Consider the following 72,089-nt stretch of genomic DNA (forward strand, 5'->3'; position numbering starts at 1 on the left):
ATTATATTTTCACCAGAACATGTTGGGACTGCAAACGACTTTACTCTAAAACAAGTAGAGCTTGTTGAGGTGATGTTTTGTGGGATTCTGCTTTACAGTGACACTAGATTAATCATTGATGTCACGTTCGACAGATTCTATAGATTTCAAAATAAATTCATTAAGATACCAGCATTTTATTAAACGTTTTGTCACAATAACAACCATTTTGAAAGAATTTTCCTCTGAAATCTTTAAAAAAAAACCTGCCAAATGTTGTGAAAATCAGCCCAAACTTAAACAACCCACCGAAAGTGTATTCAAAAGCAAAGATAAAAAAAACGAACAAGACACAAACCAGTAAATATCATATGGATACATGTACTTTATTCATAATTCATATATGCTTGTTTACATTTATACAAAAATACAGAATACAGTAGACATGTTAATGTTTTTTTTTGTGGCATTTTTGTGCTTTGTTTTTTTTTTTTGTTGTTGTTGTTTTGTTTTATGCCCTGAATATCAGTCGGGCTATAATTACATTTGCTCTTTTTTTGGCACCCAGACTTATTTCCTGCCTAGAGCCGCTCGGTTGGCCCACTGCGGTGGGTTGAATTGGATCGCTCGTGCCCAAAAGCACTGTTCAGGATGCAGGTCTACTCTCTTATTGCCAAACAGAAACAACACACGGGAGCAGTGTTTAAGGGCAGTCATGCTCTCGACTAATGCACGTCAACTGCTTCGCTTTGCATCAGACACACCAACAGTCTCTGGGGTTAGGACAGGAAAATGGGAGACCGTGTTATTCTTTTTTTTTTTTTTACTCGTTCACAGCTTAGACCTGTTACAGCTCTTAAGTTCATGTAGACTACATATTCAAAAAAAAAAAAAGCAACTGGATGCCTTGTTAGTTTGTGGCCAGACTAACCTGTATCTGTGGAAATAGTCAAAGAAACTGCATGGGATGACAGACGACTTAATGTTTATTTACTGATGTAGAAAACTACTAGCTAGCGATGACAGAGGAGAAAGTCACTGGTCTAAACTGTCATAGATATATTACTCCAATATTGTTTACAAATGCATTGTTAAATATATAAAAATCTCAGTCCTTCACCGCTAATTTCTGATATTCCTTCGTGAAATACTTGCACAATTGCAGTATATTTTGAGACAAAGACATAGCCATAAAGATTATGGCACAGTTAACGTGTTACCACACTTATTTTATTTTATTTATTTTTTTTATTAAAAATGCATTTTTATTTATTTATTCATGTTGTTGTAATGTTGTTATCTTGCAGTTTAACACTATAAACAATACTTTTTACCACACCGAGGAAGTTCCAGCTAATAACGAGCTGAGGATGAACTGCTCATCAGAAACATACGAACACCAATGTGGTATACCTTTTCTTCTGTAAGACACACAATCCAACTCGCACAATATACTCTTGTCTTCTATAAGAAAAATTCCCAGTATATAGCTCCAATTACTCAGGAAACAAGCAGTTGCCGGCTGAAATGGCTTCTAAAGTTTGCAAAGGTTAAGCGAGTTGACGCGGAAAGAAATGTCACAACCACCGTAGAGTCCTTCTGCTGATGTAAAAGAACTACTTTGCCAGAAAAAAAACAAAACAAAAACAAACACAAGTACCAATTTATTTCTGGTTCCAGGTCGAGCTCACTGACCTCTCTCGCAACAGAGGTGACTGACCTCGGATGATGTTTCCACTGCCACAGGAATGCACAGATAGGCTGCAGACTTTTTTACAAACGCACGAGTTCAATACGCTAATCAAACAAGGCACTGAAACAAGAGTGGAAATAGAACAATATAAGACCACAAATATGATGATGATGTGAAATATCCACTAGAGCCAGCAACAGATTCTAGCGTCCCGTCAGCTGGTTGTCTGACTGCGAAGGTCACAACCAGCATGTCCTGCTCTCATTCCTAACTTCCTACTTGTGCTGTCATCACGTTCAGCTCTGTTTTCTTACTGATCTACGTGGTTCTTGTTAGATCAAGCCTTTTTTTTTTTTCTTAATCGTCATGTTTGGTCTGATCTGAAGTAGTTTTATCGTCTGATGCCGACCGCAGAGGGAAGCTCCTTGCTCACGGAGACAGGAAGTGCAGAAGCATGCCTGCTAATTTCAGATAACTGTGGATAGATGATTGCTTTTAATACACACTCACGGAGTAAAAAAGTTAACCGTGAAGACCTCAACATTTTTGCAGCTATTTAATATAGATATGAGGTCACAGTGTACTTCCTTGGACAGTGTTTTACTGCAAAAAAAAAAAAAAAAATGTAGTTTGCATGTCATTTCTCTGGGATAAGCTCAGCGTTCACCATTAATTTTATCTTTTGATTCCTGACAGGTTTTCTAAGGGTTTACGATTATTCAAGCAAGCAATGTTTCTGCTGGTCAGAGCAGAAAGTCTCCAGGGTCAGATAACGGTTATGGCGAATTTGTTTGAGACTCCAAAGCAGAACTGCCTCACAGAGAAAGGTGCAGCCGGCTCGTCGCGTTTCGGTTCACCCGGACAGCTGGGGGAGATTCCTGTCATAACAGAGTGGTTGCACTCCACTGTCGCCACGTGCTTTGCCATAAAAAGGGATCGCTGCAACGTCACACTCCTTTGTTCAAATAAATGCAGTGGCGTAATGCGACCTGCCGCTCTGACTTCATTTCTCATAGGTTTGATTTTGGTGATTCAGAAGAATCCTTACAGACTTAGACAGGCAGCCAAGTAAAACATGGAAACCCCCCTGCATGTATTTTACTATCAACTTTCTCCGTGTTATTGAGCTCAACGAGGGCAACGGCAAAAAGGTTTCATTGCAGAAAGCATTTGAAAAACGACACATTTCCTTCTGCAGTTTCAGACAGTTTAGGTGAAGCTGAAGGTTTTTAATTCCAGTATTACATCAGTTTGTTCATTGAAAGCGACAAGTAAAAATACAAAAAAAAAAAAAAAAAAAAAAACAAGAAAAGAAAAGAAGTGTGTTTCAGCAGGTATTGAATGGTGTCTTTGGGTTGGAGGGTTTTTTTCTGTTAGATGGGGTTGATAACTCTCGTGTTACATTTACTGTAAATCAGAAAAGAAATTTATGCTGACTAGTCCAGTAGGAGCCTGGACTAGTTAGGAATTAACTATTACATTTTTTCTTCTTTTGTTGATTAAAATAAAACTGACAGTGATTTATTGCAAAAAAGCATTTAACTCCACTTTTATACCAGTAACTTACTGTAAACTCTTTACATTTTTCAAATGAGACAAGAGCCTAAAGGTTCTTTGAACTCACATAAAGCGCTTGACTTTTTTTGAGGTCAGACTTAAGTGATCTGCATCTATAATAGATGAAGACAGTTTTCTATTGCAGGTAAGATATTGACTGCTCATAACCTCCTAAGAACTTCACTTTCAGACAGGGTGTTGTGACCAAAACATTGCCAAACATTTTCCTGGAAAACTTGGGAACAATAGCGCTTACTTCCTGCAAATACCAGTGGTCATGGCTTAGACATGCCTTCTTTTTCCTAACTAATGGCACCAATAACACCAATATGTGATCATATGTTCCCCAACAATCTGCATTCTGACAGGAAACGTGATAATTGATGCCTAAACAGCACCATCAGTCTACTCACATACCTCAGGCTGTATTTTATGCTGAGCTTCATCAATAATACAGATGATAAGCAGAAATTATGCCAAACATTCCAAAAGGTAATCTGCTGGTTTACGGATTATGAATTTTAAAAAGGACTTTAGGTTTTTTTTTTAACATCTTTTACTTTTTTCTCATTCAGATGAAAATGGCCATCAAAGGTCTCCGTGGTAACAGGCTGTGCCTTGCATAACATATATGCAGGATGTGTAAAGAAATTAAATACCAAAACTAACAAACATTTACTGAGGAACGACAGCTGCTGCCGTCACTGGCTTTAAATCCTGTTCCTTCATTAGCTGCATTCCATTCGCCATAAGATTACGCAAATTGAAAATAAATTAGCTTCATAGAAATTCTCCAATTAAGATAAAATGTTTTTGTTCTAGGATGAGATGATTTTTTTGGCCGTTTCCAAATAGATGTATTTCACAAAAACAGGCGGATGTTACTGCCACGGTATCCTACAGCGTCCGGCTGACTCCATCAGAGTTCTCATAGCATCATAGTTCATAAAAAGTTGAGTTTCATTCCAAAGTGTTAAAGCCAAAGCTCTTCTGTAAAATCACCAACTACAATTTCTCCAAAATGCAGCAAACGTAGCAGTTCTGAGTAGGCGGGGCATGTCGCTCTGACGCCTGAATCAGACGCCGACGTCTCCTCTGATTGGCCGATACATGTTGAGTGAATTTTGAATACATTTCATTAAACGGTTTGACCAGGACTTTTAACAACTTAACGCGTGAACAAACTTATTCCCGTACGATTCAAATTGAATTCCTTACTTGACAGAAACACCGCAATTGCGAAATTGTGTGTGTGTGTGTGTTTTTTTTTTTTTTTTTCACCGACATCAGCAGAATAGCCACAAAGATTTCCACACATTCGGAATGGAAACCGCAGCTTCTGAATGTGTGACTAAATTACGTGGATCCACGCGCGCCATCCCAGTTTATGGATTAGCGGTTCTGAACAGCCTACATGGGGGGTTAGTCAAAGCAGCATACTTTTAATACATGTTTTATCTCCACGTAATAATTCACACATTCAAAGTTGCTCAAGTCATATATATATATATACGTTTTCATATATGTATATATATATATATATATATATATATATATGTATGCCAACTACATTGAAATAGACAGCATAATTAGCTCAAGAGGATAATGTGTTCAGTTTTACAATATGTTGTTACAGAGATTTATTTATTTATTTACTTTTTAAATGTGACCCATGAGTAAAAGGTGCCCTTAAACAAAATCTTTCAGCTCTGGAAGAGTAGCCACTGAGTGCCAACCACCAATAAATAAATACATCATACTCTCCACTCCCCCCATTCTTCTTCTTCTTGGGAACATACACAAGCCAGACTACTGTGACTAAACTTTGGGGCCAACCACACTCAGCACTGCAATTCTTTGGAGAACCTCAGACATTGGAGGATAAAAAAAAGAAAAGTGGGGGAGCTGTTGAGGATGTGGTTAACATGAAGCGTTACCAGAGGTAGAAATTCATGCCCCAATTCAAACAAGATATTGCCGGCATCAGTCACACTGTCTTTGTTCTTTGATGACTGAGAAGCAGGCGAAAAAAAAAAAAAAAAAGCAATCATGGCAGCCTGGAGGGAAAAAAAAAGAAATTGATAAATATGCAAAGTTTTCCCCAGAGGGTGGAAGATGCAGAGATTGCAGCAGGTAATGATGGATGATAGCTTGGAGCCGGGAGCGTCTAGGGCTTGGACGGGTATGAGTTATCGGCTAAAATCTTTAGTCCTTTTCAAAAAGCACGGGGATAATGTTGTCTTATAAAAAAAGCAAAAAACAAACCAAAAAAAAAAAAAAACAGCGTCAGGTTTGATTGAACCTGACAAAAAGTTGCAGTCAATGTTTGCCACCGTGAATCTGGAGCGCAGTCAAAACAGGCCTCTCAAGCTCTGCAGTCTCACTGTGGTGTGCAGGTCCGTGTTTGTCGTTCACCTTTGAACACCAACAGATGAAAAAAAAAGAGAGAGAGAAGAACACAGCCCTGGGGAGGAGAATGTGGAGAAAGGTGTTAGAGAAGTACAGAAGGTCAATCTCTTTTCTTTTCCCAGCTTTCATGCAGGACACCATGTTTAAATAAAAGTAAAAACTCACAAAATATGCTGGCGCACTCTAACTTGCAGAGCTTTACACTTCTGCGGGGATGTTCAGCGCATTTCTGGAAAAGGACAACAGGGCGAATGTTAGACGGCGTCCAGGCAAAAACATCTCGCTGTTAAACCTCTGACATTTTGTTATGTCAGAACCACAAACCTTCATGAATGTTATTGGAATTTTTGTTTGTGTGTAAGCAACACAAATTCATCCGTAGTCGTGAAATGGAAGATAAAACAAAACTGCATGAGACTTTCAAAACATCCTCAGGCGTAAAACTCTTTCACTCCGATCAAACAAATTGAACTCGTAAATCACCAGATTAGCAAGTAGAATTTGATTGCCACCCAAAAAATTTGAGTTTTATGGAAGGATCAACAGAAAGCCACTCTAAAAACTGTAAAAAAAAACAAAAAAAAAAAAAAAAAAACAGAAAACAAACAAAAAAACTCATAAAATAATTAATGGAACCAATGGAGGCTGGAAACGACTTGACAGTTTGGAGGTTTGCCCTCCAACAGGACAACACTAGACATACATTCAGAGCAACAGCAGAATGAGCAGCTCAAAGAATATTCATTGTGACGTAGAATGAAGATTGCTGCTTAGAGAGACGTTGCACAGGCTACATGGATGAGCCGGAGCATTTTAGAAAATGTTACATAAAGACTCATGTCAAGTACAATTTTTTTTTCTGATTTTTATTCGTAAACTGAACATCACACTACATCATTTTGCTTCCACGTCACAGTGGTGTGGTGCTTTGTCAGTATATCACATGAAATCCCATTAAAAGCAGTGAGGATTGAGGTTGAAACATTGTAAAATGTAAAAACATTTAAGAGTTGTGAATACTTTAGCTAGGTGCTGTACGTGAAACTCGGTTTAAAAATAATTTACTCCACTTTATTCAACTTTCATTAAAGTGTTTCTGCAAATGGTGATGGCAGTGGGCAGTGTGTTCACTGCTCCACTGAATGCTTTAACCCTGATTGTGTGAAAGCGGCATGACCACTGTACGTAAAACAACAAAAAAGATCTTAATGTGCCGTAATGTATCTGGATGAGTCGCTAACGTCGTCTAAACGTGGCATTTTTTTCTCTTTGAAAATTAGACATATTCTAATTTCACCGTTCTGTGCGTCATGCGCTGGTCTCAGGTGATGCTTCCTTGTGACTGTCCATGGCAGATTTACTGGAGAAACCGTAGCCTTGAGATTCAGATGACACTGTTTTCATTTCCCTGCTGGAAGAGATTGGCTTGCATACAGAGCCAGCCATGCACAGCACGGGTGTGAGAAAGGAAATCTGCCACAATTCTGAAGCGACTGACTGAGCAACGAGTCTGGTTTTTGAATGTTGGCAATTTATCATTAATTACATTGTTTCAAAGGGTAGTGCTACTTAACTGGTGCTAGTATCAAGGGTAAAGGAAAGAAGAGATTGTTTTACAGCTCTTGAAAAAATTGAGAGCCCACTGCACTGAGCCTCACTGAGAACCTCCTGGTTCCACCAAATGTTGATTTCTGAACTCTTCCAGTGGTAAAACATTAGTATTGTTGTTTCTAAATGAATGTGAACTTGTTTTCTTTGCATTAATTGAGATCTGAAAGCTCTGCATCATAACCACAAATATGGTCCTCACCTGAGATTTCTCCTTTAAGGGATCTAATCTAATAACTATGTTATGTTCAGATGGTATGAAATTGCTGTATATACCAAAAATAACTTTAAAAAAATGTTGGCTTCATATCATGACTGAATCTGATGACTTGAAGTAGGCCTCAGTCTCTTTAAAAACCTCCAACCCTTTCCAACACGCCACCACAACAGAGTTTCTCCATGTTGCTTCCAACAGTTCTTAGCAGTGCTGTAGTTTACATGATAAGCTCAGCTAATTGCTAATTGCTGCTGGCACTAGTCTGTAGGAGCTGGTGGGAGTCGCTGTGGAGCGCTTCCCTTAGTGCAGCTCAATCATATTTAGTTCTACAACATCCAAAATCGAGTGTAAAGTGTCTTTCTGAAAGTTTTGCTTGGCACACCCTTAACTGCAACTGCACTGAAAGATGCTATGAGCTGAATTATGAACAAGTCATATAAAAACAAAGTTCAGACAAGCTAACGCTAGCTTCCTGCTTTGGCAAAAGTGTTTTCTTGCTGGATTAAACATTGACAGCAGAAGCAAGATATGAGTTTATTGAAGAAGGTGGAGTATTTGCACTTGCATTTTTAATGTTATATTGAGATACTGTTTTTCTGTTTAAAATTAGTAGGAAATTCTAAAACTAGTGTATTATTTAATCAAATGGAAGAAAATACGATATAAAAACTACTCAGTTTTGGTAGTACCCTACATACTTCTGACATATCATACCATTTAACTGGCTGTGATGATATATTACACTTACTGCGAGGGTTGAGGTGGGGAAGTCAAGTAAAGGTGAGGGCTTTAAAAATTCAATGCAAATTCTCAAAGCTCAAACAGCTGAAGCACTGCAGTCCAGATTTACTGTCGTTCTTATGATTTGAAGTTCTATGACCTTTCATTGTGTAATTGTATAGTAACCCCGCATTTGGACAAAGTCCCAATTCTTTCAAGAAACTACCACTTCACAATTTTTACAGTGCATATAGCTCGTTTAAGAGCACACCTGCTTCTTATCAAGTTATATGACTCTGTGGTTTGTGTTTCCACTTCTTTCTTGTTCACTGCAGATTTTTCTATCCTCAGAAGTTAGAATAATCGAGTCCAAGTGACAAGAGATTCAAGAAAATACAAAAAGAACACAAATAACAATTATGTTGTTAAATGCATTCATTTGCAAGATGCACAAGCTGTGGAAAACGACAGAAGCAGCTTACTTTTCTGACGTTTCACCGGCTGGCTGAGGTGCCATCGGATCTGTAAAGCTTTCTTCTTCTCCACGATTTGATCGAGGATGCTCTACGTTCCTTCTTGACCTGACCTGCAAAGGGTTAAAAAAAATTATAATAATGTGCCAAACACTCACTAGACTCTTTAGCGTCGGCGAAAAGTTGAAAGGCTGCCGATGGTCATAATAAATACTGTGGAAAAAAGAAACAAGTATCTACCGACATCACCATAAAACCCCCAGAGAAACAGATTTTATCTCTGGAGCGACTCGTGAAGTTTTATGACCTTGTGTCAGGGGTTAAACGTTAGCTCACCTTCCACACAAGCAGGAAGATTAGGGCCAGCAGTGGGATAAACAGTAAGGAGAAAAGGCTTTTCTCCACCACCTGGCGAAGGGGACTTGGCGACGAAGCTGGAATGGAAAAACAGAAAGAAAAAGAAAAACTCATAAACCTTTTGCCTCTAGCTAGTACTGGATTTGACATACAGTAGATAAAGAAATCAATTAGTGCCTTTTTTTATTGTACAATCGCCCTGTGTGAAATTGTCAAAAGGTTCCTTCTGTTAGAGCACAAATCAGCTAAAACTGTTGCTGTAGAACCACTGTTAGACATCTGGTGTGATGTGGCATCTGGAACCAACCAGTCTGCAGCAGATCTATTAACTTATGTAAGTAAGTAGCTGGAACCTGAATGGCACTTTCTCATTTGTCCAGTGAATGTCTGGACAAATGAGAAAATGTCTGGACAAATGAGAAAATGCTCTGAAGAGCTCTGAGGATCTGAATGTCTCAGATCCTCAGAGCTCTGAAGAAATAGAGAATTTGGTAGACCAAGTTAACACCTATAAAACTGAGGCACTGCTGTTTTCTCGTGTCGTTTCGTCATTGGTTTTCGCCTCGTCCTTGCGACCTGGTAGAGCAAATTTTTCAAGCCAACTACTACAGTAAGCTATATTGTAAGCAACAGGGTTTTTTGTTGATGTTCAACTAAAACACTGGTGGATGACTAGGGGATATTTTCAGTAGTCCAACATGTACAGCTTAGCTGACGATAAAGGTAAAGATGAGTCTTTGGTTTTCATTATAAACAAGATTAATTTATCTTGTTTATGTTGTGTTTTTTACAGGTTTCCACAGAGATCTTTTCTGAGCAAAAATGTAGGATGTAAAAAACTCCCTAAAGTCGATAGTAACAAGTTGAAACTGTGCAGCTATGTATCATGCTATTCATCCAACACACTGTTGCATTTCTGCCTAGGGTTTTATTTAAGGCATAGATCAAGGTATCTGATACTCAAATTCAAAAGTACTTTATTAACCTCAAAAGGAAGATAGATGTTGTTGTAACTCATTAATTCTTTAAAGAGTTATTGTACATGATCTCTTGTAGCAGGCGTCTGTATTGCAGTAAATCTCAAAAAGCCTCTGACTGAAGATACTCTGCTTTCCCAAGACAGTCTCATGAAGATGATAGGTCAGGGTTGTCTATAATTTTCCTTGATTTTATGAAGAATCCTTCTTTGCATCATTATCATGAAGCCAAATTTAATTTGATCTCTTGCTAATCCAGGCTGATATGCATGTTTTTGTATGTAGGTAAAAAAGATGCCATGCAGTTTATAGATTACACAGACAACACTGCATTTGATTTTTAAAAAAGTTATAGCAATAGCCCAACGATTATGTTGCTTAATGTCATGCTATGTTATGCAGACGCTTCGTCTGCAGTGATGAAGATAAATTCACCTCCAGTGGAACTTAGCTACTTTCTTAGGTTTTCCCAAATTGACACTATCTGTCCCAAATCTTTACCTCTCCCAGACTCTTAAATTTTTTCATGACTACAGAAACCAGTCATTCCTTTGCTACATTACAAAATCCCTCCAGGTGCCACGGGAACAACTTTAACTTAACTTAGCTACCACAGACTTTCTATTCATCCACAGCTGTGGGAGAAGAAAGGCTAAAAGGAGATCATGTGAAGAACACAAAGCAATATTTATACAACAAATACATGTCAAACCAACTCCCTCGCAGTGGTTACATTCTGATATGTGAGCAAAATCCCTCCCAATTCAGAGCAAATGCTCACCATTAAAAGAGTCCTAATAAAGTCAGCCTGCAAGCACAACTGGAATGTGTGGAGATGTTTGAATAGGAGAATTGCTGCTGCTAATGTGAAAAAAAAAAAAAAACTGAAAAAATTTTGCATAACACTGTTGTAACTAAAATATGGATCATATACCCAACCACTGAGGAAAGTTGAGCACCATTCTAAAAGCTAAAAGCTAAAAGCTAACCTAAATACCCGACCAAACAATCCCAAAAGCACTTAATCCCAATCTGGGCTGTTTTCTGGGATGAAACCTTGAAAACCCTTGAATCATTTTTGTTTCTACAGTTGTACAAAATCACAGGCCAAGAGTAAGTTCATGAAGAAAAAGTTGGTCTATCTAAAAGTTGATGAGAGACTTTACCTGATGAGCGCGCTATTTCTTTAGTAGAGATACTGAGTGACGTGTCTTGGCCTGACGTATACTGAGCTGAAAACAAGAAGATAAAAAAAGGGAGTTCAGGAGACAGCGACAAAAACTGAAGACAAAAGACTGATAGAGTGAAGCATAACTGTCTGATGATGAAAACATTCATTGTTAGGTAGTAAATAGTCACTTCAGAGGTACTCTTTTTATCCCTCCCCCAAACAACACACAAAAACATCTGATCTGGTGGCAAAAAAAAAAAAAAAGAAAAGCGCTTTGGAAAGATTGGAAGATTGCTCTGTAATCAACACGTATACAATCAGGTTTCAGCCCTTTTCTTCCTTTTAAACACCGCGCTACCTTGGGACATCTTCCCTTAGTCCTGTGACTCAGCCGTGTCTCAATGGGCATTCTAAGCACTGAGGCCAGTCCTGAGTTTTTATCTTGCTGAGTTCTTGTGTGGAAATAATGGTGGCAGATTAAAAGCTTCTCCTAAAAAGCCACAAGAGATCTGCCCTAAATACAGCTCGCTCACAATGCTCCATACCAGGTGGCAGCAGTTTCACAATCGTAAGCAAAGCAGGAGCATGGCTTGCTGCTGGTTAGGATTTGGAGATTAGCTTCAGAGACAGTGGAAACGGAAAGTTCCCTTCAGTGGTTCCGGCAAGATCCCAAAGGTTTTCAGCCAGTTTGTACATTTTGTCAATTTGTTGTGATTTTTTTTTATATGAAGGCAAAGCAGTTTTAGGACCCAAAAGGGGGGTCCATTTTGGATGGGCTGTTGGTCTTTGTGCAACAAGCCACCCAAAAGCATGTAAAAAAATAAATAAATAAATAAGAAAAAAAAAACAAAACAAATGTACTTGTACTCCCAAACAATAGATGGCGATAAAGCCCATTAATGAGTTAAAAGCTGTAGTTTCATACCATTCAATTTAATAAGTTGTTCAAGCTTTATGCATGTAATAACTAGTAACCAGTTACTAGTTGTAGCATTTATTTGAGTAACTTTTTCACCCTTCATTTTAGCATTTAAAATACCAGAATTAGATGATTTCTAAGTTTACAAGCTGACATTATTTTAAAATATTCAATCAGGTAATCTGGTCAGTTACTCAGTACTTGAGTAGCATTTTCACTAAATATTATTTTCTGCTCCTACTTAATGATACCTAAGTAACTAATAGGATGGCTACTTTTTATTTCACTTGAGTGAAGACATGTTGAAGTAGTGAATTGAAATTTTTGGGTGGTCTAACCCGAAAAGGATATGTTCCCTTAGGACTGTCTCACAATTAAACAAGTCTAAAAACCAAAACACATGGAGAGAGAGTCAATATGAACAGGGGTATTTTTGCAAATTTCACAAATTCCTCTGTCATAAGAGGAATATGACAGAGCTCGTAGAGCTCTTGAACTATTTCTAACATAAACAGGTCTTCTTGAAACATCTTGAAAAAAATTTAAAAATCCTCCTCGAACTCAATGTTGTAGATATCCTTGGACCTCAGGAATGGTTAAACGGGTGCAACTGTTTGGGTGAATACTGGGTCCATGCTGCTGGTAGCGTTCCTCACCGGTTGTGGTCGGGTCCTTCTGTCATAAGGTGTGGGTGGTGGTGAGGTTGAACGCAGGCTGAACTCAGGTTGTAGTGAAATGATGGATTTAATGCTGACAATAATGAACAAAGACAGTCCAGGACAGGCAGCACGGGAGAGAACTAAAGCACACGGACTTCACAGTACCACTGGAAAACTCGACGGAAACCGACGCACGTAAGTCAACATTAGACAAGGACCCGACAAGAGACAAAGACAACAGGTGGGTTTAAATACAGAGGGAGGGTAATCAGGTAAGTAGACACATCTGGGGAGCAATCAAGAGGGAAGACAGACTCACAGGGGAAAACTAAAACACAGAAAAACCTCAAAAATAACCACACAGAAAACACAGATCATAACATCCTCTCTCTAAATTTTCTTTGGATTTGTAGTTTTTTCCCAAAATATTGTGAAAAATGTGTTTTGTCTTGACCTCTAACATGTTGTACCTTCTTGTCTTGGAACTGAATGCATTCCAGTCGCTGACAATTTCAGATTTAAATGAAATTGTTACGATCTGCTTATAGTCTGCAGTAAGGAAATGTACGACGGCATACTAGAGCCATTGTAGACAGATAAAAATATAAAAAAAACCTTTTGAAACTTATATCTGTACATGAGATCTTCTTTTCTGTTTTTTCTGAGTCCATAGGATAAAGGATTTACATGTGCTGAGACCCCCTCAGGCCAAAAACAAAACAGTCTGTTCTTTGTTTTACAAGAATTTAGGCCACCATTCAGCTATTGAAGAGGATCAGCCACACACTAAAGCATTGGCTACGTAGGAGAGAGTTTATGAGCTCAAATTCGGCAACAGTCTGAATTAAGATAACCCTCTGAGGTTCTCAAACAAGCAGTTCGGTTCAAGCATTGTAGTTTACACGTATTCCACAAAATCCAGCAGAAACATTTCATATGGCTATAAAAATCTCACTTCTGGGAAAACAAACTGCAGCTTCTATTTATGTTCACTAGAAAGGCAGCTTCTTTCTTCCTGGTTTTTAGAACAGTGGATTTATTTACACTACTCAGGGATTCGGAGAAGGTTTCACAGAACAGTTTCATTTTTTGGTTTTTCAAGCGATGAAAGAAGAAGAAAAAAATGACAGTTGTTGAATTTTTTTCTTGGTCAAGCAAAGTTGGCCTTTTATTAGAGTAGAAAATATTAACTTAATTTTGATTGTGATTAATGTCTGATTGTGCACAGCTTTTCAAGAGTGTGACTAGCGCAATATTAATATTATTTCAAAATGGCTGAGCTGGATGTTTTTCAAAGCATCTGGGATTACGAAGGTGCTCTGTTCATTTTAGAATTGTTCATAATTCTGAACTTTCATTCATCAATGAGTTGTCCTGAAGTTGAGTTGAACGTTTATATGGATCACTACTGAATGAATCAACGTGTTTTTGAAAATTTCAGTCTTTCTTTCTTCCTTTGCTTCTTTCCGTCTTTCTTAGCAAATCATAAAGTTCAACATTCTATATGTTAGTCAAACTAAAATAAACCCACACGCTGTAGTTCATCTATGTCATCACACACATAATAAGTTTTTCCTGCAGAATATTTGTTGATTGGTTCTTATTAAGGTTCACATCTAAGTCACAATTTTCCCTCTAAATACAAGAAGAATGAAGCCGGCGGTACCTGAAGAGGATTCTTCTGTCGGTATCGGTGTGGTGGGGCAGGGAGGTGGATCACATTCCTCTTCAGGTCTTTCTCTGTCTGCAGTATTACACACCTCCTCGACAAAGTTAAAGTATTTCCCTGTTTCCCACTTAACATCTCTGTAGTGGCACTCAAACTCTAACATTTGTGTATTCTGTAAGGATGAGAAGAGAGGCACTAGCAATTAGTCATACTTGATAAGCAGATACAATCACACGCCACTATAAAGTTTTCTAGATAATCAGCAAAGTCATTATTTATATGATAATTAATTATGGGAACTCGCCATATTACTGATTCCTATCCGCTTCTCTTCAATGAATTGGATGAGTATTTGTATATTGAGATTATTAGATGAAATGTTTCCAAACTTTTCAGATAAATCCTTCAAGCTCTCCTCCAAGTAGTAAAGATTTAACTTTGCCCAACACATGTCGCCCTGAAGGAAAAACAACAACAAAAAGACAGAAAATCTGTGAAAAATATGCAACAGTTTTAGTAATGAAAGTCACCCCAGGACAGCTGGTATCACTTAAAGAAATCCGGTTAAGAAATGGACACATTCGGGCATTACAGTATGACCTGGGTTGTCTGGAACTGGAGACAATAGAGTCTTCCAGACTGATACATAAAAGATATTGAATCCATCACATCCTATGAGTTTGGAAGTTCAAAGTCAGTTGCATGGCCAAATGTCTTGGTTGTCCCACCGTGTTATTGGTAAAACGTTCATAAAATTTTGGCTGTTGCAATACTTTGAGTAACCTGTGATTGCCATAATGCCTCTTTTACAAGTGTTTTTTTTTTTTTTTTTTTTTAGCTTTCAGTGGTCATAATGTTTGGTTAATGAAGGTTTTCGTTTTTTAAATTAAAGGTATTAAACTCATCCATGCGTTTATCACATTGATTTCTGAAATGGTGTCTTCACAGGTCTGCCTAAAAAAATCAATCAGCTGATCCAGAACGCTGCTGCTGGTGTTCTGACTAAAACCAGGAGCATAGAGCTCATCACCCGGTTCTAAAGTCTTTCCACTGAGAAAACAGACTTTAAAATAAACTGCTGATAGTTTATAAATCACTGAACAACTTAGAACCAAAATACTTTAAACATTAAAAAAAACTTGGTTGATACATTGTTGCAGCAAAGGTTGTTGTTGTATCAACCTTCCAGAAAGCTCAGGTCTTGTCAGTAAATTATTTTTTTCATTCATTAAAGAATGAACACAAGGAGAGAGGAAGACGACTTACCATTTCTTTGGGAATGAACTTGATGGGGATTTTATAATCTTTTGGAATATTTTGTCTCTGTTGAAACAAAAATAGCAAAAGTAAAAACATTTTTGTGTTTTATTGAAGACATTCAAAATCCAAAGGTTTACATACACACTTATTTTCTCCTGACTGGCATAAAATAAAACTAAACACTTCCTTTTTTAGGGTTAGTTAGGATTACCAAACACAACGCTTCCTCTTGAGACGTCGTTGGACAAGCAAAAGGTGCATTTAGCAAAATGAAGAGCATCACTAGGGAAGAAGTTTATGTGGAAATATTATAGCAACATTTCCAGATTTCTGCCAGAATATTACAACTTGGGCACCAGTGGCTCTCCCAAATAGAAAATGTACAACTTGGTCTTCTAAATCAGATAGAAAGCGGACAACAACATTAATGCTTTGCAGTAGCCAGTAGGGCAGACTACAGACTTGACTCAGTTGTACTGGTTCTGTCAAAAGGAATTCCAACAAACTATTATGAAGAGCTTGAGGCAATAACTATAGACAATTCTACCCAACACCAAGGAAATCTATTTAAACTTCTATTCTTCATTACTTTGGTATTTACTAAATGGACATAATGTCTTGACTGATGTAAAGCAGGAAATGTTTAGTGTGATTTTATGTACAGAAAACACCAACAGAACCTAATTCATCATTGAAAATGTTGCCTAAACGGTTTAATTTCCAAATCTTACCAAATCAGGGACTCTCCTGTCAATATCATTGACCACTTTTCCAGTTGCAGCTGAATGTACCCCAAGCGTAATGAACAGCAGGAAATGGACACAAACGTCTATCCAACTCTGTGAATCAAGAGAGATAACAATTAGCAATCAGCTGAACCATATCCAGTGTCATTATGACCAGATGATAGTTAATAATTGAGCAACATGAGGACCTTCATTAGTTGTTTTTTTATTATTTCTTCTGTCTGACGTACACAGTGATGATGTCGGTGTTTCAGAGACTTTTTTTTGAAAACACAAACTATTTTTTTATTTGAATTTAGAGTGCACCTGTGACCTAAAATATAATAATTTTTTATTATCAATCATTAGTTGCAGGACAGCTAGTGCTTCCAAAAATAAATAAATAAATAATTAAAACATTTATACTAAAAATATGACTTTTTAGCTCTTCCCCCCCAAAACATTTGCACTATTTTTTTAACCTAACAAGCGTATCAGCAGGTTTTCCTCTGTGTCACCAGGGTCAGAGTGGAAAACAAGTGTCATATTTGAAATCACTCAAATATCTGCTGGCTTCCTCTTTGGGATTAGATAACAGAAATAACATGTCCAAATTGACCACAGGAGTGAATTGGGGAAATTGTGACAATGTAAAATAAAATAAAACAATAAGACACTAAAAAAACAACTCAGAAGTGTAAATTTATTTGGTATAACTTCGATCGAATTGGAAAATCTTTGTTCACTTCTAATACAATCTGTCATTTTAATTGACCTGCTTTTGGTTGTTACCTTGACTGACATGTAATAAATGATTCTCGACTAGCTGCTCATGGACGACGAAAGAAACAAAAAAATAAACCTTTCACAGGGTTTATTTAAAGCCGTCCTGTGGAGCCTCTAACAATGAATGACATTCTCATTGTGAGATTGCTGCTTTGGGGTTTTAGGCTGACGTTCCGAATGACAATGCATGGGAAGCACAGAGCAACAAAAGACTACAGATAGGGCAGATATATTTAAACAGAGCTATGTTTTTAGAACTTGATGTTGCTTTGAGGAAGGAAAGGCTTTGAATATGTTTGAAGGAGCGACTCCCCTTTAGCGAGGCCAGGTAACGTAAACATGTCTACCAACTGATACTTTAAAGGCTCACCAGCAGAAAGCCGCCATTGGCTGACCTCTTTTCTGATGTCAGCGCCAATCCGACAATATTATGCAATGGACCTGCAGTTGTTCTCTTAATATAGATCAGGGCCAGTCACCGTCTTGCCCGAGTTAGTTCGGCAACCTTGAATGGCAACCAGCTCCATGGCAAATGCAGCTTTAAAGTGCTCTAAAGAGAGTGGAATTAAGAGATCATTGTTGACTTAACCACAGAACCAGGCTTCAACAGGCGCAGCGGCGTTCATCGCCGCAGTTTATTTGGATTAAGATTTTCTAATCATGCTGTCTCTTTGGTTCTCGTGAGGAAAAACTAGAACCGAGAGAACAAAAGCTGTAGAATGTTTCACGCAAACTGCAGCTCCCAGATTGCCAGCTCTTTCTATATGTTTGTCAAGCCCAACCAAAACAGGAAAGGAAAGAAACAATGCTCCATCAAGAGCAGGAAAGGCTAACGGAAAGGCATCATGTAAAAGGCAGATGGGGTGCAGAGGCTTTCACCTCAGCTTCAGCTTATCCACTCAAATCAACAGACGGAGATGAGTGGACGTGAGTGTTATGGGTGGGAAGCATGGGAAACAAATGGGCAAAGTCATTTTGTTCTTTATGGTGAAAAAAAAAGTTCACCGCCAAATTGGTTGACCTGTACAGAGTTTGGTTCACAAGGAGACCAGGCATTGTTCAGTGGAAACTGAACAATTATCCAACATCACCTAAAGGCATTTCAATAGCAAATAGGAGTGGAAAAATTTGATGACATAAATAAATAAATAAATAAATAAATATATATATATATATATATATATTTATATATAAGCAGACAGGGGAAGTCTTTGCAAAGCATTCAAGAAAAACACAGATTGAATCCAACCAATGTTACTTATGCCTGCTGTTAAAGTCTACAAAAAAAATTCAATACATGAAATTCAAACTACATATTCTTTTGTGTATGCTGACAGAATGGTATGTTCTCAGTGACGTTGAGGCCTGAGGCGTCTTATGTCCTGGTTTTTTGGAACCGTCACAGATTTTTTTTCATCGATTCACACTGAACCTTCAGCTATAACAGAACGACTCAGTCTCTTATAGACCAAACAATGGAGACCTTTTTGTGCCCCAGAATTAATGAAGTATCTGACAGTGAAGACAATGTAATGTCTCCAGATTAAAAAACACCTTATGAGACAGCAATGCCATCAGAGTGAGGGTTCTACTGGGAGTCCGCTTAAGATAACAGAAATCCCATTGGTCCGATGTTGGAAACGTTTGGTTCATTTGTATATGTTGTGTCCCTCTACATAGATATGTCAAAAACATGCCACATGTACTGGAAAATAGCCAAAGAAAAGCAGCTTGCTACATGCAAACACACAATGGGGCCCACATCAAGCTCCTCCAAGTCCTTAAAGTTGACTAGTACGTCTATCAGACGCTGCCTCTTCACTCACTGTTTTGACCAACTGCAGGACACCGGCAGCTGCTTCACAGGCAATCCAGGTTTGAGGAACTCCAGGGCTGCAGTGACCCACATTGTTTAGATGTTTCCCTTTCTGAACACGTTCCATGTGAATAACCGATTCCACATTTTCCTGCCCTCTTAAACCGGCACTTGGAAAAGTACTCATCATCCCGACTCCCCCTATGACGGATCGTTTTTCTACAATGAGTGATGAGATTTTACAGGTGTTTTGGAAAATCTTCATTCATTTATTTTCCAAAAATAGAGCAAAGATTTTATAGAATCAGTAGTCGGTGCATTTCGTTCTTCTTACGCCAAAAAAAAAAGCACTGATAATGAGACCGCTTTATGTTTTCACAGCTGAAAGGAGAAAGTAATATAGGAAACTGTGCTAGCAGTCTGGACAATGAACAATTTTTATTAATCAACTATTTTGACACAGGGAAACACAAGAACTACTTCCTTCCTTACTTCAAATTAAGACACTCAAACAATTACAACAAGATTAAAACTTGATGAAACACTCAATGCTTATGATATCAGACAAAATATGAGGATGGTTAAAAATTGCTGTTGGTGCGACCATAGATATCCTTTGCTGTTATGTGTCTTAACTTACTGTGTTACTCTGTAGACTGCTTGAAAATAAATCATTTTAACCACATGACAATTTCAGCTGATATAAATATCCAATATCATATTGATGTTATGGCAGATAACCAACAGTTACTAACATTTACATTCATATTGAAATATTTTATTTATATTTCAATACCCATTTTGACAACCACTGCTTCTTTGCTTCAGTTAAACACCCCATAATCCTTTGCTGCATTACCATCACTGTCACATGACCAAACATGATCAACCTCCTCCTCCAGTCTGAGTTATGCAAAACTGCCATTTGTGAGTTGGTGTGCCATATCTATATTACTACCATATAGAAAAAGATAATGATCAAAACAACAACCCCGAGAAAAGTCATAATTTTCACACTGACTGAATGCACACCATTGTTTGGTCCCAATAAAACCTAATTTCTTCTATTTTCTCTTTGTTTTAGAAAAACCATCGAGGCTGACCGCCACTGACACACCGCACTGGAATGAGGAGTTAACTCAGGAGTTTTTATTTGCAACCGTTGTTTCAAAGAAAAATTGACTTCAAAGGGAGCAGACTCTCATTCCAAACAGCTGGAAAATAAACTCGGAGAAATGAAGGGAGTAAACAGTTCCTGCTCAAAAACCCACCAGCGGAGCTGCTTTCAAACTGTTCTGCGAAACAGAGGGAACCAGAGATGTTCCACAATTTTTGGAAAGGGTATACGGCATTTACTGCCAAAACCTGAGGAACAGATTGGCACAACTACTGGGTTTAAGGAAAGCAATGACTTTTTTTTCCTTTAAGGAAACTTTCAGAAAACTGCAAAACAGCTGAAACACTGACTTCCTTTAAACCAAAACTAAAAAACAAACCTGTTAAGAGCTGATTGAGACCCCTAATAACACAAACACTGACAAACATATTCGATGTGTTTTGATGATTTTGATGATTGCATTTGACAAAATTAATGTAATGTCTGCTACTGGTTTAACAAATGGTGACTGTACAGTGGATTTATATTTTCATAATGTAAAGCTGAAATGTGCCATATAGATAAACTTGACTGATTGATTGAATCAATTGTTTGCCTGAAAGTTGAACTTTATTTTTACTCATGTTTTCTTTGCCCAACATTAAAACTTGTTCAATGATCTAAAACATGTACAATAAGTGTGAAGAAAACCAAGGCAGAAGCAGAAAACATTTGTTAGCATGCCAATACTTCTTCACGGCACTACACATACCGCTTAACATCACATTGTGCAACTGTTTTGAAGCAATTTGATCTTACAACTGAACCACAATCACCCATCCAAAGACAAGCTGAATAGATCTTCCAACACCTACAAAATATCAGTGGTGTGTCTTTCACAAATTGAGTCAATTGGCTCAGTTAGCCTGAGTTCATACCGCTGGAAGAAGTGCAGATGTGAGTTGTTAGAAGAGAATCCCTGTTATTACTCTTCTTAAGCTAATGGTGATCCCCGTGTTTTTTTTTTTTTTTTTCTTTTGCGAGAGCAAATAAAGCCGAGCGAAATCACCTGGCTTCGCAGCGGGATCTGACATGAAAGGTGAGCGATGACAGCGGTATCGGCCACCGCCGCTCCTCAGGTTTTTAAGAGACAGATTCCCAGCATGCGAACACAGCAGCAGGCTGGAGAAAAAAAACAAAACAATCATATTAAAGGAGCTGTGCTGACTACAAGCCTGAGGTTCAATTCTCCTCAGACCTCCCAGTGCTGACAAGTCATGAAGTGGCTGTCAGAAACACGTGTTCATAAAATTTGGTGAGCTGATAGGCCCGGAGGAGCAGAGCACCGGATTAAATTTTGTAACTATTTAGCGCAGGCTTGCGCTTTCCAAAAAAACATATCTATCTTTAAAGCACAACTGATGGTCCAGTGAAACGGAAGGAAAGTAAATGTTTTGATGATCCCACTTAGTGAGAGTCTGGAAAGGGCCTAAGCCAATGCTTTTCTACATCATGGAATAAACATTAGAAGATGTAACATGTTCTTCTGCTGTCAAAGCCAATAAAATCTGATTATATAGTAAATGGGGTATAAATCTTGTAGCAGAAAAAAAAGAAGAAGAAAAGATTCCCTAATGGCAGCATTCCCAGATTTGGATAAAGTGTAATTATTTGTTTCTTTGCTTTGAGGTCGATCTGTCCTCGGGGAAAATCCATTCCTGTCCGTGAGTCGCTGACAGCCTCTTAACAGGATTTAACACTTTGTTGATACATACTGCTACAGCAGTGTTCGTGTTCTTGGATTTTCCCCGACTCTGTATAAACATCAGACCTACCACTGCAACAATCAGGATTTATATTTTTTTCTTGTTCCTGACACTGATCAGGGGCCATTTAGGAAGAAACGTTTGCTGATAGAGTGTCTCCGTTACGATACATCATTAAAATCACTGACGTGTGTATGCCTGAAAAGGCAGCAAGATAACAGAACATTTCATCAGTAATACTCTACACTCGCTCACTGATCATATTCATAACAGTGCAAATTTAGTTCACCAGAAAAAAAAAAAAAAACTTTATCTTTAAGTATATCTGTAACATCCTGATTTATCAGCATTCAAATTTGGCCTTAGGCCTGAATTTTAAGTTCTCTGTTTCACTAACATCTTTTAACATTATATTCATTATGCCCTGAGACAGACTGGCGACCTGTCCAGGGTGACCCCGCCGCTCGCCCAGAACGTTAGCTGGAGAGGCACCAGCAACCCTCCCGACCCCACTAAGGGACAAGGGTGTAGAGAAAATAGATGGATGGATGGATTATATTCATAATGCAAAATGTGCTATAAGTTCCTTTATATGTGCAGTATTAGGAGTTTCCCTTACTATGTTACCAACAGTTGATAAAAATATGCTACATATATCAAATATTTTTACTTTGTAATTTAACACCTTGAAATTGTCCCTCTGTCTCTTTAAAAACTCCTGCTCCTTCTGAAACTCCACCTTCAAGAAGTCATCACAACATGGCCCCTCTATTAACCGTTTAGCAACGTTTTTACCAGCGTTTCACTGACAAGTAGCTCCTATAATGAGCTCAGCAGATGCTCAGTTCCACCAGGTGTTTACTAATTGCTGCTGGCTAGTCTGAAGGAGCTGAGAGTGGGAGTTGCAGAGGGGGCTGCTCTGTGAAGCCAAAGCTTGGAAACCGAAGCTCAGAGGAGCAGCAACCAAGCGTTTTGCACGGCTGAATGGTTGCCATGGAGATAAAGGAGTTTCTAAAGCATGCATCAAAGAATGAAAGCAACACCACAGGTTGTGTTTTTGATGAGAGAATAACATTATAGCATCATGCAAAGCTAAAAAAAAAAAAAGCAGATTTTACCTAATACTTCCCCTCTAATACAGTGTTCAGCTGGTGAGGGGTCACTCTGATCATAGTTATGAAGCCCCGTATAGGGTTAGCTGTTTGCTATGAACAATTAAAAGACCGCAGCTTAGTAAAATGCTGTAACTTACTGCATATTCTTGCTTGCTAATGAGATAAAGATTACTAGTTAAACTAAATGACAGATCAATAATGAGTCAATTCATGCTTATTCTCTATTTTGATATGTCCTGTTGATAATTCCTTAGATGTCTCAATGGCGTTCAAGTGGAATGTTTTGACAAAAAAATACTGTCATTTAGTTCAAAGTTTTTCCTGCTTCATACATTAGGCAGAGCATTAAGCACTGTGAGTTGCACCAGCCAATAGAGTCTCTTTCAAAGTAAAACTTCAATGCAATGCATAAAAAAAAAACTGTTTTATTTGCTGTGCACTCAAAGACAGGAGTTGGGATAAAGCAAATAAAAGAAACCGGATCTGACTTCTACTGTCTAAACTCAACACTCAGCTCCGGCCTGTGACTGTTTGACTTACACCATTTGACTTTCTAAAAAGTACTTTATCAAAATCATATATTCATATCATTATCGTGCCGACACAGACATTAACACAATTTTAGTTCCACTTGGCACTATTTCTAATAACGTTTCGAGTTGGAGGTGAAGTTTTATTCATGTGGGTATTAAAAAAAAAGTCCACACTAAATTCCTATCTGAGCCCCAAATTTTGTGTTTTTAAATCATTGCCGTTGAGTTAAGATTTTAAAAGCCTCAAAGTCAGCTAAAACTCACACCCTTGATGAGAGTATGAAAAATTTACCACCATCACTGTATTTAATCTCCTGGGGATGACAGTTTTTACAGCAGCATAAAAGCCACATTAGGCCAACAGATAAAGCTAATGTCTGAGATGTTAGAACAGTTCAAAGGGCAACTTTGCTTACGATGGGCCACAGCCAAGCAATGCAGGGCTTGGTGTTGCTCAGGAAAACATGGCATATACATGACTTAGATTCTGTGCAAAGCTCAACATTTAAAGGAAAATATACATTTTCACTAGGCATGGTACAGAAACATAAAAAGAAGCCATAAAACCTCCTCCTATGTGTGGTTCGGTGGCCATAAAGCTGCCAAGACTTTAATAGCAACACTTCTGTCATTTACATAGTCACATCTATAACTTTAATAACAGTTACCATGGCTACAGAGAGGTTGTTCAAATTTGGAAGCAGCTCACTGAGCATATCAGACCCCAAATGTTATCCCAAAACATTTGGGCTATGTTCAAGTGTCTGTGAGACACAAGGGCTGCATTGAACTACTTCTTCCTCTATTTTGATGAAACATTTCAAATCCATATCTTATTCAATTTTATTAAATTACACTGGATTGAGAGTGTTGCATATTTATTTCTACCATTTTTTTGTGTTTGTCCAAAATATAACAACAGATGTCGATGATTCAGGACAAAAGAAATTGATGACAGAAGTCGCTGGAGTCATGAAGGACAGATGTTTAATAAGGCATATATTCAAATTTACCACAATTGAATGATACTTGATTAATCCCAGAGGGGAAAAACTTAATAATATCCACATGTGCATCTTGAGCTTAGTCTTTATTGCTAAGCTACAGAGAAGAACATCTTGCTGCAATTATGCTGATGTCTCGACAATTCAGCCACATGATCCTGTTACACTTCAAACTTCCAGAGTTCTTGCTTCTCAACTATTTATCTAGCATATAAAAAACAAACAAAAACTCAAATAAAAACTAATTAGCTCTGAGTAAAACACCAACATTGAGGTTTTCTGTTGATTCTTACAATATAAGCATTAATACCAGTGTTATTCTGTTCCATGCAAATCTTATGCTACATAATGACATAATGACATGACTTTTTTGAGCTTTATATGAAGCTGTAATGTCATTCTTTCATCAAATACATACAGAGTGTTGCTTTGACTCATTCATGCATGCTTGAGAAATCCTTGAATCTCCCATGGCAACCATTCAGGGATGCCATAACGGCTGCTCATGCGAAGCACCGCCGAGTTACCCAAAGCTTCACCTTGTAGCTTCTGGGCCCGACCGAAGTCCCTCCCTGCAGAGTGCTCCTCCAGACTAGCGGGAGCAGCAATGAACAAACACTTGTTGTAACTGCGCATCTGCTGAGCTCCTAAGAACGGCTGTAAACGGCATCACAGAGAAGAATTGCTGTGATAATGTGCTGAAGCTGGAGTGGTAAAGGTAGGACTTCCTTAAAGAGACAGAGGCCAATTTCAATGCGTCAGATGCAAAGATAAATTTCTTTTTTCCACGTTATTTTTGATATATTCAGCATTTTCATAACAACTGAAATTAACATAGTCATTCGATTGTACTATAAAATGGCACTGTGTGCCTGGGACATACTTAATCACCTGCTTTTATATTGCATGTCAACCTGGTTGCTACAAATTCAGATTACTGTAAAAGTTAATGTTCACTGCTTCTAAGATAAACTTTACAACATAAATTATGTAGCACCTTCATAGCCTTCAACCTATGGCAAATGTACTGATATGGGGTCGGGAGAAGAAGAATTTAAGTCAGCACCCTTTGAAAGCCCTTTTCATTACTGTTAAAATAACATTTTGACATTTTTTTGGATGTAGTAACACAAGAGCTATCACTTGTGCAAGTCTAACCCTTTGCAAATACATATATATATATATATATATATATATATATATATATATATATATATATATATATATATATATATATATATATATATATATATATACATATATATGTGTGTGTGTGTGTGTGTGTATTCCGCCCAGCTTCATCTAAAATGAACAGTTGAATGGTTGAATATAAATGCAGCCAGGTGTTCCAACAGAACAAAAATCCTAAAACAAACTGAGATATGGGATATAAAATATGTAAAACAGAACAACATGCTATTTCCAAAGCGTCGATTTCAACCATTTTGAAAATGTTGGGAACAGGTAGACCAACTAATCTAAATGAACTGCAAGTATACAGAGAATAACAGTCAAATCTGATGCAAAATCAAAACCCTCAACATGTTATGGCTAAAGCAGAGGAACATTTAGCCAAACATTGGTGGGGATGCATGCATTTAAGCCTGAACTCAAAACTTGTGAGCGTCAGAGACAATCCACAATAAATTCCTATTTGAGCCCCAAAATGACTTTTTTAACCATTGCTGTTATAATCACTTTACCCTGAAACATTAAAAGTCTCGAAAACTGCTAACATTGATGCCCATGATGAGTGTATGAAAATTTACCACCATCACTGTATTTAATCTGCTGGGGAGAGTTCAAAGGGCAACTTTGCTTACGATGGGCCACAGCCAAGCAATGCAGGGCTTGGTGTTGCTCAGGAAAACATGGCATATACATGACTTAGATTCTGTGCAAAGCTCAACATTTAAAGGAAAATATACATTTTCACTAGGCATGGTACAGAAACATAAAAAGAAGCCATAAAACCTCCTCCTCAGTGGAGTACAGTGGCCATAAAACTACCAAACATTCAACTTTTGCTGTTGCTTTGAAGTTCTTTGTTCTTAACAATCAAAACAAAACAAAACAAAGTAAAACCAAAAAATAAATCAGGGTTCTTCTTTATTCCAATAGTTTATGTTAACATTTTAAAGCATCTTGATCATTAGAGTACAAAATCTACTTATTAAAAAACGTAATGCCTGCTGCTGACTATTATATCTCTATCTTTAACAAAAACTCGAGCCGGAGTGGATTATCTGATATTCGAATATTTACACTTTTTCATCCTTTATTCATTTTCTTTGCTGATGTTCCAAATATTTCTGAGTATTAATGCAGGGTCTTTCATCTACACTTGAATTTTAAAATCCTAATCTTAGAGAGTAGTGGTGACATTAGTAGTGTTATAAAAATGCTGCATATATAAAACATGACATAAAGGAATTTTGACTGTATTTTAATGCTTTGAAATTGGGCATTAATTTAGGATTTCCCAATCCGAATTAATCCTAGTCCTGCTGTTTCAGACAGAAAAAACTTTAAGTTCTTCAGGACAGCTGAAATATTTGGCTACATAATGAGATTTACCAGGTCAAAAAAAAACTAAAGTATTGTCATGGCTATTTGTCACAAGTCGTTTTTCTCAACTCAGATTTCTTGAAAGACAAGCCAAATGTAACTGTTGAACCATTTGCCTTACGTCCAAATCTAATTAACTATGTTACCTTTGGTTGTTTAAGAAAAATGCTACATATATCAAATATTTGTACTTTGTAATTTCATGCCTTGAAATTGGGTCTGTCTCTTTAAGAAACTCCTGCTCTTTCTGAAACTTTGCCTTCAAGAAGTCATCACAACATGGCTCCCCTATTAACTCTTTAATAAAGGTTTCATCAGCTTTGCAGTGAGAAGCAGCTCGTATGAGGAGCACATGTGCAGTTCCACCCGGTGTTTGCTAATTGCTGCTGGCTAGTCTGAAGGAGCTTAGTGGGGGAGTAAAACGGGGACTGCTGCTCTGTAAGGCAGAGGCTTGGAAACTTCAGCTCAGTGGAGGAGCCTTGTCCTCGAAGGCGGAGCTAGATCCATCCAGGCGTTTTGCATAGCTGAATGGTTGCCACGGAAGATTAAAGGATTTCTCAAACATGCATGAAAGAATCAAAGCAAAATTCTTAGTACCGTGTTTCCCCGAAAGTAAGACAGTGTCTTACTTTCTTTTTATCCCCAAAAGCCCCACTATGTCTTACTTTCGGGGTATGTCTTATATTGGGAAAAAAATTGTCGAATTTTTTGTTTTAACCATAAAATTAACATTTATTAACAACCTGAACAGTATTGTATTCAGGCGGTGCTCAGGCGGCGCTCATTTGGATCAGACGGAGGCGGCAGACGCAGTGACGTATGGAGGGGGGGCGGCGCGGAAGTGGGCAGGAGGCGGCGCGCAGCTAGATGAGAGGTGTTTCCCCGAAAAGTAAGACATATGTCTTACTTTCGGGGTACGGCTTATATTAGCCGACCCCCCTGAAACCCCCGATACGTCTTACAATCGGGGGTGTCTTACTATCGGGGAAACACGGTAGGTTATTGTGGAGGGAATAACCTTAGAGCCTGACGTTAAGCTCAAAAAAGTCAATTTTACATAATAATGCTGCCACTTTGTGAAAAGTGGGGAAAGTCAAACGTGTTTGCCATACCAGATTTTTTTTGTCAGACTTCTAATCTCTGAAAATTGATTCCACACTTTAAAGACGGTGTTGATAAAAGTGTGGAATCTCTGAAAATTGATTCCACACTTGAAAGATGGTGTTGGAACCCTTAAAGGACACATGTGATGTTATACTTTCTGAACATGTCTGTGAAGATAACTGCCTATGAATATTATAAAATATGCAAGACATTTCTCGAAAGTCTGGCAACTTTGCTCTCGTAAGTTAAAGGATGTTCTTCTAAAAGGACGAACTGCAAAACCTAAAATCTAATCTCCTCCGTTCTTGCTGTGACTGTGAAATTGGAGTTGTTTGGATAAAATATCAGCCGTTTGTCTCCCACGCAGCTAAATTGGATAGTTTGTAATGTTTTGATGCAGTCTACTGCGTCGACAGCACACTGAGAAAACCTCGTCTTACTGTGAGCTCTCGCTTGCCTCAACAAGGAAGGAGATGAGAAAACATCTTGGTTAAATTATAACCATCTAAAACAAACAACGTTTCCTTCTAAATGCTCCAAAAAACACTCGTGGCCTGCAAACAAAGCTCATGCCAAACACATCAAGCTACAGGCGGGGCTTCGGTGAGAAAATCGCTTTGACTTCTTGTCACTGACTTTGCCAGTATCTCACCAGCATGCTGTTACTCATGTTGCGATATTAAAAACACGCCTACACCTCCAAACAGAATGCTCACACTGGCCCAAGATGTTCTCTTAAGAGGATGAAGCCAATTCAGCAACTTCTGTTGTCACAATATTTATTGTCCAATCAAGACGTACCCCTCCGTGAGAAAGCCCATCCATCATTGCGAGACGAATTCGAGTTGTGGAGGCGTTGCTGCGTGAAGCCCACCATCTCCGATGCGGAGGATGATGGTCGTCGTCTCGTTTTTCACCGCCTCTTTGAAGTTGAGGTGCCATTAAGCTGAATGAGGCTCTCCAGACCGCCGGCCTCACGGCCCTCTCTGCATAATCTGATCAATGTGAGGCGCAGGCCCTCGCATGGCATTACTCCACTGCTTTGTCAGAGAGAGGGATGTTTTTATCTTAATCTTCTGCTCACATCACGGATGAGAGTTTTGCTGCAAGACCTCACTTCCCATGTTTCATAATGAGGATTAGTGCTGAGAGAATACCAAGCTGCCGTTGTTGTCCAGATGTCCCAGAGCCAATCCTGGCTATGACACCGGGCAGCTGGGATTCTGAGTGGAGGTGATGTTTTTCTTTCATCTTGCCTCTCTCTCTGTCAGAATCACAGTCAATATTTAACGTCTTACTGAATAAGCCACGCAAACAAAGGAACAAACGTCTTATCTAAAAAATCCTTTTAGTGGTTCAACAGCAGTACAGTAAAGTCAAATAGAGACTGTAAAAGCATGTCAAAGAAAATAATTTATAAAAAAAACCTAGCGACTCTAGATCACTTAGTTTGTGTAGAAATTGAGTTAGCAGCCAAGAAAATTCACTTTGGTTCTAATGCTGTCTGCATAGGTGCACTTATAGGAGCCACTTTAACACAATCAGCTGCTAGGTGATAGAACAGACCTGAGGCATGTCAGGGGCAACCTAAAACAGGACTAATCATGTTATCTTATCATATCCTCGGAAGGTAAATAAAGAACCTTTCAAAAATTAGAGACTGATAGACTATGTCGGAATTTGCAAATTTCTCTTTGATAAGGCCTGACTGAAAAAAAACCCTTCTTCTTTCATCTATTCACTGAATGCATCAAAACTAATCTTTAAATGCATCATCAAACACCAGGTAGTATTGATGTACTTCTATTAGCTTGACAAAAATCAAACAAAGCTTGGGCACCAAAACTTTGGCAAATCCCATGATTTTCTGTTGGGTCTTTATCTTTTGTCTTTTCATGTGTTCCATCCATAAATGAGCAAGTCTGTGGGAGGAAGATGGAGTACCCAGAGAGAATCCAGGCATCCACAGGGAGAACATGCAAACTCCATGCAGAAAAACACAAGGTGAAGACTCAAACCCAGAACCTTCTTGTTGAGAGGAAAGTTGGTCAAACTGTCAGTTGCATATCGGTCCTGCTATAGAAAAAACCTTTGAGATATGATATCAGTGACAAGGTCCCTGATCCATAAGGGACGATCTATTCAGTCTAACTCTATGGTTTGAGCTCCAAGCCACATCATGCTTTATTATACATTATATATTATCTTTAGAATTCCTAATTTCACTTTTTGAACCATTTGGAAGAAGATTTGTTGCAGTTTATTCTTTACATTTGACCAACGTAGTCAACTTATTGTTTTTGTCAGTTTCAGTTTTTTTATTATTTAATTTACATTGGCTGTCCTACTCTGAATTGCACTGACTGAACAAATGAGTTATTTTCACATGTTTCACCAAGCTTGTGACGGTGTTTAGGTGCGCTGCAATTCAGTACGTCTATATCTGTATTTAAGGAAAGAAACAATTTAAGTCAATTCAGTTCAGTTTCTCTGTATCTGCTCAGTATCAGCCGATACTAAACTTCAGATATCGGTACTGGTGTTGGAAGTGGAAAAGTTGGATCAGTGCATCCCTAGATTATATCAAGTAATGTGACTGGTGAATCATTGATGCAATGCATGAGCTCTGTCAATGGTGCGCATGTAACCCTCAGAGATGTGCTAATGTGGTGGACTTTTTTCACATGTCCCAAGAGTCAGTTTCATCAGCCTGGTTCATCTGGTCATAAAATTGCACATGCTGCCCTGTTGATGCACCGCTAGGTGATGCCAGAGCATAATTTACTGGTCATTTATCAGGACGGAAATACCAGTAAGAAAGGGTAATTGGAGGAATGTACTATCTGTAATAATATGACAAAAATACTTACTACCTAATTAGTTTGACTGAACCAAAAAAAGGTACAAAGTTAAGTCCAGGCTTACATACCGATCACATCTTTTTTTAGCAGTGTTCTTGCTCTCCACACTAACGATTAACAGCCACCTTGCAGCGTAGAAGTCAATGGACTTTCACGACAAAGTAAACAAGCTGTGAAGTGAGGGGGAAGCAATAAAACTGAAGTTGATCAGATAAAAATGAGATAATATGAACATTGTGGCAGACATGGAAGATGACGATAGTCCTTCTAAAATATCTCATTTATCACAAACATGGACTAATAAAGAAATTAAAAAGTGTGCGTAGGGTTCAAACCTAACACGGAGAGAGTTATCGCCTGCTCTCCTCCGCCGAGGAACAAAATACGCATAAGTCAATACGATGAAAAAAACTAACAAACAAAAAAACTGATTTGACGAATTCCTTCTGGTGGCATCCTGGAACCCGCCCGCTCTCTTCGCCGTGCTGCAAAATTTATCACCTCCACAGAATCAACAAGGCTGGCTGAGATCAATCAATTCACCACGGCAACAATGCGCAAGCTGTCATACAAAACTCCAGCTAATGATACATCGCTTAGAGATATGGCTCATTTAATCCAACGTGAAAACAAATTGCTTTGCTGCTTTTGTAGCTCAGCGTATACTGTAGTGGAAAACAGGAAATGGTGCGTAATGAGACACCGTTTCTTCATGAGCCCGTTTTTGGGGGCGGGCGCCAGGTGGGGTGGGCGGGGGTGTGTATGGTAGCTAGGAGACAGCCTGCTGTGTGTTGAACAAATGATTCCAAGGATCAGTATGTACTGAACATATCCTTTTACTTCAAGTAAAAGGACATGTTCAGTACATACTGATCCTGTAGATCCTGTAGATGAGTGATTAGTGTTTTTAGTGCCAAAAAGACACATATGAGTGCTGCTAAGCGAACAGGAAAAAAAAAAAAAAAAAAAAAAAAAAACAATTCAGGAGCTTGGAACTTTGTGGAGCTCACAAAACCTGCCTCATATAGAAGTCATGCTTTTTAACAACTTTTAAAGAAATATCTTTAGTAGCACAGCGACCCGTACCTTATATATAATAGGTACTGCAGCGAGCAGTTCCACTTACTGCCTTGCAGTATTGAAAGCTCTGACTGCAGTTTGTCCCTGTTCTTTTGTTGCAGATAGGTTGGAGAGAATCTGTGAACAGCAGTTCTTTTTTTTTTTTTAAGTCTTGCCACAAATTGGATTCAGAACTGGACTTTCTAACACATGATTTTATCAAAATCATTCTATTGTCTGTGCGTGCAGAGACGTTATCTTGCTGGAAGTTGAGGCTCCGCCCCTTCTTAGGTCTTCAGATGAGTATATCTTTAATGTCTTTAACTAGATTCTCCCTGGCAGCAGAGGAAAAGCCAGTCAGCACCCAGCACATGTTCAGGGTGGTGTGTAGTGTTAGCCATTTGAATGAAGCCCAAAAAGTTTCATTTTGGTTCCATCAGCAGGGCTCTATGGCAAACACTAAATGGGACTTTTGAGGTATTTCATTAAAGATGCAGTATGTAACTTTTATAGAATTTTTTTTATTGTTTTCTGTTTGTTGAAACTTCCATTATGTTGTGTAATCCGTGAAGAAATCAGCCCCTCTACTTTCGCCCAGTGTGAACTAGAAAAATCCAATCAGTCAAGAGGAGGGTCTTAGAGCTGTCAATCACTCTCCGTGTGGCGCTGCTCATCCCCTTTTATTTCCTTTCCCCAGTACTCTCTGCTACCCTGTAGTTAGCAGTAGACAATACAAGACTAGTTAGCACAGCAACTGATAACAGCAAGTAAATGGCTTTCATGTAATGGTACGTTGTTTCTCCACCATTAGCACAGTTAGCAGCAAATACACGAGGTTGACTGACAGTGCTAAAACCCGCCTCCTAGCTCTGATTGGCTGTCGCTGGTCTGGAGTGGTGCACATTGGGAGGAAGTCGATCTTTTCTCGGATTGTCTGTCTCATTCAAAAATACGTAAGAAACATTTCTTTTTCTAAATGTAATTTTATGCAGCATTAACAATGACTTTCTTAGAGTCATATTCCCATAAGGACTATTTTTGTGGAGTGCAGAACATACATAAAAGCTCATATTCAAACATAAGACATGTGGCATATATTCTTTAATTCAGCCATTTAAAAGGCAGAGTTATGAGTTATTGGATGCACAATGAGGAACTTTAGCTCCTGCTGATTAAATCGGTGTACGAAAGAAAACAAAATTATAGAATACTTGTCAAATATGAGTTATTCTAATGGAGCCTTCGTATGTAACCTCTCTCTAGGACGTCTCTAAACATGTTCGGAAAACAAGAAGGTTTTTTTGTTTTACTGCTTGGAAATTCAAAGCACATGTTGCTGAGAAGAACAGGACAAAAAAAAAAAAAAACTCTCAAGTGTCTGGTGAAACTGAACCTCCATCCATTCTTGGTTTTATGATGGAAACACAACTAAAAAAACAAAGTGAAAAAGAAATTCAAATGTGTTCCATGTAGCCAGCATACATGCATTTATTTATTTTTTGTTTATCTTTCACAGCCTGATTCAGAACTACACTCTGCTATTTTTTTTTCCTTTTTAAAGAAATCCGAGCATGCTTACAGGTTGACATACTGAAGAACAATATATCCTGTATCTGATATTTCCCCAGTGAGATAGAACTTTAGTTCCTTCTTTATCTTTATGTTATTTTTTTTTTCTGTTACAGAGATGTCATTTTTCATATGCACTGTGGGACACAAATCTGGATTCACAATCTAGCCTTTGTGTAAGGCCATCCATAATTTCACTGAAATAAATGACTGCATGTTCAATGTACATGTTGACTTGAACTACGAACGCCATGACTGCGATGCTATTGTCCCGCTGGCTTCCAGCAGGAAATCTCATCTCAAGGCTGAGAAAAAAACATGACAGCGGGAGGATTATGATGAACTTTTTGATGATAGCATGCTCTCTGCCTTGTTTTCCTTGGAACGGAAACGTGTCTTAGTGTTTTATGGTCCTCTTACAGTCCCTTTATATAGGCGCAATAGTTACTGTGTCAACAAACAGGGGGACAGAACCGATCTAGTTAATATGCACTAAACTGCCGCAGTGGGAATTTGTCTTGGCCAACAAGGAAGAGAGTTGTGAAACTGCTCGTCATTAGATTCCCTCTCACACAGATCGCCTGCCAAGATTTCACCTTGACAAGTTCTCACCCGACGGCTCAGCTGAAATCCTTTCTTGTCTTCCCAAGAGATCATTAAGATTTCTCCTTTCGACACCAAGGTACGTTCCCTTTGGGGAGCAAAACAGCAACTGAAAAGCGTTGACACCATCTGATTCATCCTCAGACTCGCACGGCTGGTTTATGATCACAATCTGCAGTTGGTTTTGCATTATTAGCATAGCTGAAACCCAATTTATTGTCATGTGGCCCACTCTGATAACTCAGAGGGGGAAAAAAGCAGTACTACTGAACAACACATGTCTAACTACAATGGGCCTAAGGGGGCAAGAAAGAGAAAGTGTCACCCACAGAATGAAAAAATAAACGGATATTCCTTTAGTGAGAAAGATCATGTGGACCATTATGGTTTCTGGTTTGTGCTACCTTTAGCAAGTTGAGATCTGGTGAACTGGTCTTACTATCCATTACAAATGTGCACAAAACTTCTTTGACATTCCACTGTCAAAAAAAGAGCAATTTTGCAATTGTTGTGTTTCCAATAAATAAGAAGTGCAATTAAAATCCCATGCGAATAAGTTTGTCCATGTGATAAGTCATTAAAAAAACGCACCATCATCCTCTGACCACTTCCTGTCGTCTTCTTCGTCATAACGTCTGGTTGTTGATCACGACTCGTGTGACGTGACAAATTGCATAAATGTTGAAGAAATATTTTCACACCTAATGTCTGACTGCATAAAAAGTTGGAATTGCAAACAAGAAGCCGTGTTTTAAATGGTGTTGCATTTCCAGCTTGTGCCAACCAGCAGATAAAACAGATTCCTTTATGCAACGATTTCTGCCAGTTGAACTTTCTGCCAGGTTGAACTGGCAGAAAGTTGCGAGAACAAAAAAATTTTAGTACTTAAAGTAAATTAAATGCACTTGTCATTAGATTAAGATGCATTAAATCTGCTATTGTTGCAGAGGTAAAAATTTAATGTTTTGATTTTTAATCCTGTTCCCTTATGATGAGAAGACGACTGTTTTATTTATTTATTTTTTTATTTTTTTTTAGTTTTGTCCTTGGCCAACAGTCTCCTATGAACGGACCCTAAGGATGTTTATTTGGGCCTGAAGTTACAAAGCTGTCATCGGCAAACATCAGGCAATTTTTTTTCATGTTCATTTCAGCAAAAAGTTTCTCTGCTGTTGAAAGATGTTTGGAAGTGATGATGATTCATAAATCCAGAAACGAATTCCAATTGACAGGCACTGAAACCATAGAGAGAAGGTTTAATTTGCTATGCTGCATGTCAGGCTCAAAGCACTGTCAACCTGACAAATAAAAACCATGGGTATTATTCAGAGAAGTTTCCTGAACCCCACAAATCAGTAGCTTTTTTTTTTTTTTTTTGTATGGCCCTTTACCCAGGGTGCAACTGTATGAAGTTGACAAATTAAAGCTACAATATGCATCTTCTTTACATATTTGACAAAACTGTCACAGATAATTTGTGAAAAGTGGAGGGACCTGAGTGGATGAGCAGGTGAATACCAGGGTAATTGACAGCGCTAAGACCCGCCTCCTGGATCTGATTGGTTGTTTCTAAATAGGAGGAGGCAGAGGACTTCGATTTTTTTCCCTCCAGATTATCTGTCTCACATCATATTGTAACGACATAGTCTCACCAAGAATATAAAAATATATTTTTTATATAAAAGTTACGTAGTGTAGCTTTAAATGACTATTTCTCTGTTTTTTAAGGAATCTGAAAGGCATTCAGTCAAACCTGTTCAAATATAAAATACCAGGACCATTCAAATTTATACTGAGGTGTTTCACACTAAACAGTTTCAGATTCATTTTTTAAAATTCATTTGTAAAAACACAGAAGCCATACCACTATAACTTTTCACATCAAGACAACCTCAAATTGAGACAAGCATAGATTATTACACACCACACAGCTTCCAGACTTTCAATAGACAGAAGAACTTACCCGTAAAAAGAGATAATACCAACTGACTCATTTAAAAGCAGAAATGACTTTCATGCAGGTAACAAATTCTGACTTGTGGCTCCAACGGCCTTTTGCCTCTCCAGTCTCGAAGGCAAAACTGATCATGAGGGAAGGACAGCCACTGGCAGCCTGCTCAGAGTCAGACGTAGACTCGGACTTCACAGAGGTGGAGAGCACTTACACAGGATGAGTCCAAGCTTGTAAAAATGTCTTAGCGGTCCTTCACGCCTGACGCTCACCGGGGTTTCTGGTAATCACATCGCTTAAGGCAGCTTGTCAGTTTCACAGAGCTGATACCCCTGAAAGGATCCCTGAACAAATATGTACGGACCAGCACAGTATGCACTCTGTCTTGTTTGAATAAGATTATTCAGCGTTTGAGAAACAAGGAGATAAATCATGCATTCCTTTCCGCAGCTATCATCAGGATCACTCAGTATAGTCTGAATCCCCCAAATCCCCCCTGCTAATTCCTAAAACGATGTTTGAAGTAGATAGATTTCGGCCTCGAGGGGGATATTAGCGTCAGTTTTGCCAGGCATCAGATTTTCTTTCTTCATTATATCCAGATTCCAAATTATATTCACTAGACACGGCTTTGGAATTTGAAATGCCTTTTTCGTCAAGATGTCTCAAAAAGGATAAGGCTGCTGGTTCCATGAATACCTCCTTTTGCGCAGCGAAATGAGATTTTTACATTTCTCATTTGATCAACGCAATAGAAAAAGTTTAAATATCAATTGCACAGAAAATATTCTTTGTTTTTTCAAATTGAGTAAAGATTTTACAAAGCTGTAATTGTTTAAAGTAATCCAGTTTAGGCTTCATCAGGCAGATGTTTTATTTTTAACCTGAAGTAACATAACAACGTTCATTAAGACGAAGTGAAATAGCCCAATATCATTAGACAACCATGATGTATGACAATAATGCTTTCTAACTGCGCTAATGCCAGCTGTGTTTTCATCGACCATATAATTGCTCAAAGCACAAAGAATTATACTACAGGAAGTAGTTGAAGGATGATGACGTGGCATGATACTTTAATTACTTTAATTGCATTTCTTATTTAATGGAAACACTGCAATTGCACATTTTGCACACATTTACAATGGAAAGCAGAGCACTCCTGGTTGACTAGATGTACTAATAAGTAACAGAGAACTTGTTCAAGAAGGAACTGTCAGATATTTTTTTTCTTTCTTTTGACCACCCATGCCACCCACTAACACAGTAGTGCCCTGAGCTTAAGGCCAAGCCTTGTATCAAAATCTGTAACTGGGTTAAACTCGTTGCCCTGTGAAGACAGATGTTGTTGCTGCCCTGAAGAGTCTCATGTCCCCAACTGTAAACAATCAAAACAGGATTAAAAAAAACAAAAAACTTCAATGTTTTCTGCACTTTACATCAGTGTGGCTTTTGTTCCTTAACAAGTTGAGGAAACAAATCACCACTTCTGTTAGTAATGACAAGTCTGCATTTGCTTTTAGCGCAACAGTTACTCATTAATCAAAAGCAATCCCTAACCATTTGAGTCTATTAAACATTAGAAAACAGCATAAAGAGCCTGCAGCTATTCCTAAGTTCCCACAGTGACTTGTAGATCAACACCACCAACCCAGACATATTTCACTTGCTGTGTAAGAAAATAGAACGAAGCCAGAACATCTTGTCTGAAAAACTACATTCTGCAGAGTTTTCTTTCTGAGTGTTCCAAAGTAATAATGTTTAAGTTAAATGGTTACTGGCTCTGAGAAAATAATGACAACGACTTCAAAATCGTCTCCCAGACCTTCTATCAATCCCAGATGACAATAGATCTGTCATCTGGGGTCTGGTGCGATGCTGAATCTCCATATCTGCCCTGATTTCCGGCACTAATCTTTCCATCCACAAAGACCATAAAGAACTGTGCCTATTGCCAAGACGGTAACTCAAATCTAGGAATGATAAGTTCCCAATATTATTAAACAAGTAATCTACAGCTTTGCATGAGTGTGTATTCCTGGCTGGCAAACTTTAACATGTAGCCCTGCACTATCTTCCTTCGTTACTTTGAAAACCTCGTCTCACATGTGAAAGGAAAACACCTATCAGGTCATCTGATACACTTTGGTACGTGAGTTCAAGAGGCGATCACGCTGGTTTTATATTTCAGACAGGAGAGAACCCAGCAAAGCTCCATACCACGCAGATACTGCTGGCAAACAGCATACATGACTGACTTTTTCCTTATATCTGCTTATTATTGTCATCAAAGACAATGGGATTTCTCTTCCCAACATCTAGAAAAAATGTTTGCAGTCCTTGCATTTCATTATGTAATTTTTCTCAGTTTCTCATTTTCTGTTTTTTTTTTTTTTTTTTGGCTCAAAATCATGTTACACACTGGAAAGGAAGCTGAAACAACCAGACACTGGATGAGGCAGGAGAATGAAAAGGATTCAGTCAATCAAACTTCTGCAGGACTTTTTATACACTGAAGTGTAACTCAACATGCTTTACAGTGTCGCTCTTCTTTTTAGAGTAATGGAGTTGAAACAAGCTTGATGCTTGCAGTGACAGCTTCCTGAAGCTACATATCTGATCAATGATCAAATGATAAGCCAATGCCGGTAAAAGACTGGTGTCGGCAGATGACAGAGACAACCAATCAGATCTTATGGCAACTCAGTTCTGCAGGAGCACCCCACTGGATTAACTTTTGCATTGACTGGTCAGTAGCATGGAGTTGATGTGTTAAGGCAGTCCAGCAATTTTTCCAGTCAAATTGCCGGACATTCTTCTACAGTCCCGGTAGAAGGTCAATTGGCAATTTCCAGTTTTGCAATAACTATGTGTGGCGTGTTTCAGTTACCGGTACCAAGGTTTTCAAAACTTAGGGTTCCACAAACACTGACATTTTCAATCTCCCAAAGGTTTGGAGTTCTTTTAATGAGATGCCCGACAACATGCCAGAGTACAGTTGTATGTGCGACAGAGTAAGGCCTGAGCCTTACCCTTCAGTCTACTCTGTTGTCCACTCAACTAAATCTTTGCTGATTTCATCATCTGTACCTTTCCCACTACGATGTGTTGGTACACTCTGTGGACGGTCACATGGACAAATTTTTGGCCTGTGTACACGATGATACCCTCATTCAGAGGGTGGCGCCAATCACATAACGGATACTAAAAGTCATGGGTCAGACCATGAGTAGGAGAATAACAACAAAGTTTTATTTTGAAGGAATTCAGTGAAGAACTTAATTCTGAATCAATTAGGACGATATAACTGCATTGATATCCAGTTGAGACCCTTTCTTGTTGTCTCTTTTCTTCTTCTTTTTCTCAGAATAATCAGAGTACAAATCATCCCATTGTTGCCCTCTAAGAGGCTGCAGTGTCAGCTGAATATCACTGATTGAAGTGTGATCGTTCACCAGAGCTGAAAATAACAGGGAGGCCTTCTTACCCATGAGGTCCACGCAGCTTTGCTTTTGATTTGTCCTTCCCACACCTATTGCCGCGCACTGCGGTTAACCGACAGGGAGAAGTCTCAAATACTTTTGTCTCTTGCACGTGGTTACAGATATTTCTGGTTGCAATAAACGAAAGGAGCACCACCCATCATTCCTGTTGAGATAATGCTGTTTTCAGACTGAAGCTGGCAAACTGTGAGTGGTATGTCAATTAACCAGCTGGCTGCAGGTTCTTGGTGGACCTCCAGGGATTTGATTTTTTTGTTGTTGTTTTTTTTATAGAGATAAACAATAGAGGTGTACTCTAAATGTACTTCATATTTAGTGCATTGTATTTTTAGTCAACATTTTTGCTTAATTCTACATATTATATAAACATATATTATATAACTAAACAACTCTTGCATAAAAATTTGTTACAACTGTAATGATTGCTGCTGTTCTGTTTTGAATAAAACTTATCTGATTATTTTAGACTTTTCTCGTACTTTTTTGCATAAACACCTTAAAACCATCTGTATTCAAGGTTATCATAGCTCGAGTATTTCACACAGAGCCATGGGAATTACAAATATGCAGGCAGACGTCTCTGGTTCACAGCGATGCCAAACACAAACTGGCATCTTAAGCTTGTTTAGCTGTCCGAAATCAAAAGTTCTCAATGCAAAAAGTCTCCTTGAAATCAAACTGTTGATTTTCCAGCATAATAAAAACAGTCTTAAGGAAGACCAAAGGAAGGCTTTGATTCCAGTAGGAGGACATGTGACACTTGATTGAGTGGCAGAGATGGATCTAATTAACCACAGGGCGAAAAAAAAAAAAAAACACAAAACAAAACAAAAAATATGAGGATTATATTTTAGCTGGTTAGAGACATGAGTAGTGAGAAATATCTGAGAAATGAACACTCCTCTCTATAGCATGACCTCTTTTATTGTTGCTTCACAACAAGAGAACAGTAATTTCCAGTGTGCCAGGGTCATTTATTGGCTCCAGACTTGGCTCCAGGACCATAAATCATCTCTGATGTTCACTGAGATAATTAACCAGGAATGGGGAAGGAATGAGTGTGACTCGGATGGGACACGCTCAAAGTCATGGGGATCCAGTTGAAGGAACTAGACTTTTAAACCCACGGCACCGAGACCCTCTAGCTCCCGTTGTGCCGTTTCCTGCTGTTATGCTAATCTGATTAGCGACATAGCAAATTTGCTCGCATAAAATTAGCAATAGGTGCGACTTGCACACATTATCGCTGCACTTGGTGCAGTGCCTGGCCTGAAAACATGTGACTGCTTAGATCCAATGAGGCAGCGCTCCATGTTTCTCCTTCTCTTCCCTTCTTGGCCCTTTTGATCTGCACGTCCAAAGCAAGCTTGTACATTTCCTGCTGCGCAGTAGAAGAGTTATGTTTTCTTAAAAGATCCTGATGTTAAGAGTTTTTTCTTAGCAGGCCAGGGGCCACAACAATAAAGAAGAGGTAAACTGAACCCCGGATTGCGTGAGCAGCAGAGTTTGATGATTTACAGTCTGGCCATTTGCACTTTTGAATCACTGCTGTGTAACACCAGAAGTCTAATAAGCAGATATTAGCTCGTTCATAAGTCAGGATATCTGCTATTGCAGAGCTTGCAGTCAGCTGCTTCACACGTCTGCTGCTCGTAGTCTTATAAACAGCGTCGCTTTAGGAAGACTGGTAACTTTAGTTTTCCACCGATGACTTCGCAAACAGCTGAATTTGGTTTTCTGTTAAGGAGGAAAAAAGTGAACCCCCCTTTCTAACCAGACACATGTTGGAGAAATATCGAGTCATTTCCAGAACTTTGCTTTGTCTCTTGCCAAACTGAAGCCGTTTTGAAGCTTCTTAAAGCCCAGGCAGTCCCTCCAGGGTTTCACAATTGTTTTCTGATTTCTTTACAAACAAAATCACAGATTTTGTGGCACTCCATTAGCAATATCTGCAAGGGATTTTTACAATGTTTCTAAGCTATACCAAAGGTACGCAAAATAAATGCAATAAATGTGCAAAAATAATGATCCTCCACTCTCAAGGAGAACAGAATGATACAGATTTGCGTATGACATTAAACTTTTTCTTATTCGCCACATTGATCATGGACTGAGTCAGAAGTCTAGTAAAAGTAAGAGCTACTGTCACCTGCAGACAGGAGTAGCACTGAAATAAACTCATTATTTTTTGATGATTTTTTTTTTTAAATTTGCAATAATCTCACAATTACCCAGTAAAACACACAAAAAGGAATGCAAATGCCCAGGTAGGACTTGCTTGTGGAAACATCCCAAGTCAGAATACAACCTAAATGAAGATGTTTTTTTATTTACTATCGTTACAATTCTCTATTAGACACATTTCAATAACAGTTGTTTGAACCACAGTTTTAAATTAAAAAACAAAATGATTTGATTGAATTTGACACTGAGACAAAGTAGTTAAAGTTGTTGGAATGTAATCATGATTGAACAATACATATACATGCTAGCATGTTTGAGTTGAATTTTAGTAATTCTAATGGCTGATATTGAAAACCATCAGAATACATTTTTATTGTGCATAACTGTCAGTTTGTCTGCTGCTAAAAAATACCCAGTTTTGAGAAACTCTGTATGTAAACTCACTCTGCCAACCCAGTTTCTACCACCTATAAGCGACATAGCCTGAGCATGTCAGACATTTGGTCCATAAAAATCATGTTTAATGAATCTGAATATAAGTGTAAGTTTTTAACCCATCCCTATTGTCTGTTAGGTAATGTCTTCTAGTATCCATATACCGAGAATTGACTGATTTCATATGGTGACGGTGTTCTTTGAAAGGATTCAAACAGAAAGACTCTTTGTTTTATGCCACAATGTGTTTTTTTTTTCTGATGGAGAAAATATTTACTTTTCAACAACAACAACTTAGACAATGTGACTCAATTAAGTCTAATAAAAGTGAATTTAATAATTTCTGTTAAGATTTTTGGTAATAAAAATGTTTATAGAAAATGTTAATATTTTAGTTAAGTGATACTGGCCCTAATGTCAAACAAATATGGGACAGAAACATGGATGATCTGTAAAGTGATCTATAGATCAAAAGTTTTATTGGGCAGAAATGACAAAGAACAAAACAACCTCAGTTCTAAAACAAATTCACACGAGACAAATTCAAAGAGTCATGGAGCCACTTTCAATAAAATCAAGCCACATGGTGTTAATGTGGACATAAAAAAACTACACTGAACAAAAATAAAAATGCAATAAAATAAAAGTTCCTTAAAAGCATAAAGCAGTGATAAGTTAAGGATAATTACTGTTATGATTTCCTTCTATGAAATATTATTTTTCTCAGCATCAGGCCGACGTTATCTAACCCCTCATCTGAAAATATGTCAGTTGATCTGATGACAGAACATTAGCTGGAGGACAGTAACGGGCTGGATTCACCCAAACAGGATGTTTTGAGTTTTCACAGCCGCTGCGTGAGAGCGGAGCGCCTCCGGTTACAGGTCAGGACTGAGCGTTCGATGAGGATGTACGATTTTTTTTTTCTGCAATCTGGTTGGTGAGGAGCTGTAGAACACGTACTGATGGGGAACGAAGACTGACGTAAAAACAAAAAAGTCTCAGTATGCTGAGGGGTGAAACAGTAGAGAGTGCCCACTGTAAGAGCATTACCGGATCACTTAACACACTGAACTGAGTGATTAATATTTCATTCAGGTGTCCTATGAGGAACATAAATTACCCTAGACTTTCCAAATCCTGAAACTTATAGTTTGAATATGTGTCAAGTCTGTTTTGATAAGAATACAGCTCTTTAAAAAAAATCTAAGAAAGGGAAGGAAACATGTCAGACGCTAGAGAAGCAAACAGCAGTGTTCCATGTATGCGTTAGTAATTCCATTTTCTTCCCAGAAATCAAAACAGTGAAAGTGATTTGACTCATTTTTAAAAAGAAAATATTAAATTAAGACACAGGATGGTTTTCTTTTTTTTTTCAGAAAAAAAAGTGGATGAGGAGAAATGTATGTGTGTCCACAAGAGAATCTATATGCAACTTTATTAAAACATGGTTTTAAGATTTTTGCTATTTTCAAATTGTAGCATTTATATGTGCCATATTCATCATCTCTCATTCACACCATGCCTCCACCCCCATCAACATAATAAAACTCCTGAGATTGATTATTTATTTATTTATTTATTTAATCTGGCCACCCGTCTGAAAACCTTTGCTGGCGGCCCCGAAAAACATAAAAAAAAAAATTAAAAAAAATGCCAGTGTGGCGGCAGGCGTCAGGAAACTAGCGCTCCCTACTGGTGCCAAATGTTCTGTGAAGGTGAGAAGGTCTAGACCTGGTCCCGTCCCAGACACCTGTGCCACGGCCAAAAGCACATAAATATCACGACTTAGATTACCATCCACAGACATGAGAACAGCAGGAGTCCGGCATCCATGAAAAACTTGACATATAAGTTCCATCTTTTAGTAAATGTGTAAGCTATGATTAAGATTGATAGATTTTTGATAGATTTTTTCTCCAGCCGGGTCGTGGGCCGCGGCCGTTTATGGGCGCATAAATCCCGGATGAAAGGTGCCCGTTCGCACTCACACAGATAATGCCTGACCCGCATAAAGTGAGAGTTTGAACGTAACACCAGCAGCAGGGATGCCTTCACAACACTTTCCCTTATTTCCCCTTTCTGCGTGCGCACTCACACGAACACTCCTCTCTGGCTGCAGCAACGAGCTTTACGTCCTTTAAAATATGTTGGTTTTTTTAAAGAAAAGAAAATCAATAAACTGATTAAGGGATTTAGTGCGCGCGACTTCCAGTGGGAACTTTTAAACTGCATTACTCCAGTAATGTTGAAGATCGTCACGAGGCGCTGAGGATCGAAAGTTTACGCAGTTTTTTTAAAATACCTAAAAAGTGAAAACAGATACAAACTAAATTAAACAGGGCGAATTATCTTCTTCGCCTGCACTTGAAAAAAGTGATATTTATTATTTTTTCTTAAAATGGCTTTGCATAATAATAATAATAATAATAATAATAATAATAATAATAATAATAATAAATAAATAAATAAATAAATAAAAAGCTTGCGCATGTTAGAATCCAGCCACAAACATGAAGGTGTCACTGCTTCTGTCGCCTGTCAACCCGGAATGCCGCCGGGGCAAACTCATCCAACCCCCGGGGTAACAGAAGCGGGTTGGGGGAAAAACCCGGGGCGCCGCTGCGCACCAACCCCAGGAGGAGAGAAAAGACGCGTATTAGTTTCAGGTTTTCGCGTCCCTGTGTTTTAACCTGGGAAGCGGAATAGGTGTAGAATCAATTTGCACTGAAAAACAAACCCGCCTCAACAACGTATTATGTTTCAGACGTGTGCATTCAGGAGCAGAACTCTTGGGAAGGGTGGCAACCCGGAGCGCAAATACTTCTTAGAAGTTACCGACTGGCGCAAATAAACTGACCGGGATCGTTCAGGTCTACAAGTTAAACGGGGAGAGTGTTTTGTCTGCATGCTTCAAAGAAAAACCAGGTAACGCGGTTTGCGGAAAGCAGGTTTGCCACTTTGCCTCAACATGACAGCCCAGTAGCCTAATAAGACTTCTGTTAAAGTCAACTGAGGCGGTTTGATCCCTTCCTCGGCTTTATCCCGTCCACTCAGTGAGCCAGTCACCTCACTCTGATTGAAGTGAACTGTTTCAGAATCCGGCGAGGGAAAGAAAAAAGTGTCAAATGGAAAACGGCATTCTTGCACCCGGATCGTATCCCGTTTAGATCCACCACAACTTGAATTGCTTATTTCCTCCACGCAGCTTCTTGCAACCCCACACACTCCCCCAATATCCCCAAAGGAAAAGAAAAAATCAGCCACTTACTTTTGACTTCTTCATATGGAACGGCAAGAGGTAAATCCAGTGTGCGCGAAAGCCTATTTTATTTTACTTCTACGATGAGGAAAGGGGTTTTCATCATCCTTTGTGCACATATCCAATGCCTAAGTCCGAGGTATCCAAACAGAGGAGAAAAAAAGCCCCGAAGAAAGTGACCACGGCGGAATAATGATAATAATAATACTAATAATAATAGTAAAAAATCTAATTCATTCTTTGCACCCCGTATGCTCGTGTAATGTGAAGCGCACACAGCCCGCTCGTTCTAGGCTACAACATAGATCTAGATACTGAGAGGAGCAGCACGAAACAGCACAGAAGAGGGAGGGAGTTAAGCCTTTATGATGCGTAAAATCAGCCAAAGAGCCGCCCTATGACGGGCCGCCTTCACTTCTCCCGGCTGCCAGTGTAAACAGATAGCAGACGGAGAAACAGGGTTGCTCAACGCCGATGTGTTTCTGTCCGATGTCAATTTTATTTTTCACAGGTGCGAATATGTAATAACGCTAAAATCATCGAGACATGGAGTTGGTACAAGCCAGATTGCCGCGATTAGCGTGAATGGTGTGCAATGAAGGGTTCCGAGTATTAATGAGTCAAACTGTGTCTCACAGGGTTTCATACAGTCACAGCCTAAAGGACCAAAAACTCCATGTGACTCAAATAGCCAACTGCGAGCCTCCCATGCTGGTAACAGTTACCTTTAAGTTCAAAGAGCTTCCCACAGATACAGGTAACAACTCAGGATGTGAGTGAAGTGCACACAGATGTGTGCACTTCAGAGTTTTATTTCTACAAGGTGTTAAGGAAGAATATCTAAATTGGTTAACTTTGAAAAAAGTTTGGCTCTCTCTTCCTCTGGATCCCAGGTCCTCTCGGCGAGCCACGTGTGTTGACGTCACAGAATTACAGAGTTTAATCCAATATAAGACAATGCATAAACTTACACAAGAAACTGCAGAACAACGGAGACATACATTCATTTACCTGACATAAATGGAAAGAAGAAGAAAAGCAAAGACATCTTTGGAGAGTTGCAAGAGCAAATCTAATTTGTTACTTCTGTGTAGAAAGTTTTATAGTTAAGGCGTATTCTTATCTTTAATTTATTCAAATAAGGCGTATCTTTGCTCATCCAACCAGGAGCTATCTCTGACCCTCTCTCAAGCCAGAAACCCCTGCCGTGTTTACGGCCTTTCACAGATGAGTGTGAAAAGCTGGAACTTCTCCTGTATTGTTTTCCACACAGACAAAAGGCAGTTCAAACGATCCTAGCAAGCCATCTGCTGGAACTACAGGTAAATTAAAGGTCAACAAGTCAGAATACATTATTAATTTCAAAACCACAATTAGGCCAATTGAATCAAGACATGTTAAGTTTTAAAACTAGCTTATTTTAAATGTATTTTCTCAACAAAGGTAATGAGAACTCAGCATTGAGCTTGTAGGAAAAAAGAACAGTTTTAGGCTGATAAAAATGTCAACGTCAAATTTATTTATTAAGCACACCAACGTGTCAATAACACAATAGAATAAGCTGACGAAAAGAGAGAGAAAAAAATACAGAAAATATACATGATATGAGTAATAATAACAAGTAGAGAAAATACAAATAAAACATGACAACAAAAGAGTTACAGCGTCAGGCCTCGATTAAATGCCAAAGAATAAAAATGACAGCTGTTTAAAATTAAAACTAAGAAAATGTTGTTGAGAGCATGTTATGGCCTACACAACCACGAGGAAAACTGCTGACCTGACAGTTGTCCAGGGGACAGTCACTGACAACTTCTACAGGCAGATTAAGTCACAAGTGGCCATTACTAAGGACGCTGTCTGTTCAGAAGAGTGCCGTCCCCTACGGAGAGCATATTAAAGAAGAGGTGAGAGGAAGGAAAACATGTTGCACAAAAAGGCACACAAGAAACAACAGCTGTGCTTCCATTATGAAACTGTCAAAAAAACACAATTTCGCAATTACTGTGTTTTTATTCAATAATATATGCAATTAAAATCACACATCTATTAGTTTATTTATGCAATAAGTCATTAAAAAATATCACGTGACTCATGTGAGACAACAAGTGTGTTTCCATTGCAGTTTTCTGAAATAAACCAGTGTCGATATTCTGGCGCCAAAACCTTTTATTGACAAATTAGTTTTGTCAGTCTGCATGTCACACACACGTTCCTGGACATGAGCTACAGCTGTCCCATTCGGTAACACTTTATTTGAAGGGGGGTGAATAAGACTGACATGACACTGTCATAAACATGACATAACACCTGTCATGAACATGAATAAGCCTTCATGAATATTTATGACTGTTGTCATAAAGTGTCATTCGGTAAATTATGACACTTTTAATACAACGTTGACATTATTCAAAATGTCTTTGTTATGACAACTTGACATTAACCAGGAAATCATTACTGTTTAAACTTTACGTTTAATAACATAAAGTTACCTAATTTTTAAAGTGCAATCAGTAATACTTTTATAACAAATTTATATCAGTAATGATTTCCTGGTTAATGTCAAGTTGTCATAACAAAGACATTTTGAATAATGTCAACTTTGTATTAAAAGTGTCATAATTTATCGAATGACTCTTTATGACAACAGTCATAAATATTCATGAAGGCTTATTCACCCCCTCCCCCCTTCAAATAAAGTGTTACCTAAAAATCTAATTTGGGCAGTTTCACAACCTTTTCTCTGTAGATAGGTGTTATGTCATGTTAATGACAGTATCATGTCAATCTTATTCACCCCCCCCCCCAAATAAAGTGTTACCTCACATTCTTCACTCCTGAACCAGAGATGCCAGAAACATCTTGAGCTGAGGAGGGCTAAGAAAAGAATTCAACGTTGTCTGCTCAGATTGGAGCAAATTTTGCGTTTCATTGGGAAATCAAAATACCAGAGTCTAGAAAAATCATGGAGAGGCACAGAATCCAGGTTGTTTGAGGTTCAGCGTGAAGTTTCCACAGTCAGTGATGGATCAGGCTTTATCTATACGAGACTGTTCTTGTTCTAATCTTAGTGTCTGGAAACTGACGATACTTTTGGATGTTGATTTCTATATTTAGATGGCACTGTGTGACTGTTTAGATGAAATTGCCAAGATACCTTCAACTTGCTGTAGTTGTCATGCCATGGCACTAGATGGTGCTGTGATTTATGCATGTCTCAAAACACGCATGGCTACATCTGACCATTCAGGTGTACTAACAGTAAAGTTGCAGGCAAAGTTGAATTTTTGCCTGTATACTGAGCAGCATATTGCTCAGTATGTACACATACTCGCCTAAATCTTTGAAAAAGTGGTTCAAAAGTTCAAGATTTTCTCTTAACAAGGGTAAATTCATTGAACTTCACATTAATAAGCTGATAGTTTTGCTTTTCCAACATAGAAAATACATGTCGGATACTCATTTGACTGAAGTCCAAAGACCTCAGTGAAGACCTTTGGAGATTTTCAGATTCACATAAATTGGGAATATCTAATCCTTCCAAACAACTGCAGGTTCCAAGATCATCAGTTGAAACCTTTACATGTCAGTGCAACTTATCTGGACGGTCAACCTCTTTGCCAAGGTCTGGAAGCAGACCCAAACTATCACTTTCAGAAGAACACACCCCGAAATGGTTCTTGGACTAGATCATGCTGGCTGACATTTTTATTCCGTAATGGCCTTCCCAAATCCCTTGACCTTGGCCTTATTGATAATCTTTGGACAATCCCATTGTAACTAATTGATTTAAAGGAACTCTACCAGTTTTGCCAAAAACAGCAGCCAAATATCCAGCCAGAATTATGCCAGAAGCTTATTAACAGCTACAAATAGTTTATTCAACTTCAGAGAATTTGACCCATGTATGTGGGAAGCAGCAAATCATGGTCAAGCTTTAGGGTGTCAGTGTGAATCAGTTGGTTCTTCCTTCATTGGCACAAACAGTCTATGATTACGTTCAGTTTGCTTCACTGAACACAGTAACAGTAATTCCAGCACCTTTCAGTTCAGGACAAGCGGGATGCTCGGTACTTTGTAGCTTTTCCTGAAGATTTGAACCAGTTTAATTTAATTCTTGTTCTAAAACACTCTTCAATGTGCAATGGGCAGCCTCTTGAAGCAAATAGTTCCTATAGCTGTCAGTAGAACTTCTCCACCTGTAAACAGGTGTCTTGGCCCACACCTGAAGGGTAAACCGCTCCAGTTATCTCAGGTTTGAAGGGTGACTTCTCCAGATGACACCCTTCATCTGGAGATCCCTAACCTGCAGATGTTCGATTAGATTTTGATCTGGGCTCACAGAAGACCAGATAAAAATATTCCAATGTTTTGCTCTTCGCCATTATTGGGTAAGTGGGTAGCCTTATTTACCCACCGTTATTACCGTTATTAGGAACGGTTATTCCTCTCACCGTTATAAACCAAATTTATAACCGTGAATTTCTTGTTTTGTTGTTGTTTGGTCTTAGTTGCTTAGAGATGAAACTTTGAGCTTTATCATTTACCAAGTTTTTTCTTTTTTTTTTGCTGAACCAAGTCTCTTGTTTGCTTTTTCAGAGCAATTTATCATACAATTAAAGAAAAGATCCACTCTTTGTATTGTTTTACAACTTTTGGCATTTCTATGTTAACAAAAACTAAAATCACTTGTCTATAAAAACTCAATAACAATAAAATTCACTTATCTGGAGGGATGGGACAATTTCAGATTCTCACACAACATGTCAGTGAATTTAAAATAATAATTGTTTGTTAGGAACAGTAACATTATCTATTACATTTATATTTTAGATTTTTATACAGATTCTACCAAATGTTATCCCTTCTTGTGGTTGTGTTTTTATTTTTACAGTGTAGCACTGGGAGTACAACAACAACTGGTGATAATCTGTTCAGCCAAATAACAAAACCGCAGGGGTTTGGTGTCCTTAGTAACCAACTCTTTCCTAATGAAACTATTTGTGGCATTGACACTGATGGACCCAAGTGAATCCAATGGTTACAATGAAAACTCTTCTACTACCAATAATAACAATAAGAAGCTTTAAAAGGGTTGGACACAGACTGCCAATCTGCACAAAGACATTACTGTGTAATCAATTATGTCAAATGTTGTAAATACCTTTCCCCTTCTATTGGTGCCTGAAATGATGACAATCTGCTCTCAGGTTTGGCATGCTGCTGCAGTATTGACTTAATTTGTTGTCTTTGTTCAGACAAACCCCATTCCATGTCATCTCAAACAAAAGTCAAGTTGCAAAACATATTTTTGCTCCAGCTAAATTGAAATGCCTGAAGAGATTTATTTAGAACTGGTAGGAATTTGTAATAAATAACTGAGCATATCCAGCAAGTATCTCTCCCTGTGTGCATGTCAGGAGCTCATCAGAGCACGGGATTAGTCTGCTGCATTAAGTTGAGGTGTTACCGTGTGAAAATGTAACACTCCCTTTGGTAAAGCCTGAATTCTTATTTTGGAAAGATGAGTTAGATTTCAACAACCTCTCCCAGGCCTGATACCTGCCTGACTTGTAGAATAAAAAAAAATCATTTACTTAGAATCTTTACAAGATGAAGTAAGCAAGAAGATCATAAAAAGTAAAGACAAATCCAAGAGGAATTTGGTTAGCTCTTTATTTGATATGGTGTCATGTCAGTCTTATGCAAATCAAGAGTTACCAGAATTTGTGAACAGATGAATCACAGTAGCTGCATTTCCAGTCACCATGTAGTTGTGTAATTTGACAATTCGAGAATAATGTGTGCAAAACTTTGTCGATGTTTTGCTAATGTCAAAAAATCACAATTTTGCATTTTGCCGTGTTTCTATGAAATAAGAAAAGCAATTGAAATCACACTGCTTAGCAATTTTCTAAATGTCAAATTGCTCAGTTATAAGGCCAATGGAAACACAGCTAATGTTGGGCCAACATTCTGTGAGATTAGCACAAAACATGATTCAAATCACAACAGTAAGTCCACCCATGAATAGCATCAATAAGTCAATCAATTAAGGTTTGAATGGTTTTGAAGTCAAAGTCAGGTATAAATTCAATTAGAAAGCTTTGGAGCGTTCTCTGGTGTGGCTGAATTAAAACCTTTATGTCCAGTCTGGGGGATTAAAACATTCCTCAGCAGTGAGGTAAAAGACTAATTGGTAACTGTTGGAAAAGCCTGAAGGCAGTTATTCCTGCCACTAATATTAGATTCAAGGGTAATTACTTTTTCTCATAGGGTCAGGTTGGCTTGCAAAGCTATGTCCCTCAATAAGTAAAGTCATCTTTACCAGCAAAAGAAAAAACAGGTTATTTGCTGGTTATATTAATGTGATATTAAGAGTATTTGATTATCTACAACAGCTTGTGTAAAATAAAAGCAACATATAAGTGACGAATGCTTTTCAGAGCATGACAGATTTTTTTTTTCATTGAAAGTTGGTTTTGCTGCAGGGAGGAAATCGGATTAGCACTTACTTGTTTCCTGAATGACTACTGTCTTAATTATGAAACAAAGCTCCTTTGCCTACTGCTCACATACAGCAGCTGTCTGGACGCCATAATTTCATTATGTGCTTGTTCTACAAATCTCTCTGTGCAACACTGAGGCCTCATGGATCAATGTAGCCCAGATTTTGCAAGTTTCTGGATTTCCTGTACTTATGCTGCGAGTCTCCTGTGGAATGTTTGGAAAATCAGGAGATTGTTCCAAATCATTGTTATGTGGACAAAACAGATAAACACAATGGATATACTGTATAATGTACACACACACACACACACACCTACACACAAACACACACACACACACACACGCACACACACACACACACACACACACACACACACATATATATGTATATACATATACTTCTGAAGGCAACTGTTTGCACACCACACTTTATTATATATTATTTGATAAGAATGTTTTAAATCGTGTTTCATTTTCTTTCTACTTCACAATAGTATATCACTTTGTGCTATACAAAAAAACAGATTCCAGTAAAATGTGTTTTTTTATATTTGTGGTGTGAATACTTTTGCATGCCACTGTAGATATTGAAATGGACCTCAGTTATATTTTTTTGTTATTTCTAACAAACATATATCTAACATATATATGTCTTAGTCTGTGTATGTTTTTGAATGAATGTGAAGCAGAAAAGTCGGAGGCTTTTCTTTGGTTTCCGTAAAAATAACGACATTTGACAGATCAAGGCACATTCTGGCCTTCCTTAACCACAAGCTTCAGATGAAATTAGATACTAGGAAAAATCCTATTTCTGTTATTTTCATTGTAGAATGTTCCTCAACGCTGACAGTCACTGTATTTTTCATGGGATTGAACAGCTGGTTATGACCCAACAGGTTTCTCTGAAGGAATGTTTTAGGTAGAGACATCAGATGAAAAACATAAATAAATACTTTACTTAAAGAAGCAAAAGGGAAGTAAAGCACTGGGAAAGTTTGAAAACCAACACTATTTTAACCCTGAAACAGACAGGCAGTCAAACCGTTTTAGCTTTAGCTCTCTTGTTATGTGTGTGAGCATTAGACTGCAGGCAGCATGTATTCAGCAGAAATGTTCATGGCCAGGGTAAATTGGAACCAGTTTAGACGGCCGGCCAGCTCTAGCAAAGAGTCCAAACTTCTTCCACTGAGCGATGGTGGAGGTCGCTGAGCTCACCGGGTCCTTGAAGCAGCAGAAATGTTTCTGGATCTTACCCCAGATTTGTTCCTCAAGACACTGCCGTCTCAGACATTTACAGACAATTCCTTTGATTTCATTCGTGGTGTTTGACCTCTGACCAGCTCCGTCAATTGCGGGACCTTCTACAGACAGGCGTGTGCCTTTCTAAATCGACTCCAAACAGCCTGGTTTACCACAGGACTTCTTTTAAGTTGTAGAAACATCTCAGTGAAGATCAGAGGAAACGGCTCAATTTTGAGCTTCATCAATAAAGTATTCAGCAAAGACTGCAAACATTTGTGTAAATGTGATTTATATTTGTGTATACATCATTTTGTAAAATGCTAAAAACAAAACTGTGGTAATGTGGTATTTGTGTGTGGAATTTTGAGGAAAGAGACTGATTTAATTCAATTTGGAAAAAGGCAAATAACATGACAAAATGTGGAAAGAGTGAAGCTCTGAATACTTTCTGGATGTACTCTAACTGTTGGTTTGTTTTTTTATGTGAAACAGCTGTGATGTTTCACAAACCAGCTGAGTGGTTGCTGGATGGTATTTCCTCTATGAGTAAATCAAAGATGACACTGTACCAAAAAGGAAATAAATTGTTGTTTAAAAATAAGTAAGAGCCATTTTTGTACTTCAGATATGTCTCCTTTTCAATCATACATTATGTCCGCTTCTTGTCATTTATTAATTTTACGAGCAGTTAAAGATGGTTAGTGGTATCTCTCCGCTGGGCAGAATATTTGTACTTTTAGGATGTATTTTACAGCATAGTTCTGATTCTTTGAGTCAGTCTGAACGTGACTTCTGACTGCAATTGTTATTGTTGGACTTGACAGAATTAATTGCAGTTCATATAATTGGCATAAATTCAGCAAAAAACCAAGATAATATTCATAGCACAAAAAGATAAAGTGAATTATTGTTTCCTGTGCGTATTTAAATCCACAGTTTTTTTTTTTTTTTACACTTTCAAAGTGTCTATTTAAGAATACTAATAGCTATTTCATTATCATACATTTTAATGTAGTGATGGTTGCACAAAGTTGGTGTTGAGTACCAAACCATAATCTTACCCAGGGCCCAGAATGGCTAAAATCACTGAGCAATGTCAACAGAATAAAAAAAAATAATATGACATGTCCAACAAAATTATTTGACTTAAAGTTTTGTGTCCTTGTTCTTTCATACTTAAAATGGTTTAAATTTGCAAAATATTTTTTGATTGCATTTTTAGTCATGTCTCACTAGCATAAAGATTAAGTTAATGATTTATTTCAAATGTATTATAGTCGCACGTTGCCATTGAATTGGAAATGATTTTATCTATGTATCACAATTCAACCACTGTGTAAAAAAACTGATATTCTGTCTGGTCGGGTCTGAGGTGAATAGAGTTCAGAACAAAGATACAACTTAGACAGCTGGGAATATTCAGATGTCCAAAACTCTGAGTGACCTCAAAGCTGCACCAGACAGCGTTAACGTGAATTCAAAACCACTTTCTTCTGCTCGCTTTTGTGTGTACATTACCACCTAGTTGATCTGTTTTTGTTCTGGTGTTTGGATATGAAATGCAGGGGGGATAAACTGAAACAAACTCCGGTTTGTTTCAGTTTAGTTGTAAAGATTGCTTTTAAACATACCATAGCAACCGTCACATGTTTTTTAAAGAAAGTATCTCAGACATAAGACGTTTCTTTCTCTTCCTGGGAGATTTTCTGGTGTTGTTTTACAGCATGTATGCATATAGCAAGGTACATTTGCCACTGAAAAGAAAACATAACATTCTCACGCGTCGCAGGGAGTTTGTTTTCTCAGGGAGCTGTAAAGCTAGTTACTAAAACTGCAGTTTGCCACGGTAAAAGATTCATTTGGATTTCTTTAAAGTTTATAAATGAAACTTGTTTTAACCAAAGATCTCCCTTAAGTTCTGAAACATTTTTTCGCTTGTGCAGCTGGACATTACAATTTAGGCATTTATTGATAAGTTTCTTTACTATTGTTTTCTTTAGTTTCATTTAGCATTTATGTCAGTCATTCTATCTGCTTAGACATCTTCGCACGTCAGTGTCCTCTGCTACTTTGATTAACTGTGTTCTCTGCTTATCTTGAGAGTTTATAGCCAGTAAGTGTCACATCCCGCACACGGTTGGAAGGGGAAAGGGTAACACTTGTTACAGCTTTAAAAACCAACTATGTTATTGTTTCAGTTGTTTTGTGGCTGCATCACAAACCAATCCTTTCATTTTAAAATGAAAAATAGCTGGAAGAGTAAATTAAACTTCATCATGTATTAGAATTTTTTAAACCTTTAACTAGATATTAATTTCTACTAGACTAGATGAATTTCAAATATAAACAAACAAAAAAAATAGAAGATTCAACGACTACCATGATAGTTGTTATAAAATACAACATTCAGAATCTTCAAAATCCCAGAAAAAACATGTTTTAAAAATGAATAGTGGCTGAACATTACTAGACAGCAAAACAATGTCAGCAATACATGACAATACATTAAAAATAAAAAGAAAATAACCCCACTAAAAATGTATGTATATTTTTGTTTTTGGTTCATAACCTTTTCTAATATCCACTAAGAGTTACTGAATTAAATTTACCCAACATAAAATGTTTGTGCAAATAGAGAATTTCTTTTTGAGTAAAACAGACTTGTTTTCATGACTTTTTGAACTCTCAGAAGCGAGTCAAAACAGGCCATCAAAACCTCAGAAGCAAGAAACCCAAAAGTGCAGGCCCTGTTTTGCTAAAGAGTTGCCATAAAGCAAGACTTGCATTTAATCTTCCCATTTGAGAAGCGAAGCCAAAGTGGAAGTGCCTTAAAGTGCAAAACCACTAATGGTGGGTTAGATACTGGCAACCCAAAACTTCTGGTTTCAATAAACCACTACTTCTGTTCCAGCATCTCTACTGACAATAATCAGTTTTGTCAATATACCGTTATTGCTAGGATAGCCATCTCTGCTCTCTGTTGGAAGAAGCTGCTGATGGTTCTGTAAATGTTCTTCAGAATTATGTCATTGTAAGTGCTTCAAGTTTGCTGAGTCAGGTTAAAGTTGCTCGCTCCAGCTATAACCTAAATACACAACGGTACTTCTCAAAATGTTTCATTTAAAACCTTTTGGAAAACCATAAACAGCATCCCAGTTTCTGCTACTGCAGCTCCATCCACAGGGTTACACTCAACAAAGGGGTTGATATTCGGGGAAACTGGACCATTCAGTGGTTTATTTGAATAGTATTAAAATTTGGTTAAATTTCCCTTAGCAAGGTGTACTATAATTATGCATTTAAAGAGGTCATATAATGTTAAATCGACTTTTTTGAGCTTTACATCATGTTATAATGTTATTCCCTCATCAACAACATACCTGGAGTGTTGATTTGATTCTTTCATGCATGTTTGAAAAATCCTTTAATCACTTGTGGCAACCAGAACTCCTGGGTGGACCTAGCTCTGTCTCTGAGGACGAAGCTGCAGTTGCCAAGCTTATGACTCACAGAGCAGCCCTCCCCCACTCAGCTCCTTCAGACTAGCCAGCAGCAATTAGCAAAAACCTGGAGGAACTGCTACTCTGCTGACTTCAAGATACAAGCTATTGCTCAGTGAAACGCTTGTAAAAACGTTGTTAACCTCTTCATCTCTAGGCCTCTTTTTGAGAAATATGGTTGAAAATACATGCCCAAAATGAATTGAATGTATCTCAAGAACTACAGAGTTTATTTTAATTGTTTTGGTATCAAAATAAAGGCAAGACTCTAGAGAATATGTTACAGCTCTAAAACCCACCCTGCCTGTTACTGAGGAAAGTGAATTAATATGATACACAGCAGAAATTAAGCAAAATATCTATTTCCGCCTAAAAAAAAACCAGTTCAATATATGAAGATTCCTTTCAAAGCATGTTTACTACATGTTTTGGATGTAGTAAACAACAGTACACAATCTGACCTTTTACTGTGCCAAGTTTCATGGAAAGAAAGTGAATCACATGAGTTTTAGAGAGGTACTACTTGATAAAAATCTAGGCGGACCTTCCAAATTAGCCATTTTGGCACAATTTGTGCCATTTGAACTTTCTCAGTTTTTTTTCTGTAGGTTCTGTTTCAATTATTTATTCTTATAGAATAAATGATTACTTGTCATAGATAAGTAATTACATCTAATAACAATTGTTTTTGGGGGTTCCTTTGAAAAAAAATTTCCTCCTGGAGTCTCTAGTCTGCGCTCTGCGCTCTGCGCGTAAAACCATGCAGTTCTCAATACAGATATTCAAACTTACGCGGGGCGGTTTCTCGGGATCCCATTGGCCAATTTTGATGATTGACACGTCTTTCGAACCGTCAGAGCCAATAGAATCCGAGGGCGTTGACATTAATACGGAAGCTAAAGCCATTCACCAATTAGAGGACGGGAAACGCATGTGACGTGCATTGACGGAGTTCGCCTCTACATTTTTATATGGAAGCCCAGGAGGCGGAAGAGGCTCTGGGCAGAGCCGAAAACAGTATGAGATGGACTTAGGGAAAATGGATTATCGAACCAAGTGGAAATATTTAGTCTAATAAGGATTATGACCACGAAACAGCAAAGGTAGGACTGAATTTATGTTTTTCGCTTCGTGAAATTAGCGATTTCTTTTTTTCTTCTTCAGCTGCTGGTTCAGTGAGTTTTGCACGTAGCGTGGTGATTCTGGTATTGTTGGAAACGGCAGAGCTTCGGCTTTACTCTGATTGATAGTTTGTGGGCTTTGGGAATAGTCGCTCTTTCACTGTTACATTTTTTACCGGGTATGCCTCGTTAGCCTCGTTAGCATCTAATTACGTTTCGTTTTATCAAGCTACTTCGTGTTCAGGCTGGGTGTTGTTGATGTAGAAAATATTGTTTGTATCATTTAGAAGAGCTTTTTCCCGATCTGTGGATATGCAATATGCCTATATTGATAAATGTATAGCATGTTTTTTCAATCGATCTTGTTGCGGCAAGCGCAGAGGACCCAAATTTGGGTCCTCTCGCAACAAACAGGTTTTATAGGAGGAGCCATGTTGTGACGACTTCCTAAAAGCAGAGTTTCATAAAGAGCAGGAGTTTCTTAAAGAGACAGAGGCCCAATTTCAAGGTGTTACATTACAAAGTCAAATTTCTTTAAAGACAAATTTATCCAGAGGTAGGTGAATCTTGAGGAGAAGTGGAACCAGCAACGGACAAGGAACCACTGGGAATCCTACCCAGAACATGAGGCGGGCCGTGGAACAAGAAGAACATCAAAATAGAAAATCACTTAGAGGAAGCGCTGGAGGCAGCTAAACTCTACCGGTGACAGTTAAGCATCAGGCGCTAACTGGTTGTCTGACAGCTCTTTAAGAAGCCACGCCAAGCAACTGCTTTAATTGCAGTCAGGTGTGAAAGCTGCACCAGGTGGGAAGGACCTCCAAACAGTGATCCTGCTCAGGAGAGATCACACACTCGCATGGGAAACACACAAACACTCACATAGAGCCTAACAATACATTTCTTTAATGTTAGCTACTTTAACATCTAGGCACTAACATTCATGCTGCTTTTGGCTCAGCTGAACCCACTCAGAAATGTACAGTTTTCATGACAGCCTCATAGTAATGTGGTCAAGAGAAGAGGAAGAAAAGCATGAACGAAGGTAAATCTCTCTTTAAATGGCGTTTCGTTTCCTTGTGGCTTCTAGGAGATAATTTATCTAACTGATAAGGACAAAGGAATCTCCCCATGAATACATGTGTGGTTACGTTTTTTTTCTTCTGTTCATAATTATTGGTTTCTTTACCTGGATGACTTTTCTAGAGACACAGTAATGAAAGCTCAGCATCTAATCCCATCTAATGGCAAACTTCTTTGTTTCTGACTCAGCAAGGTATAGCACATGTTCAGCCAAATGCTCCATTATATAACTACTTCCTGGATAGATTCTTGTCATCCTTTAATGGTTGTCATACTAGTCTCTCTGCCTTCCACTGAGGAGAAAAAGAAAGGCTTGTCTCATTAATATGCCCTAAAAGAGCTGAATAAACAAATTCATTCACTGCATTAACCACTTGGCATTGGTTCTAACAGGTTGCTAGGGAAGTCTCTGTTGCCACAACTTGGCCATTCCAAATATGTGCTACAGTCTCCTTTCCCATCAACAGGAGCCTAGTTTCCTTGATGATGTTTGGTTTGGAGAGCTGGCTTTGTCATTTCCTGTTTCACCAACATGAATTTTACACCAAATGCTGCATTTTCATTCCAACTTTTACTCTCAATTGTGGAGAATGTGTTAGCTGGTAACCCGCATGCAAATAATCCCAGATGGAACCAAGTGCCATAGAGAAAGTCTTAAGAGTTGGGGTGGGCATTTATAATATCGTTGATCGTTTATCATGTATCATTTATCGTGTTAAATTTCTTATGATGACAATTTTGATTAGTCGTTACAATGAATTCCAATTAGTGATGTCATTATTGTGGGGATTGTTAGTTTTACTAACATCTCCACTGTTTGTTCAATAAAAGCATTAATACATACCAAAAAATTTGAAAATGCAGTTATAGGTACCACTTAGTGGGAGAAATTAAAACTTTTTTATGTGACTGGTTTCCTTTCGAATCAGAATGTTTTTCAAGAGCTTTATTTGTGTTTGTGGGGCTGTCAAAGTTATACAGTTCTAAAAAAAAACAAACAAACAAAAAAAAAAGATCATATATATGCTTATCATGTTCACAACAGTACCACAAAATATCACAATAACTCATTAAGTTCATATCACTCACCCTTACTTAAGACTATTCCATTAAGTGTCTGAATGTTTCTATTTTCTCTCCGAACCAACCTCAATCCACGGTGGAGTTGGGTTCTGACAAAACGAGCTGTATCAATTTATTTTTATCTTTGCCTTTTTTCTTCTAATCAGTCATGCCCAAAACATTTTCTCATGCCAATATTTGTTACAAAAACAATCCCGTCATTCAGGATGTTGTTCCTTTTCGCAGACAGTTAGCCATGTGGTTTTTGTCTGGGCATGTGGCAGTGATAGTGGTGCTGGTGGTTTGATAATTTGTTTTTTCCACGGTGTCGAAAAGACAGGAAAATAAAATTTTTTGGATATTCCTCTTTATAAAACACCAAAACCATTTTAGCACATGAGCATTCTTTGGTGCAGCCCATGTTTAGGGTCATTGTCTAGCTGGAAGGTGAAACTCCAACACTTTTTCCAAGTCTTTTGCAGCTTCTAAGATTTCTTTTTTGGTTCTGTTTTTACTACCATCCATTTTCTCTTTATTAAAGAAAAGAGTTCCCACCACATGATGCTGCAACGATGTTGTGACACACTCTTAGTTTTAGATGTAGCGTAGGTGTTGTGAACGTGCTCCGTCATTCAAAGATGCATCAGAATGTTCCTGAACCTGACTCTGCTGTAAACCTTCCAACACATTAATTCCCCGATCGTTCTGCTGTGTTCCTCGGTGATCTCTGAGATGAAAAAGCAGCCGGGGAAAGTCTATGACAAAAATTCTCCAAAATATATTGAAGTTTTTAAATATATTGAAGTTTTTAAACAGTTTTGGAAGTCACACTGCAAAAACACAAAATCTTACCAAGTATTTTTGCTCTAGTTTCTAGTGCAGATAGTTTAGTACTCTGGAAATGAGACAAAACTAACTTCTAGGCAAGGTAAAGGAACCTGTTTTAAATCAATCATTTCTTAATACTGATGAAAAAGTTCTAGTTCCACTGGCAGATATTTCACATATAGCAGTGGAAAAATATGTTTGTTAAAGTGAAATAATCTGCCAATGGAACTAATATTTTTTAAATTGGTATTAAGGATTTATTGACTTATAAGAAGCTCCTATATCTTTTCAGTTTCTTACACATTAGTTTTGTCTTATTTCAAGTGCACTAAGATATTTTAAGTAGACCAAAAATACTTGCACTGTATTGTCTGAGCAAAAAAGTAGACCATCAACTTGTCATTTTTTCTATAACTTGCTAACATACCAGTTCAATTTTATGAGGGACATATTCAAAATTAAAATATTTTCCACCTATAAAACACACAGATTATTTTTTTTTCTTGTTTCAGTTTTGTCATTCAGATCTTTTTTTTTTAAACCACTATTTATTCAGAAAAAAAAATCCACTCTTCCGTAAACACCTCCATTTTCCATGTCCTTGAGTTTGGCTCTGCATTGCTTTAATCAAATGCTTCCTTTACTTGCATTCTCACATATTATACACAGATGCATTTTAACTGCATGAGAACAACGCTTGGTCGTCTGGTGATGATGTAAGCATATGGAAGAATTGACGAAGACAACCAGGAACCACTGGAGTGGTCAGATTTCATCATGAACGATCTGAAGTGTCGTTCTCAAGCCGAGCTGTTAGTAAAACCACCATGAGCTGCTCACTGCAGTCTGCTGAGCTGCTGGACGTGGAAAATCACCTTAAGCTCTCAACTATGTTTACTGTCTAGTCCAGCATAATGGCTACATCAACGACTTGGCAATGAAGTCGACCTCTGATTTGGAGTACAGCAGCTCAAATGTTACCTTGAAAGCCTCAAATCAGATACTAACTTCAGTGTCGTCACTGCAGCTTAGTGAAGACAGAGTAGGCATGAGCCTAATCATATGAGAATTCATCTGATGTATACGATTACGCAATCATTAGGTAAGAGAGCAGTCGGCCCATATAATTTTTATGCACGCTCCAAGCTCTGTAATCCTGAATTCCTTACAAGATTTAAGCAAAATCATGTTAAATTCAGTGATAAATAATAGTAATCATGTATATTATACTCAACATGTAACTGGAAATATGTCACAAATTACTCTGTAGTAAATCATTTACTTGGTAGTAAATCATCGTCACCGAACAGAATATGGGACGGGTCCATCAAGATCTTTTTTCATTGCCTGTTTAATTACCGTGGAGTCGTAGACAGACTGCCAGGGAAGAGGTGGAGGATCCAACCCGATTATGAAAACCTTGACGAAAATAATCAGGCTGAATTCTCAACCTCTTCCCTTGTGGTCTCTCTATGGCATTGCGGTAATCAAACATTCAAAGCAAAAATATCTTGATTGACCTGCCCCATGTTCTGTTTAGCAACTGGATTACTACTGTCAAAGTCATTTTCACTTCAGGTTGTTTTCATCTTGTATATTAACTCAATTGTTTATCTACTGCTGTTTGAAGTTGTTGGAATCAGTCCGAAGTGTATTTCTGTGATTTGAACTGAACATTTGTGTCTTTATCTTATTGTGTCTGCATCTTGCAGGTGCTGCACCTCTGCTCTCAAAGAATTTCCAATAAAGTATATCTAATCTTATCGTATCTTATCTATGGTTAAAAAAATAAGCCTTTGTGACTTAGACTTCATCACGCTCTTCATCTGCAGACGGTTGCAGCATTGCTTCTCTACAAACTCTTCTGTTGCTGTTTGGTGTTAGGTGACTGACCTGGAAGGAAACAGCAGGAGGTCTTTGCAATGTACACTTTTAAAAGAACAATAGCATTTTTGGGATATCCTGACATGTTTTCAGTCATACATTGAGTATCATTTACATGATCATTATTATTCACTGAATTTAACATGATTTTACATAATTAGGAAAAGGTAAAGGTAATTTATAAGGAGAGCATGGCTTATTTCTGTCTTTTGTTGCTAGCTTGGATTTTGTTCTTTTGGGTTGCTAGGATACGAACAGCTTTCGGCGTTTCTTGCTCAATAAAAACTGAAAAACAAATAAAAAAATTCTGTTGTTATGATTGCACAACTTTCACTGCATAATATATATCCTTTTGGTAACACTTTATTTGAAGAGGGTTGAATAAGACTGACATGACACTGTTATAAACATGACATAACACCTGTCATGAACATGAATAAGCCTTCAGGAATATTTATGACTGTTGTCATAAAGTGTCATTCGGTAAATTATGACACTTTTAATACAAAGTTGACATTATTCAAAATGTCTTTGTTATGACAACTTGACATTAACCAGGAAATCATTACTGATATAAATTTGTTATAAAAGTATTACTGATTGCACTTTAAAAATTAGGTAACTCTATGTTATTAAAGGTAAAGTTTAAACAGTAATGATTTCCTGGTTAATGTCAAGATGTCATAAAGACATTTTGAATAATGTCAACTTTGTATTAAAAGTGTCATAATTTACCGAATGAAGCTTTATGACAACAGTCATAAATATTCATGAAGGCTTATTCATGTTCATGACAGGTGTTATGTCATGTTTATGAAAGTGTCATGACAGTCTTATTCACCGCCCTTCAAATAAAGTGTTACCATCCTTTTTAAAAACTGACCATGTTGCTACTTAGAGCATATTCAGATGATAGCTGTACTGTATTGGTGCTGTATAATACTAACACTATCAAACTGGCATCCATTGAGATCTGCTACTCTTGAGTTGTTCTGTTTTGAGGCATTTGAATGAACCTGAATGTAATTCTGCTGTCTTTCTTTTTTGGTGTGCTGCAGGATTATTGACGGGCCTTGAATTAGCCGTAGTCAACAATCTGGCAGAGATTCTTCAAGCGAGCAGCTGCGATGTCACCATGTGTACTGAGGAAACTCTCGTCTTTGGAAGCTGGACGGGAGGCGGGGCAGTTAAACAGGCTTCACCTGAAATGTTTCCCCAGAAAGATAAACGGAAGCTGCAGCTTCAGCCAGCTTGCTTCAGAAAAAGACAGATTTGAATTCCTGCAGAAAGTCCCTTATGATCCCAGATTAAAAGTTACATAGATTACAGAAACCACGGGGTTCATAAAATAAATAAGTAATCAGTTCAGAATATTGGCAGTTTTCCTTGTTTTTAAACATCGTCATCCAACAAAGAAAATCTAGTATTGGTCAACCTCTAATGTATGCGCGGTCATGTGTTTTCCAGTATATTTAGGAACTGTGTATTATTCGTACGGGGGCAAGCAGAAGGATTCGTTCTCCTTGAACTTTTCCCACATTTTATGATGTTTAAGTTACAAGCTTTAATGAATTTCACTGGGATTTTAAGTTGCAGCTCATAAAACGTAGTGAAGTGAAAGAACAAGGCTGTAACTTAGACAGTGGAATCACCTGTGTTGGAGTGGAAACATTTGCACAACATGCTGAACACTAGCTGCTGAAGACTACAGATGGTCACCTCTGACCCCTGGATCCTTCGGCTGTCCTTCTCCGACTGCACTGATCCTCGTCACCGTTCTCTAGTTTTCCTAATTTTCAGTTTTGCGGTTGTAATGTGACAAAAAGTGACAAAGTTCAAAAGGATCTGAATATGTATCCTCAGAACTGGATGAGGGAAAGATGCCGTCGCTGACATATTTTATGTCTTTGTTGAAATTATGACTGGCAGTAAGGTTAAACAAAGTACAGACAGATGCCTTGCAATTAAATGCCTATAATAGCACAGACTGTAACCTACTTTCTCTTGTCAACAGGAAGTTTACAGTAACCACTCTTGCAGCCAATAGCGGAGGAGCAGCAGGATTAACTTAACAAAAATAAACCACGCAGCGCTCAGAATGGCAGGAGGTTCAACTCAGCGTCTGTGTTTCTGAGATGTAGAAACTCTTGGAGAATGTCAGCTCTCCAGATCCAACCTGATCTAATCTGCCTGCTGCAAAAAGGTTTATGTTGAAGCAACAATGGTCACGACTGTGATGGAAATTGTTTATTGGAAACTGATTTCCCATGAAGTCGGAGTAGTTGCCACAAGGAGTATGACCCTCTGACTTGAAAAGAATGTAGAGAGTCAAGAAAAACTGATGAAATAGTTGACTGAGATGCTCTGAGCATTTTCTAGGTGAAAGACTTCCTCAAAGAAAGTCGCAGAGGCCAGACATACTTGTAGGACCAGTATAAATCCATAGTTGGGTAATAATCATAATGATAGTAATAAATTTCATTTTTATTTGCATAGTGCTTTTTAAAAAAAACTCTAGAGAATTCCAACAAAATGATCTAAATCAGAATACTAAACAAGATTATAAAAGAAGAACACTTACATATATGACACATTACAAAACACAGGATAAGAATAAACCAGGACATTAATCACACATTAGCTGCGTTTTTGTCAGTTTTCTGTCAATGTCAGAATTGCTGTGCTTCCAGTAAACAAGAAATTAAATCAAAATCACGTGAATATGCTTATTGAAGTCATGAGTCATTAAAAATGATAGCAGGGATGGATGTAAACAGTTACATTCATAATTCAGCCATGGCGCCAGCACTCATCATCTATCAGCCAATCCGAGGAGTTGTTGGAGTCTTATTCAGGCATCAGAGTAATAAGCCCCATCTATTTGGGAGTGGCTACATTTTGCGGAAATTGTATGTTGGTGATTTTACAGAAGAGCTGTGGATTCGACACGTTGGAATGAAACACAGGTTTTTCTGAACTCTGTCATGCTGTGAGAGCTCTGGTGGAGCCAGCTGGTCATTGTCTGAAAATAAAACAAACAAACCATCATCCTCCTACCACTTCCTGTCGTCTTCTTTGTGGTTTTAACCAGTAGTAAGATCCAACTCTTGATCATGTCACTCATGTTATTCGAGAAAAGTGTTTCCATTGCAGCTTTGCGAAATACAGTTATTTTGATACAAGACCACCTTTCCTTAGGGTAAAAACTTATAAAAAATGTGCGTCTTTTTGAAAATGGTGTTTTTCCATTAAGCAAATGTATTTTTCTAATTTCAATTTGTGCAGTTTTATGGTTAGTGGAAATGATGCTATTGAAAGAAGTTCTAAGAAGGCGTCAAGGATGTATTTGGGGAGAGAGTTCCAGAAGGCGGGAGTAGATACAGAGAAGGCTCTCCAGGTTCTGAGTGGTGGAGACAAGAGGTTGGCATCAGAGGAAGGACAGTGACAGGGGAGCCGATGATGAGGCAGGAAAGGGCCTGGTTATGGAAGGCTTTGTGGGACAGTGAGCCAATGGAGCGTCTAACAAATTGTCATGGGAATTGGTATGGGTGAGCAGGCGAGCTTCAAAGTTTATTGAGGACTTTGGATGATGAACAATAAAGAATGTTGCTACAGTAATCAAGTTTTGTGAGGATTTAGCCATGAAAGAAAATTTTTGCAAGTTTGAAAGGGAGTGAAGTGTGGAGATAAGCAACACTTTTTAAAAAAAAAAGGTTTTATTGGTTCTAGTGGCCATTATTTGAAAGTAGTTCGACAGGAAATAGGGTAATGAGAGAGGGGGAAGACATGCGACAAATGTCACCAGGCTGGGACTCAACCCTACAACTACCACCATAAGGCCTCCATAAGTGGGTTGTGCTTTGCCCCTGCGCCACCACAGCATCCCAAGCAACACTTTTTAATGTGGAAGAAGGCAGTTCTTGTGATGTGGTTGCTGAGGGTGCTGTCAAAGATAACTCTGAGGTTGTGGATGTGTGTTGTCAAAGGTGAGACTGAAGTCCCATGCGGTATTGGTTAGGGATTTGGGATCGATGATAATAATGCCTGATCTGTCACGAAGTTTGAGCTTATTGATAATTTTTTAGAGTGAGTTTCAGTGGTGATGGGTTTTGGTGAAAATGCAGAGCTGGACATCGTCACCATACCAGGAGAGGATGAGGGAGCAGGGTGCCTGAAAGTGACTGTTTTTGGTTTTGCTGGGAGCCAGCTGATCAAGACTAGAAGAGATTGTGTGGTTATAATAGGTCACAAGGTCACAGGGATTATCAGGTGACAGGGGAAAGCAAGGGGGCATTCTGGAGGTGAGGGGGAGATGGATCTGAGGTTTCTGAAAGTTAGTTTATCTTTGGGAATGTTGATATCCACATTGATTGCCAGGTGGTCTGAGATATTGAGGCTGAGGCCAGAGAAGCATACAAGATCCAGGTTAATGCTAAAAAGTTAATGCTAACAGTATTATGCAAGCACAGTTCTTTCTGATTCTGACTTCTCTATAAAAGTGACATTAGTAACAAGATATCTATGTGATATATGTGTCACAGTCTGAAGTAAAGAACTGTATACTGGTGCTTCAGAAATTAAAAATAATATTCAGTTAAGGCTAATTGAAAATTTGTTTTAAGTTTAAATTTTCTTCAAAACTGCATTATGAACAACAGAGCAACGGCATTATATTGTCAGTTGTACACTGTAAACTTCCCACCCTTCAAGCTAAAGAGCAATATAAACAATCAGGGTGCATCTCATGAAATTATTTTCTTCAAGCTTGGAACTGTGAAAAATTCTGTCTAGGTGTGCCCACATCCAGTGAGCCCTCAAAACACATCACAGATCATTTAATTTTTTTATAAATAGTTCTACACAATTTATTGTGACATGTCTCCTATGTAATTGAAGTGCATTAAATGAAAAACAAACTCTAAAAACCTTCAGGAACCTGATTTCATTTACATTCACCACAAAATCATTACAGTGTTGAAAGCTCCACCTCTTTATTCAGTTTCAGCATTCAGTCTTCTTGAGTTCACACCTGCTCTAGGTGCTAATGAATCTGATTAACCTGAAAGTAAAGTAAATCTGATTAACCAGTCCACACAGGGTGTTCTTGACATTTGCTTATTTGCATCCTTTAGCTAAACCAAAAGCCTTCAGAGGGATTACAGAGGCTTCAAAGATCTCATAATACAAAGGTATCAGTCAGGGCAAGAAGACTGAAACTATTCCACAGCGAACTTCAAGTTGTGTCTTACATGTCACAACAATCTCCTGTTTTCCATTTGTGACTGGTTTCAGAAGTAGGATTCCAAAGAAAACCTCCAGCTCTTGCTAAAATTTACCAAAAATAAAAAATAAAAAAAATCAAGATTTATAATCTTATAATCTGACAAAAGCAAATTGGAACTTTTGGTCCACGTTTGGTCCAAACTGGTGTGTTTGTAACAACAACTCCACTTTTTCATCAAGGTAGATTAAATCTTAAACGGTTCCAAATACTGCTTAATATTGGCTCTAAACCAGTTGGCGTCTGCTTGGAACCTGGAGCTCAAGAGCAATCTCAGAATGCATAAAATAGAAGTTTTGAAATCACCCAACCATAGAATGAATATAAATTTGACAGAAACTCTATTGGGTCACATAAAGAAGGATGCGAACAAGTGATGCCCTCACAATTTGCAAGATTTTGAGATTTTTTTGTTTTCTTGCGAGACAATGTTAGCAAACATTGCAAACTGATCCTGTAGAACACAGACAGAATTCAACCAGTGAAAACTGACTGCTGAAATGGTATCAAGACATGATTTAGAAAAAATATTCGAGTTGATATGTTAGTTTGTTTTATGGGTTAAATCAATAAAAGCGGGAATGTTATGTAAAATCAACTTTTTATGTCTGTAAATCATGTTATAATGTTATTCCCTCATCAATAAGTGAGTGATGGAACCTTAAACTTTCATGCTTTCATGCATATTTGAGAAATCCTTTAATCTCCCTTGGCAACCATTGAGCTTTGCAAAATGCCTGTGGGGTTCAAGGTGCAGCTCCTCCAAGCTCCTCCCCTTCCACTCCCACACTCAGATCCTTCAGACTAGCCGGCAGCAATTAGCAAACATCTGGTGGAACTGAAAATCTGCTGAGCTCATTATAGGAGCTACCTCTTGGTGCAATGCTGGTAAAAATGTTGAAGGGTTAATAGAGGAGCCATGTTGTGATGACTTTCTGAAGGTGGAGTTTCAGAAAGAATAGGAGTTTTTAAAGAAAAAGAGGTCCATTTGCAAGGCGTTAAATTATGAAGTCAAGTTTATTCTAAGTCATATTTTGATATATATAGAATTTTTAGAACAAATTAAGTTAACATGCAATAAAATGGCATCATGTGCCAGGAAAACACACAATATTGCCCCTTTAAGACTTATTTGTGTAAAAGATTTAAAATTATTGACAATGGTCTCTATACCGTTGGTATTTAAACAGAGGTTTGTGAATTTTTGAGAGTCTTACCTTTGACAAAATGGAAAGGGTAACAATAGTGTTAGAACCCAAACCTAGCACAGAGAACCTCATACAGGCGGATTAAATCTCTAATCATTTATTGCCAACCGAAAGGATAGAAATGATAAACAGCCGGTTGGGCAAAAACCCAAATATCCTGTGAGACATGGTTTCAGCAATGACCGAGGACAACACAGAGGATTAAAACAACAAAAAAAACTTGTTCGCTAACAGGTATAGTGAGTTACATGGCACTGAGGTGTCAACCCCAAACAGAAAGTAATACAAAATGAATGGTGGCTCAGCAAAACATCGGAGCTTTTATTGAACTCTTTCCATTCTTTTTCCTAGGCATTTTGTGATTCTATACAAAGTGTAAATATGGAGAATAAGTCACAGGTAAGATAAGTAGGAAGTAGAAAATAAATTATTCATTGTCTTCATTTTTTAAGACAAATAAAATCCATTGCAACCAGATAGATACACGAAAATTGTACTTAAGTACGGCTAAATGTGACTTTTAATTAGTCGATGTATCGGTCACAGACTATAACTTGACATCAGGTAAGGCTGAGGCAGCAGACACTTAAAATGTTTTGGGCCAATTTTGAGAAAAAATGTCAGGAAAATCAGAACAAAAAATTGTGGGCATCTGTTGATTTGAAAAACTGGAGGAAAATCTAAATGAAACTTGAATTCTAGAGCCACATAAAAAGCTACGGCGGGCCACATCTGGCACCCGGGCCTCGAGTTTGACACGTGGTCTAATATATTTGGAGACTTGATAAAGCATAACATGCAACCCAAAGAAATATAAATACGCTTTAACAAGACACCTGATAGTATTTTTATTGTCTTTGTAATGAAGCCCAAAGCGAAAATTCAACCTGTAAGACTCTTCCGGCATCACCTATCACCACGCCTTCACCCCAGCCAATCAGGACGCTCCACCTCTCAACCTTGATCCAATCAACTGGCAAGAGCTCCTTCAAAAAGGCGAAGCAACCACTTCAGCTGTGTTTCAACCCACCTCCTCCCCGTTTCCACCACCAGCCTCCCAGACGCCTCCAGGTCCCCTCAAGGCTCCTCTCTCCAAGCTCCGCTCCACCACCAGTGACTGGGCCCGGGGGAAGACCTACCTGAGCTTCATTCGAGCCGATCATTCAAGCTCGCTGCGATTCTCAGCACGCACGTCTTCCGCCGGTGTCCGAGCGCCAAATTCTCGGTCCAATAAAATTGTCTGACTGCTGTTTCTCTCTCTGTGTGAGTCTCTACAGATTGCAATGATATGAGAGGCCGTTTAGGACAAAATTTACGTTTTGTCTCTCACACACTACCAAAAACTCTCGCACACTCAAAAAAATTACGTTTTGTCTCTCACACACTACCAAAAACTCTCGCATACTCCAAAAAATAGCCTCGCACACTCAAAAAAATTACGTTTTGTCTCTCACACACTACCAAAAACTCTCGCACACTCAAAAAAATTACGTTTTGTCTCTCACACACTACCAAAAACTCTCGCATACTCCAAAAAATAGCCTCGCACACTCAAAAAAATTACGTTTTGTCTCTCACACACTACCAAAAACTCTCGCATACTCCAAAAAAATAGCCTCGCACACTCAAAAAAATTACGTTTTGTCTCTCACACACTACCAAAAACTCTCGCACACTCAAAAAAATTAAGTTTTGTCTCTCACACACTACCAAAAACTCTCGCATACTCAAAAAAATAGCCTCGCACACTCAAAAAAATTACGTTTTGTCTCTCACACACTACCAAAAACTCTCGCATACTCCAAAAAAATAGCCTCGCACACTCAAAAAAATTACGTTTTGTCTCTCACACACTACCAAAAACTCTCGCATACTCCAAAAAAATAGCCTCGCACACTCAAAAAAATTACGTTTTGTCTCTCACACACTACCAAAAACTCTCGCATACTCCAAAAAATAGCCACGCACACTCAAAAAAATTACGTTTCGTCTCTCACACACTACCAAAAACTCTCGCACACTCAAAAAAATTACGTTGTCTCTCACACACTACCAAAAACTCTCGCATACTCCAAAAAATAGCCTCGCACACTCAAAAAAATTACGTTTTGTCTCTCACACACTACCAAAAACTCTCGCATACTCCAAAAAAATAGCCTCGCACACTCAAAAAAATTACGTTTTGTCTCTCACACACTACCAAAAACTCTCGCACACTCAAAAAAATTACGTTTTGTCTCTCACACACTACCAAAAACTCTCGCATACTCCAAAAAAATAGCCTCGCACACTCAAAAAAATTACGTTTTGTCTCTCACACACTACCAAAAACTCTCGCATACTCCAAAAAAATAGCCTCGCACACTCAAAAAAATTACGTTTTGTCTCTCACACACTACCAAAAACTCTCGCATACTCCAAAAAAATAGCCTCGCACACTCAAAAAAATTACGTTTTGTCTCTCACACACTACCAAAAACTCTCGCACACTCAAAAAAATTACGTTTTGTCTCTCACACACTACCAAAAACTCTCGCATACTCCAAAAAAATAGCCTCGCACACTCAAAAAAATTACGTTTTGTCTCTCACACACTACCAAAAACTCTCGCATACTCCAAAAAAATAGCCACGCACACTCAAAAAAATTACGTTTCGTCTCTCACACACAAACGTTAACTTTCTCGCTCACACACACTACTATCAGCTCGCTCACATACACTGTGCTAACAGCTCGCACATTCACAAACGTTAACTTCTCGC

At 38.2% G+C, this 72,089-nt stretch overlaps 1 protein-coding gene across 1 annotated transcript; it reads right to left on the minus strand.

Annotated features, from left to right (window-relative positions):
- Window positions 1-344: 344 nt before the first annotated feature.
- On the minus strand, window positions 345-45,940 carry kitlga (kit ligand a). Its single transcript, XM_088006580.1, has 10 exons — window positions 45,618-45,940; window positions 16,400-16,507; window positions 15,675-15,731; window positions 14,713-14,865; window positions 14,406-14,580; window positions 11,157-11,222; window positions 8,993-9,090; window positions 8,666-8,769; window positions 5,804-5,867; window positions 345-5,693 (listed from the first exon to the last, which is right to left on the minus strand). Exons 1-9 carry the CDS (start codon window positions 45,630-45,632, stop codon window positions 5,837-5,839), a joined length of 807 nt encoding a protein of 268 aa, XP_087862706.1. The 5' UTR covers window positions 45,633-45,940; the 3' UTR covers window positions 345-5,693; window positions 5,804-5,836.
- Between the last annotated feature and the right edge of the window lie 26,149 nt (window positions 45,941-72,089).

Source organism: Poecilia mexicana, unplaced genomic scaffold, assembly GCF_051168715.1.
Source record: "Poecilia mexicana isolate PSO_F unplaced genomic scaffold, ASM5116871v1 scaffold_6, whole genome shotgun sequence".
Lineage (NCBI taxonomy): Eukaryota > Metazoa > Chordata > Actinopteri > Cyprinodontiformes > Poeciliidae > Poecilia > Poecilia mexicana.

Excerpts from the sequence above, each read along its gene's own strand:
- kitlga (XM_088006580.1), bottom strand. Across the intron at positions 14,866-15,674 it reads AGTTCATTCCCAAAGAAATG|GGCGACATGTGTTGGGCAAA; the intron begins GTAAGTCGTCTT and ends TTTTTCCTTCAG. Across the intron at positions 5,868-8,665 it reads GCCGGTGAAACGTCAGAAAA|AAATGCGCTGAACATCCCCG; the intron begins GTAAGCTGCTTC and ends GTCCTTTTCCAG.